General features: G+C 41.1%; 1 protein-coding gene, 1 long non-coding RNA gene and 2 pseudogenes across 2 annotated transcripts; 1 reads left to right on the top strand and 3 right to left on the bottom strand.

The window, feature by feature from the left end:
- Nucleotides 1-16,004: 16,004 nt before the first annotated feature.
- Nucleotides 16,005-24,430, bottom strand: LOC148123678 (uncharacterized). Its single transcript, XR_015740586.1, has 3 exons — nt 23,580-24,430; nt 18,895-19,107; nt 16,005-16,080 (listed from the first exon to the last, which is right to left on the bottom strand). It is a non-coding gene; the product is annotated as an uncharacterized LOC148123678 (long non-coding RNA).
- A 17,565-nt stretch (nt 24,431-41,995) lies between these two features.
- Nucleotides 41,996-59,870, top strand: LOC148123676 (vomeronasal type-2 receptor 26-like). The gene is made up of 6 exons (XM_087919090.1): nt 41,996-42,793; nt 44,053-44,366; nt 45,326-46,108; nt 52,896-53,108; nt 57,446-57,572; nt 58,384-59,870. The coding sequence occupies exons 1-6, from the start codon at nt 42,589-42,591 to the stop codon at nt 59,292-59,294; spliced, it is 2,553 nt and encodes an 850-aa protein (XP_087775216.1). The 5' UTR covers nt 41,996-42,588; the 3' UTR covers nt 59,295-59,870.
- Nucleotides 46,529-48,977, bottom strand: LOC148123677 (E3 SUMO-protein ligase KIAA1586 pseudogene; annotated as a pseudogene).
- Nucleotides 59,871-61,525: 1,655 nt separating the features above from the next.
- LOC148123675 (ATP-dependent chromatin remodeler CHD2-like) lies at nt 61,526-64,868 on the bottom strand (annotated as a pseudogene).
- Between the last annotated feature and the right edge of the window lie 7,221 nt (nt 64,869-72,089).

Here is a 72,089-nt window from a genome sequence, read left to right as displayed (position 1 = left end):
GAGAGGATCAGGGAAAAGCGAGGTCTACTCAAGAAGAGATTACCATGATCCTCCTCATGGCTTGCAGGTGGGAGCTATGTATATAAGTTTGCAACTGCACAGTTAGAATTTGCAAGAGTCAATTTTAGTGTTCAACTTGTTGGCTTTCTTCCCATGGACTTTTCTCGGTTATTTTTCTGGAGTTTATGATTAGTTAACTTGGCTTGCTTCAGAACTCTCATCGATGTGGTTTGTTTTGGTTTCCTGTTTGCCTCATTAGTTACTTTTGTGACTTTAAACTGTGCCAAATAAAACAGTGAAGTTAAGTTGAAGGCCTTACCGGACTTTAATATATATTTTGGGTTTGGGGTTATTTTGAGAAACTACGGGTCATCACACTGGGTTTCTGATCACATCACAAAATTGTTTGTTACTATTTCCTGAGATCGAGTTATATCAACAGTATTTCCATAATGTATTTAGGAAATAAGATAATATGTGAGGATGACTTGCATAGAGCACATAAGTTATATTCCCCGCCCCCCTTTCCCACAATCCATTTAGAAAGGGCCGTGATAGGAGGGAATGAGTTTTGGGGGGTGGAGGAGAGATTCTGCCTGGGGAAGAAGCAGATAAGAGGAGAAAACCTACAGCTTCATAAAAAAAAGGGTCGGTGGGAGATTTGTACTTTCTGACTCCCCAAATCCTGTCAGTGCAGCATTACAGGGAAATGGGCCTAGCTCAGGTTTCCTGTCTGGGCTTCCTGGGAGAGGATTACCCTGACAATTTTCTTCTTGACAAATCCATGTTTCTGATAAGCAACCTGTTGCTTTCAGGGAGTTCATAAATCTCCTTTTTTTTGTTGTTCAACTACATTTTGTCAAAATCTATATTGTCGGGATATGTTCACAAATTTTTGTGAACTTTTTTCATTCACTTGTAAGATAGTGGTAACACCTAATTTCCTAATGAAGCATGTCTGTAAATGAGGCAATGACAGAAGAAAGATTCAAATGTGAAAAAGCATCTGGGATAAGAAACAAAGTGTTCTGCTTTTAAAATTGCTGCATGTTCCCATTCTAGTTCCATCCTTTCCTGGAGAAGAATGAGTTTGTCAATATTTCGGACTTTAAACTCTACATAGACCCAAATGGAGAGGTACCAGCAGATGTGGGCATTTCAAGCTCGTGGGTTCTTCCCAGGGATGATCCCAGGAGAGAGTTTCTGGCATATTTTCAAAGACAGAGACTTTATATCATCCAACGTGCTCTTTCACAGCTAAAGTTGCTCAACAAGGTAAGAGAAAGTTTGGTGTCTTTCCTCTGTTTTCCAAAGCCTGAGGTCCCATTTCAAGAGGGCTGATGCTATTCCCCAAAGGTGGTTGACCTTCAGCAAGAATTGAATCTGGGCAGGAGAAACCGGATTTTTTTTTTCTTTAGGTTGCTTGGGAGGCTTTGGTATTGTTCCATTTTGTGGACCATGTACAATTAAGGGTCTCCATCAAACGGGTGAGAAACCCACAAGGGCTGGGAAATGTATCACTAGTAGCTTCTGGTTGTTTGCTCCTTGTGCCCAGAGTAGCAAAGAAGGTGGCAATTCTGCTGACCGGGGCCTCAATCCAGGCTTGGACTGTGGAGAAAAAGAATAAAGGAGCAAGAAGAAGAAGCCAAAACAGAAAGGAGAAACAAAACGGTGGAAGTGACTGTGCAAATTTAATGAGGACATTTTGAACTTGAACTAAGAACTGTAATAAGGTATTTATCAAAGAAGAAGAAGAAGAAGAAGAAGAAGAAGAAGAAGAAGAAGAAGAAGAAGAAGAAGAAGAAGAAGAAGAAGAAGAAGAAGAAGAAGAAGAAGAAGAAGAAGAAGAAGAAGAAGAAGAAGAAGAAGAAGAAGAAGAAGAAGAAGAAGAAGAAGAAGAAGAAGATGATCATCCATGGACATCATTCAACTGGTCAAGCATAGATGTAACTAAATAATATTGGTAAAACATAATTTTAATAGATATATATGTGTTAGAATATTAAGAATACTGGTTAATAATTTTTGAATAACTGGACAATTGAAAATGTGTTGTATAAATATAGAACTCAGACCTTTAAATAATAATCATATAGTAAGAAATTGAGGTATTTTTATTCTGAGGCATTTAATTAAGAACTCTAAAGAAATAGATTAATTGATATTTATATATAGATAAGAATTTAATTACTTTAATGAATTGGCTTTAAATTAATTAATTAATTAAATTAATTAATTAAGCATATATGACTTTTGATTTTGTGAGTAAATATATCTGTAGTTGATTAATATTGAATTCTCTTAAGTATTGTAATAGTTGAATAAGTCCAATAAGAAAAAAAATAGAAATAAGAGCTGATTGTGATTTTCCATAATAGAATTTTGGTAATTAATATTAAAAGCAACTTCGTTCTCTTCGCTGCTGATGTAAAGGTATACAACACCACAGACAATACTGCTACCCTTCAACTATGCTACCCTTCAACTATGTATCAGAATGGTCAAACATATGGCAACTTCAAATCTCAACAAATAAATGCTTTGTCTTACATATTGGCAAAAAAAAAAAAATCAGAAAATAAAATACAAGCTGAATAGTCAAGACCTTGTTGATGATCCAAGCTCTGTAAAGGACCTTGGAATACTCATCTCTAATGATCTAAGTGCTAGAGCCCACTGTAACTACATAGCCAAAAAGGCATTAAGAGTTGTTAACCTAATCCTATGTAGCTTTTTCTCTGGTAATATCACACTACTAACTAGAGCATAGAAAACATTTGCTAGACCAATACTCGAATACAGCTCATCAGTCTGGAACCCACATTACATATCTGATATTAGCACAGTTGAGAAAGTCCAGAAATATTTCACAAGAAGAGTTCTCCACTCTTCTACTCGTTATAGAATACCTTATGCCACCAGACTTGAAATTCTAGACCTAGAAAACTTTGAATTACGCCGTCTTCGGTCTGATCTAAGTATGGTATATAAAATCATACATTGCAATGACTTACCTGTCAATGAATACTTCAGCTTCAACCATAACAACACAAGAGCACACAATAGATACAAACTCAAGGTTAACCGCACCAAACTTGATTGCAGGAAATACGACTTCAGCAACAGAGTGGTCAATGTCTGGAATACTCTACCTGACTCTGTGGTTTCTTCCCCAAACCCCCAAAACTTTTAACCTTAGACTGTCTACTATTGACCTCATCCCTTTCCTAAGAGGTCTGTAGGAGGTATGCAAAAGCACACCAATGTGATTACCATCCCTGTCATATTGTTTCTTTTATTTTTCTTATATGTACCCATTTCATGTATTCATAACTATGTATATACTTATACCTATTATCTTGAAAGCAATTGACAAATCAAATAAATAAATAATAAAATAAATGTTATATTTATTAATATTACTATTGAACTGAAAAGGAGAGGAAAATAGTGCTCTGCTAGGGATAGTTGATGGTAGATTGAAAAGAGCTGCTACAGATAGTTAAAATGGTGACAACATCAATTACAAATGTAAAATCCGGAAAGAAAACTACAACAACAATGTCTTCACCTATGGGGCAGAGATCTATAGATGCAATGCTCTTGGCAGAAAAAACTAGTTCACCTCATAGCCTGCAGACAGTACAGGCAACGCTCACTGTGATGCAGGAAATGATGGCAAAAACCCACAAATTGATAGCGAGGAACCACGAAGACATGAAAACAGAGATGAGAACTGAAATAGGACAAGTGAAAAACAAAATACAAAATTTGAATAGTAAGATTGGAAAGATGCAGGAAGAAGGGATAAAATATGAACAGAAAGTAAATTTAGTAGAGGCAAGAACAGAGATAGTGGAGAAGAAATAAGAGGATTCAGAACAAAATTGGAAAGTGCTTTACTGCGAACTCTGGGATTTGATGGTACATATGGAATTAGAGGAGGCATCATTTCATCTTAGGTTCCAAAATGTGGTGAAAGACAAAAAGGAAGATTTACGTGCAATTATGATGAATCTGAAAGAGGCAGCTTTACAGAAACCCAAACTGGAAATTGAAAATTAGTATATACACACTATGCAAGGAGACATAGACTACCCCAAGAGGTTCACATTCGATTTGCGAGGAAGACAACATGAGACCTGCTCTATAGTAAGACCAGAGATGAACCACTTGTATACAAAGATCATGTAGTGGTTACACTGAAACAAATACCTAGGAGAGTAAGAGAGCAGAGAAGGGGCTACCAATTTTTATCAACTCAGCTTATTAGAAATGGTATTCCATTTAGGTGGCTCACCCCAGAGGGGCCTTTAGTTTTGTGGCAGGACAAAAAATACAAAATTGATACAATTGAAAAAGCACAGGAATTTTGTGAACGACACCTAGGACCCGAGGAAGAACAAGAAAGTAGAGACGACCTAAATACAAGAAGCCAAGAGGAATGACTCTCCGGAGAAAAAGAATCTGATTCACACTGAGCCCCAAAATCTTAGAGAAGAAGGGGAAGATAGGGACCCGGCCACTTCGCTATCCCCCACCGTTGCCCTTATCTTCTCAGGCCAGGCAAGGGAGGGAAGGGTGAGGGGCAGGGCCAGCTGCTTGAGCAAGGTTAAGAGATGGCGACCAAGCACAGGCGAGTAGAACCCTGGGAACGGTGGCTTCTGAAGGGCTTTGAGGTTGGACAGCTTGGAACAGCTGAGATCCGAGTGAGCATTGCACCACAGGTTCACCCGATTGCCCACTTCCTTGGTGTTGGCTTTACGGAGCCGTGGGGAGAGGCCTGGGTTGACATACGACAGCAGTGCCTTTAACTGCACTTGCTTGTAAGTGTCCAAATAATCTAGTGAAGACACCGGAAGAGTCGCTCAGTTAGACCTCCTCCTCCTGCAGAAAATGGGTGTCCTCAGCTAAGAAGGCAAGGAGCTGCAGCTTGACTCATCCAATTCCTAGGATTACCCAAAATGGTCCCAATTCAGCACGGAGAGGGCGGCTAACCCTGGCAATCCCCCTTTGTTTCAGTGCTCTGACTTCCTGTGGCCTGCCACTGGCCTGAATGCTAGAAGGCCACTTCCCTGCTTCTCAGTGGCACTCCTGTGCCGGCCACTGCAAGACCCTCCACCTCCTTCCCCCAATTCTCCCTCAACTTCGAAATGATGACACCAGTTGCTGACATGGGTGCGACCGGGAGGGAGTGGCAGGGCCAACAAGGGACAATTGTTCTGTGTCCTACAAAGGGGCTGCAGGCAGGAGAGGAAAGGGATGCCAGGCAAATGGGCCATGCTGCATGGTCACCCCCACACACATCTTTGCCCTGCACTGGCAAGGCCCAGGAGCTGCAGTGAATCCCAGCTACATTTTGCTGTACTGGAGGACATGTGGAGAGGCTCATGTTCTCCTGCTGCTGGGAAAGCAAGAGTGTCTTTCCCAGCGCAGCAAAAAGTTTGCAACTTCCCCTCCAATAGGGAAACAAATGGCTCTGGGTGTCAGAGAAGCAGCACACTTGAATCCTGTTTCTCTCTGTCGCCCGGAGCTGTGCTGGGAAAGACATCAGTAGGAGAACATGAGGCTCTCCACATGTCCTCCGGTACAGCAAAATGTAGCTTGGGTCCCCACCAGTCTGCATCTCACTCCCGCCTGGATTCACCGCAGCTGCTGAGCCTTACCTGCCAGGGGTTAAGGCGGTGGTTGGCAGCAGCAAAAGGCAAGTGGGGTGGGCAGGAAAAGTGACCAGCAGTGGCAGGTAGGCAACTGGGCCCCAGAGCTTGCAGAGCCTCACTCACCCAGGGATATCAGGCAGGGCCACAGCGGAAGGCATGCAGCAATGGCTGGTCTGGCGAGTGAGCAAAAGCAGGCTGCAGGTGATGCCATGCATGCTTGATAAGAACTGACTGGGCGTGGAGGGAGGGCAGGCGGAGAGGGGCAGGGCCAGCCAGTGGTCTTTACTTAAGTGAAGGCCCGAGGCTAATATCTAATATCTTATCTAATATCCATTTTTACCTCCATTTTCCATGGACGGAGAGTCCTAACACATTTCCTTTGCCAATCTTGTTTTTTTTCTGCTCAGTCCTTTCCTCAATCTGAATGTGTGCAAAGTTGTCCTCCTGGATTTGTCAAGAGGGCTCGAGAAGGAGAGCCAGTTTGCTGCTATGGCTGCGTTCCTTGTCCAGAGGGGACTTTCTCCACTTAGAAAGGTGGGTGACACTGCAGGAAAGGAAGGGCTGGTGGAACTGGATCCATCCAGAGCATTGTCATGAAAGTGTGAATTAAACACACTTTGAAGCTTAATTGATTTCTGGTTTATTTCCAAAATGCCCCATTATCTAAACAGAAGAGCAAAAAGACTGTGAAGGAAGGGCTGGATAGAGAGAGGTGGCTGTGGCAGATTGGGCAAGCTTTACTACTGCCAGAGGAAATATTTCTTCTTTTTAGGTTGGATGTGTCCTTCCTTCCACATTTACTTCTCTAGGAACACCTGAGTTCCTTGAAACACAAGGAATTGTTTTAGGTCCACCTCTTGAATGCAGGATTGCAATGCAGTCTACATGGGTTCCCTTTGAGGAACACTGAAAAGGTATTGCTGATATACGAGATGCACAATGTGGTGGCATGGACAGTTATGCCTGTGTATGGCGGCACCCGTATCACCACTGCTCCAATGGCCATTCCAAATTATTTGCTGCAGTCACTTGATCCACCAGCATAGTCTGAGTCAAGTATGACAAGAATTACCATCTGGCAGGTAAGTTTCTCTAGAAGGATTAATTGATTCCTTATTTACCTTCAGTAATGGAGGTTCCTATCAATATTCTGAACATTACAAAGGAAATCTTTCAAGTCCCAAGCCTTCCCTCAATTTCATAGCCTATCAAAAATATACCATAGGTATTATTTTTAAAAAACATTTTTTTAAAAAGTATACACTTATTTTCTGTCTCTGGAGATATTAAGAAATCCATACCAGAAAATGTTCCTGATAATCACTTGTTCCCAAAGAATGTATAATATATCTTGAAATGCAAATGACAAAGAAATATGGGGTTGTTTTTTTTCCCCTCAGATACAGAAAAATGCACCAAGTGTCCAGATGATAAATACCCAAATAAAGAAAGAGTCCAATGTATCCCCAAAGATGTAACGTTCCTGTCTTATGAAGAACTTCTGGGCATCATCCTGGTCTCTTTTGCCCTATTCTTGTTCCTAACCACAAGCCTTGTTTTAATCATCTTCATCAAATACCGAGAAACTCCCCTTGTCAAAGCCAACAACCGGGACCTCTCCTACATCCTCCTTGTCTCCCTGCTGCTTTGCTTCTTGTCTCCTTCTCTCTTCATTGGTCAACCAAGGAAAGCCACCTGCCTTCTCCGACAAATGGTCTTCAGCATCATCTTCTCAGTTGCTGTTTCTTCTCTCTTGGCCAAAACCATCATGGTGGTGCTGGCTTTCCTGGCCACAAAACCAGGAAACCAAGTGAAGAGATGGTTGGGGAAGAGTTTGGCCAACTCCATCATCCTTTCTTGTTCGGCTGCCCAAATTATCATCTGCTCCATCTGGCTGGGAGTTTCTCTCCCCTTCCCTGACTCTGACCTCCACTCTCAGCCTGGAGAGATCATCCTGCAATGCAACCAAGGGGCTGTTGTCATATTCTACGTCACCTTCAGCTACATGGGCTTCCTGGCTGTCATGTGCCTCACAGTGGTTTTCCTGGCAAGGAATCTACCCGGGGCCTTCAACGAAGCCAAGTTGATCACCTTCAGCATGCTGGTCTTCTGCAATGTCTGGGTGACTTTTGTGCCCACCTATCTGAGCACCAAAGGGAAATACATGGTGGCTGTGCAGGTCTTTTCCATCCTGGCCTCCAGTGCTGGTCTGGTGGGCTGCATCTTCATCCCCAAGTGCTACATTATCCTTCTGAGGCCAGAGCTGAACACAAAGGAGCATCTCACAGCCAGAACAAATGTAAAAACATGAGATATAACACCATTATGATAGTGGAAGAATTGTTAATGTTTCTTTTATTTGATTTCCATTTAGATAGTATGCAGGAGTCAAAGAAAATAATATCTATATGTTTCAAAATGTGGAATTGTTGAAAGACTGGAATTCTCCCCTTTCAATAAATATTGCTAAAGAGACCTCTGTAAAATTCAGAGGAATTCAGCAGTTCAGAAATAGCTGCTGAACACGACCCCTTGTACAAAGTGATTGATGCACTTGTTCCTACTGACATCAGCTAAACATGTGGGTGGATGGGAGAGAATGAGTTGGAAAAGAGGTCAGGAGGAAGCTGTGGGAACCAACCACAAACCTGGTTGCCTAATCCCCTCTTTAAAAATGCCAGAATGATGTGACATGTCATGTTTGTCTAGCTCTCAGCTAGGGAGGGAAATTTCCATCCCTCGTATTTGAGTCTTTCTTGATTTCCTGATAAAAGCTCCTTTGCAGAAAGAATTCAGCAGAACAGCTTTCTGGGATTTCAGTTTGGGATTGTTTTTATTTTGGTATGCCAAAATAAAAGTAAATAAAAAAATAAAGTGTGTAAAGAAATTTCCACTGTATATTTTTTTCCTTTCATCCACCAGAGAAGTAAAATAGCAGTTTTCAGGCCCTTTAATTTTCCACTCTACAGTTTGCACCTAAAGCATTTCTCTGCTCCTCCTCCAAGCTTGTCTTGTCTGTGAAGGGCTGGAGAAGATGTCCAGAGAAAGAAGACCTTGGGACTCTTCCCAGGAGGAGGTTGCAGGGATCCTGTCTCAAGGCAGCCGCATCATTGACCAGGTCACAAACCTTCAATGCTGCATAATGTTCATCTAGATCCACCCTATAGCTCTTATACCTACAATCATGAAGTATTTCGAGCAGTTAGTCCTGGCACACCTCAAAACTTGTCTCCCGAATACACTGGACCCTTACCAATTTGCCTACAGTAAGAACAGGAGCACTGAGGATGCTGTCTCCATAGCATTACATACCACTCTAACACACCTGGAAAATAAGAACACCTGTGCAAGAATGCTGTTTGTTGACTTCAGTTCAGCATTCAATACAGTCATCCCCTCCAGGCTGATCACTAAACTTGGTGACCTTGGCATCAACACTACTCTCTTCAATTGGATACTGGATTTCCTGACAAACAGACCACAACATGTCAAGTTGAATAACTCCACCTCATCCACTATCACACTGAGTACTGGCATACCCCAAGGCTGTGTGCTGAGCCCTTTCCTGTTCTCTCTTTTCACCTATGACTGCAGGCCTGTGCATGGCTCCAACACCATTAACAAGTTCGCAGATGAAACCACGGTGATCAGACTCATCAACGAAGACAATGACTCAGAGTACAGGGAGGAGGCGCAGAGCCTAGCTACATGGTACGCTGACAATAACTTACAGTTATTATAATATTATTTATAGTTATAATATATATATATATAGTATATTTATAGTTATATTATACAATTCAGATTGAAAAAGCAGGAAAAAAGAAGCTTCTCAAATGCTGCACACCTGCGCACAGCACTTTTGAGCTCTCCAGGCAGCACAGCTGATGTTTTTGTCACACATGCATGTGCACACAAAGCGTGCATGTGCATGCAAAACATAATTACCGAATTGGTAGTAACACCGGTTGAATATGACACTTGCATGTAGCACCACTCAAGGATACCTTCTCTAACTGGGGACAAGTCAATACCTTTGTTCACTTCATAGAATGTTTCCCTTTTGGAGAGAATTCTTCCTTTCTATTTAACATTTGATGTTAAAATAGAAAAAATGATTTTTATGAATCTATTATTTTTCAAAATGTCATTTAGTAAGCTCAGGTTTTGATAATTTAATGTTTGTTTATATATATATATATATATATATATATATATATATATATATATATATATATATATATATATATATATACATACATACATACATATATACATATATATACATATACATATACATATACATATACATATATTTTCTTAAACCTAAATTCTGCCTGTTTTGGCTAGAGATGACTATAGGGGAGGAGGTATTTTTCTCATCCCTAAACCTACTCCTTTGAATTTCTAAAGAAACCAGTAACCAGTAAGCAATACACCAAGTCTCATTTTTAGTCACAATAGTATGAGTAAAATCAGTTTCCAGCAGCATGGGATTTTGTGATGACCCACAATGGGATACACAAGCAACAAAGTCATAAAAACAAGTGAAGTCCCTTTAATTCCTTCAACTTGGCTTCAAAGCTCATTGACTGGAGAAAAAACTCCCCCACAAACAGTTGTGAAAAGGAAGAAATGCTGTTCAAACTCAAAACACATATAAATTATAAATCGAAAAAAACAACACAAACAACACTGAAGCAATTAATGAGAAAAGGCAGGATAAGGGCTTGAAGACACCCACAGATATCGAAATACACACCCTGGGAAAGATGCCAGAACTCAGATAAGAACTGAAAGACTAGAACTATTTAACACATAACAGATAACAGATAATCAGAGTTGGAAGGGACCTTATAGGTCATCTAGTCCAACCCCCCACTTAAGCGGGAGACCCTACACCATTTCTGAAAAAATGGCAGTCAAATCTCTTCTTGAAAGTCTCAAGGAAGAAATGTGATGGCTCTCATACAACTTCCGAGGGCAATTTCTGTTCCATTGGTTGATTGTTTCCATCCATTATTCCTTGTGTGGCCTACAGGTGCTTGAGAAAATAGATTGACCCCTTCCTGAAATATTGGAAGACTGCTATCATGTCTCCCCTGGTCCTTCTCTTTACTAGACTAGCCAAGCCCAGTTCCTGTAACTGTTCATCATATGTTTTAGTCTCCAGTCCAGTCCATCCTGGTTGCTCTTCTCTGTACGTTTTCAAGAGTCTCAACATTTTTTTTATAATGTGATGACCAAAATTGGATGCAGCACTCTAGGTGTGGTCTTACTAAGCCTTTACAGGGTGGTATTAGTACCTCCCTTGATCTTGATTGTATCTCTCTGTTAATTAGCTTTTTTGGCAGCTGCTGCACACTGCTGGCTCATATTTAGCTGGTTGTCCACAAAGACTCCAAGATCCCTCTCACAGTTACTGCTGTATAGCCTGGTTTCACCCAGTCTATATGTGTACTTTTGGTTTTTCTTGCCTAGGTGTAGGACTTTACTTTTCTCTACATTGAATTTCATTTTGTTAGATATGACCCAGTGTTCTAGTCTGTCAAGATCCATCCGGACCATGAAGGGGATCAGGGCTCTTTCCTCCCCCATAGACCATGCCATTCATGTTTCTCCCTTATCCACTCCTCCCCGCATGCCCTAGGATGAAGAGGAGATGGCCCTGGATCTTCCTCTGTGCCCTTCTGCAGTTTCCTCCACAACTTCCTGAGCCACACTCCCACTACCTGTCCACTGTTCCTCCTCTCCCTCGGAGTCACTTTCTAACAGGGGCATGACAGATTTTTAGTAGGCAAATGAGAACATAAGGAATATGGCCTTGTGGCTCAGAGTGAACTGTGAGATGTTTTTTCAGAACATTCCCATAGGATCCTCTGAATTCAATCTTGTGAATGTTTCTTATAAGCAAGACCATTTTTCTCCCCTGATAACAGAAGGGCAAGAAGCAACCTGAGATGTATTATGCTATTATTTATGAATATTCATAAATTCTGGTCACAATAAAGAGAGAAGCAACCTGGAATTAAGGAGATAAGGATGATAAAAAAAAGATGACAACCTTCATGGTAAGATAGAACAATGTGGGATAGACAGTAACATGATAAAATCGATACAGAATTCATGACCCTCAGTAGGTAGTCCTCAATGGAACCACATCTAAATATGAGCCAGCAATGTGCTGCAGCTGCCAAAAAAAGCCAACACAGTTCTAGGCTACATTAGCAGGGAGATAGAATCAAGATCATGTGAAGTGTTAGTACCACTTTATAATGGCTTGGTAAGACCACACTTGGAAAACTGCATCCAAATTTGACCATCACAATGTAAACAAGATGTTGAGACTAGAAAGAGTGCAGAGAAGAGGAACAAAGATGATTAGCAGACTGGAGGCTAAAACATATAAAGAACAGTTGCTGGAATTGGGTATGTCTAGTTTAATTCAAAGAAGTACAAGGGGTGACATGATAGCAGTGTTCCAATATCTGAGAGGTTGTCAAAAAGAAGAGGAAGTCAAGCTATTCTCCAAAGCACCCGAGGGCAGGACAAGAAGCAGTGGATAGAAACTAATCAAGGAGAGAAGCAACGTAGAATAAAGGAGAAATTTCCTGACAGTTAGAACAATTAATTGAATGAATGAATGAATGAATGAATGATGAATGAATGATTGCCTGAATTCTTTATTGGGCAAATGTGATTGGACACACAAGGAATTTGTCTTTTATGCATATGTTCTCAGTGTACATCAAAAGAAAAGGTACATTCGTCAAGATTCATAAGGTACAGCAATTAATGATAGTCTTGGGTACAAATAAGCAATCCTCCCTGTGGCAGCCCCTCAAATATTTGAAGACTGCTATCATGTCTCCCCTTGTCCTTCTCTTTACTAGGCTAGCCAAGCCCAGTTCCTGTAACCATTCATCATATGTTTTAGCCTCCAGCCTCCTAATCATCCTGGTTACTCTTCTCCGTACTTTTTCTAGAGTCTCAACATCTTTTTTGTAATCTGGTGAACAAAACTGGATGCAGTACTCTAAGGTGTGGTCTTACTAAGGCTTTATAGACTGGTATTACTACCTCACTTGATCTTGATTGTTTCTCTCTGTTAATTAGCTCTACATTGTCTACATTGAATTTCATTTTGTTAGATGCGACCCAGGGTTTTACTCTGTCAAGATCCATCTGGATCATATTGTTAACATCATCTTTTCACTCTTTTTCAGCTCAGCTCTGCTTTGGAAGAACAACATTTAGTGGCACTCATGCCCTTTCCACTTCTAAAATTCGTTAAATATTTGTTGAAATACAGCATTTCCCTTTTCCTATTCAAACATCAATTTTTATTAGAAGGCTGGAGAAGATTGCACAGAAATAGGACAGACTCTCCCCCTGGAGGAGATTGAAAGAGTCTTGTCCCTAAAACCACTGTATTAATTGTATGATGTGGACCACGACATGGGTATCTGACAATTTCAAAGAAGATGTCTGTGGAGGTTCTCAGCCATCCATGTCATAGTTATAACAGTGGTACTTTTTCAAGAGGCAACTGGGTTTTCTTGTTTGAATACTTTCTTTCAACAGTTCCAAAAAGATGCCACACCCATTTGTGCTACTCAGGTGTCCCCAATGACACAGAAAAATATCCAGGTGGCCTCAATGACTCTCTAAAAGAATGCAAATGACCAGCTGTCTGCAATTATAAATCCTTCCATTCCCCACCATCCACTCAGGTAAAGAAGCTTCTTGGATGAGAAGTGAAACATCTTCAAAGAAAGACAAGAAAGTCCAGTTGTCTCTTGAAAAGGCACCTTTGGGATAACCATGACCTGGATGATTGAGAATTTGCATAGAAATTCAGTCAAGACCAAATGGAGATTCTTTTGATAGCTCTAAGAAGGGTTTGAAGAAGGCTGAGAACCTCTTGGATGCAAGAAAGATAGAAAGTGATAATACAGTGAAGGAGGAAGAATAAGTCTCATAGATAAGACCAGGCCCTATTTTGATTTCCCAATGACAATCTTTGGACTCTTTGGATGGATTCTTTGGACTGTCCAAAGGCAGAATATGGTGATGTATGAATTACCACAGCTTCTGATTGAGCATTTAGGGCCAATTTCACTTCTCCCTGACATCAATGGGACATTCAATCATCCCATTCTGTAGAAATTCTTTTCTAAAATTTTTATTATGCTCTATGTTAGCTAATTTCCTGTTTAACTTATTTATAATAACTTAGTTGACTAATTGTTGAATCCAGATTATACTGCTCCTAATGTGATCTTGAGTCTAATATTGCAAAGCACACCAACTGCAGATGAACAATGATACAACTAAAATAATGGAAACTTTAGGGCACCTCCACCATATATTTTTTGTACAAGCACAAGATTCCCATTGCACAAATATCATGTTTCAAAAACCTGATATCAGGTAGGCTAAAGGCCCAGGACAGATATGCTATCTTAAGAATTCAAAAGAGCTGAATGAACATCTAGGAATTCTACTAGATAAGGATATGGAACAGAATCTTGCATTAGCCTTTTAATCATTTCAACCAAAATTGTTGGCCTGCTTAGGTATGGAGAGCAGCTTGGAGCATTTTCTAAGTGTGGCTTGTTGGAAAATGCTGAGACTTAAAATCCCCCTGTCTCACATTTCTTCATTTCTTCTGGTTGTAAGCTGCTCCTTCATATTGAGGTCTGGCCTCAGAATGATTATGTAGCATTTGGGGATGAAGATGCAGCCCAGCAGACCAGCACTGGAAGCCAAGATGGAGAAGATCTGCACAGCCACCATGTATTTCCCTTTGGTGCTCAGGTAGGTGGGCACAAAAGTCACCCAGACACTGCAGAAGACCAGCATGCTGAAGGTTATAAGCTTGGCTTCATTAAAAGCCCCAGGCAGGTTCCTGGCCAGGAAAGCCACTATAAAACAGATGGTGGCCAGGAAGCCCAGGTAGCCGAGGATGATGTAGAACATGACAACAGAGCCTTCATTGCATTGCAAGATGGCCACTCCAGGTTGAGAGCGAAAGTCAAAGTCAGGGAATGGGGGAGAAGTTCCAAGCCAGATGGAGCAGAGGAAAATTTGGACAGCAGAACAAGAAAGGATGATGGAATTGGCTAAGTTCTTCTCCAACCATCTTTTCACTCAGTTTCCTGGTATTGTGGCCAGGAAAGCCAGCACCATTGTGATTGTCTTGGCCAAGAGAGAAGAAATGGCAACTGAGAAAGTGATGCTGAAAACCATCTGCCGGAAAAGGCAGATGACTTTCCTTGGTTGACCAATGAAGAGAAAAGGAGTCAAGAAGCAAAGCAAAAGAGAGACCAGGAGGATAAAAGAGAAGTCACAATTGTTAGCTTTGACAATGGGAGTTTCTAGGTATTGAAAGAATGTAACTAAGACAAAACCTGCAGTTAGGAACAAGAATAGGGCAATGGAGACCAGAATGATGCCCAGATGATGATGATAGATAGATAGATAGATGAAGATAGCTGGATAGATAGCTAATGGATGCATAATGATAGATGGATGGGTGGATGAATGGATGGATAGATGGATAATGATAGACGATAATGATAGATAATGATGATGATGATGATGATAGACAGACAGACAGATAGATAGATGATAGATGATGATTGATAGATAGATGATGATAGATAGACAATAGACGACAGAAGATAGATAGATAGACAGACAGACAGATAATGATATAGATAGCTAATGGATGGATGAAAGATAGATGGATGGATGATGATAGATGATGGTAGATAGATAGATAGATAGATAGATAGATAGATAGATAGATAGATAGATAGATGTGTGTGTGTGAGAGAGAGAGAGATGACAAACAGACATAGAGATAGAAAACTATATTCTTCAGAATTTTTTTTGTTCAACTCTTAACAAATTCTTCTTTGAAAATGCTTGTGGTATCAACTGTTGTGGCAAGAAAGTATTTCTTGAAATGTAAAAGTACAGAAGGTTAAAGAAATATTGCTTTGTTGTTTTCTCAGATATGGAACAATTCATGAACTGTCCGGATGATAAATATCCAAATGAAGACCGAGTTCAATGTATTCCCAATATCTCACACTTCTGTCTCTATCCAGCTTCTCCTTTAAGAATTTTTTTTTAGTATTCTTTCCTTTAGATCATAAATTGTGCAGTATGAAAATTAACAAGAAAGCAGCTGAGCTTCAAACTGTTTTTTAAGTTGCAGTTCCATATAAACACTCTGGATGAATCCACTTCTACAAGCCCTTCCACTATCTTCAGCCTGAGCACCTTCTTGAATGGAGATGGTCCTCTCTGGACAAGGAATGCAGTCATAGCAGCAAACTGGCTCTCCTTCTCGAGCTTGCTTAACAAATCCAGGTTGACATTTTTCCACACATTTGGACTGAGGAAGAGACTAAGCAGAAAAGCAGGGAATTTAAAAAAAAAACATTAGCAGTAACCAGCCTGACATGCTGACATGTTTTGAAATAAGATTTAAAGTGACTACTCGGTTTCTAGAACTGTAGTGATATGAGACAGATGTGAGGTCATTAGAACATGTCCTTCAAAAAGTGAGTCAGGCATCTTTTTTAATGTATAGTGAGAGTATTTACACCAAGACAAATTTCTTGTGTGTCCAATCACACTTGGCCAATAAAGTATTCTATCTATCTATCTATCTAAAAAAGCACAACAAATAATGTTTTTTCTGCACAAACTCAGAAAGCTCAAACTGCGCAAGGAGCTGCTGATCCAGTTCTACAGAGGAATGATTGAGTCTGTCACCTGCACCTTTATAACTGTCTGGTTTGGTTCTGCAATGGAAGAAGACAGACACAGACTTCAGAGAGTAATTAGGACTGCAGAAAAAACAATTATTATTTTTTATTTGTCAATCACTTACAAGATAATAGGTATAAGTATATAAATAGTTATGAATACATGAAATGGGTACCTATAAAAAAAATAAAAGAAACAATAGGACAGAGACAGTAGGCACATTGGTGCACTTATGTACGCCCCCTACAGACTTCTTAGGAAAGAGGTGAGGTCACTCAGATTAAAGTTTTGGGGGTTTGGGGAAGAAACCACAGAGTCAGGTAGAGTATTCCAGACATTGACCACTCTGTGGCTGAAGTCGTATTTCCTGCAATCAAGTTAACCTTGCGGTTAACCTTGAGTTTGTATCTATTGTGTGCTCTTGTGTTGTTATGGTTGAAGCTGAAGTATTCATTGACAGATAGGACATTGCAATGTATGATTTTATATACCATACTTAGATCAGACCGAAGACGACGTAATTCAAGGTTTTCTAGGTCTAGAATTTCAAGTCTGGTGGCATAAGGTATTCTGCAAGGAGTAGAGGAGTGGAGAACACTTCTTGTGAAATATTTCTGGACTTTCTCAACTGTGCTAATATCAGATACATAATGTGGGTTCCAGACTGATGAGCTGTATTCGAGTATTGGTCTAGCAAATGTTTTGTATGCTCTAGTTAGTAGTGTAATATTACCAGAGAAAAGCTACGTAAGATTAAGTTAACAACTCTTAATGCCTTTTGGGCTATGTAGTTACAGTGGGTTCTCGCACTTAGATCATTAGAAATGAGCATTCCAAGGTCCTTGACAGAGTTTGGATCATCAACAAGGTCTTGACTATTCAGCTTGTATTTTATTTTCTGATTTTTTTTGCCAATATGTAAGACAGAGCATTTATTTGTTGAGATTTGAAGTTGCCAGTTGTTTGACCATTCTGATACACAGTCAAGATCTTTTTGAAGGGTAGCAGTATTGTCTGTGGTATTGAACAGCTTTACATCATCAGCGAAAAGAACGCAGTTGCTCTTAATATGATCACAGAGGTCATTTATGTAGAGTATGAAGAGAGTTGGTCCTAGAACACTGCCTTGGGGGACACCACTATTGACAGGTACAGAATTTGATACAACACTCCCAATTTTGACAATCTGTTATCTGTTTGACAGGAATGCTTCTTATCCAGTTAAGCAGGTGTCCAGAGATACCATAAGATTTTAGTTTTAGGAGTAGTTTGTCATGTACCACTGAATCAAAGGCTTTACAGAACTCTATGTAGAGTGTGTCTATTGTTTTGCCCTGATAGAGTTTTGTAGTCCATATATTTCTGCGGTATTATTACCAACCTGCCTTCAATCGAGGACCTGTAAACTTTATGAGTCAAAAAGAGGGCTGTGAAAATATTTAGAGACCCCTCACATCCCAGACATAAACTGTTTCAACTCCTAACTTCAAAACGAAGCTATAGACCACTGCACACCAGAACAGTTAGACATAAGGACAGTTTTTTCCCAAACGCCATCACTCGTCTAAACAAATAATTCCCTCAACACTGTCCAACTATTTACAAAGTCTGCAGTACTATTACTATTAATCTTCTCATCACTCCTTCTCACCCATACCCTCCCACTTGTGACTGTATGACTGTAACTTTGTTGCTTGTATCCTTACGATTTATATTGATGGTTTCCTAGTATGATTTGGTTGCTTATTATATGCTGTGACTAATATTAAGTGTTGTACCTTATGATTCTTGAGGAATGTATCTTTTCTTTTATGTACACTGAGAGTATTTGCACCAAGACAAATTCCTTGGGTGTCCAATCACACTTGGCCAATAAAGAATTCTATTCTATTCTATTCTATTCTATTCTATTCTATTCTATTCTATTCTATTCTATTCTATTCTATGCGTCAACATCCTGTTTCAATGCTTCCATTTTTGGGGTCAGGGCATAGCAGAACATCATTATAACTCCATGGGAACTCACAGCTTTGGTCCTCCTTCCTAGGAGCAGGTTTATTGCTCTTTCTCACTGGGTGAAAAAGAGGCAGGGATAACTCTGGCCAGGTCTGAGTTGCTTCAATATATCTTTACTGCCATTTCATGGGGCACTCATCCCAACAAGGGCAAGATGAATCCTGATTACTAAGCTTATTTCCCACTGGAACTAAAAGAGCCTTCATCCAGTTTAAATTCAATTTCATGAACTCAGGCACTGATCAACAAAATTGCCTTCTTCTTTTACAATTAGAGGACAACCTGAGGCTATCATTCCTAGCAATGAAGGTCTTTTACCATTTTTCTCGTGGCTTCTCCATTTCAACAATAAGCCATGGTGCATGGACTTAGCTCAATGAAATGGCTCACAATCCTTTGGAAAAGAGAGAAAAAACATAGATGTTTCTCTCACCCTGTTGTACAACTTTAGCCATGACAAAAGAGCTTGGTTGATAATAATTCTCTTTCTTTCAAAAGTCACCATTTTCTTTTTGATGAGAGACTTCTCAGGGAAATACACCCAGCTCACAATCTTCACGTTACCTGCTAAAGCTCCATTTTGGTCCAAGTACAGTTCATATATGGAAAGATTGAGAAACTCATTCTTCTCCAGAAAGGGATGAAACTAGAATGGGAACATCCAGAAATTTAGAAAGCAATAAACATGGCAATTTATCCTTTTTTGTTCTTTTTTCTACTACAGTGGTCTAATTTGTAAATAGTCCTGTTTGGGAGAACAGATTTTACCACTAAAAATGAAAAATGAAAGTTCAGCAAAATTCTGAATAATGCTGATAATTCATATATTGGAAATGTTATATATGTTAAAAATATATGTATTTTCCTATTATACCTAAGAAATTATAAAACCAAAGAGACTCCATCTTTGTTCTCAATGTGACCTTTTAGAAAGTCATCTGAACACTTATATACGTATATCATGTTTTTGTAACTTGTTATTCTGCAAAGTTAAAAATATTATGTTCTTGGCTGAAGTGGGATTTTTAATTTGGCTTGAGATTTCATGTCAGGAGTACTAGGCAATCCTGACCTTGTTATTGTGATGGAAGTCCCTAGAAATGTGAGAAACAGGAAGGATTATGTAACCCTTTCTATGTGATATACTATAAATGTTTGTAACCACCTTCAAGGCAATGTCTCCTTTCTCCTATTTGTTTGGGAATTGGATTCCTATTTGCAAATATTTGCAAATAAGATACTCCTTTGGTCTTTTTAGCTGCCAGAAAAAGGGAATGGGGGAAAACAAGGCATTCTTGAAATGCTTAGAGAATCACCCTGGCAGCCCAAAGTTGTTGGAGCATAAGAAGGTTATTGGAGAGCATGATGGAAGACTCTTGCAGATGGATGTGTCTCATTGGAGAATGCACATCCAGGGGATTGGGGAAAGACCAGGGCCAAGGGAGAAATGTATGATGTAATTTAGTATCGGTTGCCCCCAGCCACGTGCCAACACGGCAACTTCTAATAAACCAATTTATTTTTCTCTGAGATGCGACTCGAGACTTTTGATTTGAGTAAGGGTGGATTTGTTAGAGGCCTGATAGCTTTCTTACTGATCCTGGTTATCAAGTCTGTTATTTTTATATTCTCATCTCACAGGGAAAAATGATAATTTACAAAATTTGTCAGTTTAAGGAACCATTCCAGAGCAGATCACAGATAAATTACACAAATGAAGAGAATATTTATAAACTCATTGAAAACAACAGGTGATTACCAGAAAGCATGGATTTATCAAAGAAGAAACTTCTAGCTAATATTTTCCCAGAAAACTAGACTGAAACATATCCAGACCAGCTAATTTTACATTATCGTAAGGTTTTTGTCAGTTTAATTTTATTTTCATGTGAGTTTTATAAAGCTTTTAAAAAAATAAACCCTCCTTAATCACTGAAACCTGACCCAAAGGTGCTTTTTTCAAGAGGCAACTGGAGTTTCTGGTTTTTCTGTGAAAACATTTCACTTTTCATTCAAGAAACTTCTTCAGCTCTGACTGGATGGTGGGGAATAGAAAGATTTATACTCCTTGCAGATGGCTGGTCAAAGCCTGGTAACATGGAACTGCGTATTCAGTGTTTTTCTCGGGAGAATGGTCTCTAAGGGTGTTTTGACCCATGTCCTTTTCTGACAAATCAAACACAATCCAAAAGGAACAGAAACCTTGTAATGCTTTTACAAAATAACTAGGTGTGATATGCACAAGCCTTGCCAAACTGTACAAGACTTGCCAAAAGATAACAGACAAGAAATAATTAGCAATGCAAAAATGTTCAAATACAAACTCAGGATACTAGAATGTCCACGAGGCTGCAGTTTCAAAACGTCTTTGCCTTCTACAAAGAACATTTGTTTCACAGCTGGCTTTTATCCTCTTGAGGGAGGGGCCATTACCTTGCAGCCTTACTCCTGAGTCGCCCATGCTGTTGTAACTGCTCTTTCCTATGAGCAATCCTGCGCGCACTTGGCACAGGCTCCCCGGGAACCTCTTCATCACTGCTGCCAGCCCCCACAATCTCTGAAGGCAGCAGTCCACTCCCTCATGGTCGTGGCCCCACATCTGAGTCCTCGCTCTCCTTCACTGTCTGCACCTGCTGTCGGCTAACCACAAGACAGGGCAACTTGGTCTACCCAAAAATGGGACACAGCATACTGCTTCTGCTTTCACCTTTCAGCCCTAATCCAGGAATCTTTGCAGGTAGTCGCTTCCATGAAAAACGATTTTGTGTTAAATTTAAATTTACTGACAAAGAAATAAAGGAAGACTAGTATAACTATTTCAAACTGTTAAGCTCTCATCAGCTAGCCATACCTTTCTAGGATTTGAACCCGGGCTGCTGGCCTATTAGGCAGATGTATGGTCTCTTGGTCATGGGTTCCCTTCTGTCAGGGTTCCAACAATACACCCTCATTCAAATCATTAGTCTCTAGTCGCATCTCTCAGAGTTTTTTTTTTTTTTTAAAAAACAAGATTTATCAGGAGTGAACATGTCGGTGTTACCTGCATGCAGCTGACTCTGAGACACATCATTCATCTCCCCTTGGTCTCAGGGGTGGGATGCTACCTGTTCAGCCTGGTTCTACAGAACTGGCAGCTCTGAAGAGCAGCAGACACCGAACTGGTTAGGTGTCTGCTGCTGTTTGGCTCACCCGCCTGCCCAGGCTCTTTCCCGCTGTGCTGCTTCACGCAGCACAGCTGAGGTTGAAAAAGCAGGAAAAAGAGGTTTTTGCAAATGCTGTGCACCAGCACATAGTGCTTTACAGCTGTCTGGGCAGCACCGCTGATGTTTTTTTCACACAACATGTAATGTGCATCAGGCGCATGTATGCGCAAAGCACACACACATGCAAAAACATCACCAAACTAGTAGTAACACTGGTTGAATCCCACCCCTGCTTGGTCTTCCCCCACCGCCTGCATGTATATTATCCAAAAGGACACATCCATAGCCAAGAATGATCAATCATGCTCTCCAGTAATAATCTTGCACACCAGAAGCTTTGGCCACCAAGCAATTATCTATGAAAATCTTTAAGGTATGCATTATTCCCCCCACTCCCTTTCTGCTGACAACTCTAAAAGACTAGAGAAATATTTTCGAGTTGACACCCTCACCTTGTCGGCTATACTGGGGGGTGGGAGATTAAGTGTTTTCCTGGTGAGACCAGTCTATCCGGACAACCTGACTGAATTATATATGCCAGAGTTGGCTTCATTTACGTTAATGCCAGCATGTTGCTCCTAATAAATCTTTTGAAGGTTTTTTTGAAGCTTGGCTTGAGGCTCATGATTTAATTAGGGCAATCATTGGAACTCTGACAAAAGGAGCTGCCTTTAACCATGAGGAAAGACAACAAGGAGAAGAGCAATCTTAATCCGTGTTAGCAGAAAATCAGGAGTCTGGGAACACCTGTTTCAACTAATACAATCTAGGAGCCATGATGACTCAGTAGTTAGAATGCAGTACTGCAGGCTACTTCTGCTGATCACCAGCTACCAGAAATTTGGGTCTCACCAGCTCAAGGTGACTCACCATTCCATCCTTCTGAGGTCAGTAAAAGGAGGACCCAGATTGTTGGGGACAAGATGCTGACTCTGTAAACCACTTAGACAGGGCTGTAAAAGCACTGTGAAGTGATATATAAATCTAAGTACTATTGCTATTAGCTGTAGAAAGCAACCATCAAATAACTTAAAGACATTACAGAGAAGCTAAGATCTACTATTATTTCTGAGTGTCAGATATGGAAAAATGAATTCAGTTACAAGAGAAGAGATTCTGATTGAATATGAGGGGAAAAAACCTTCTTTAAAAAGGGAGAGTTTTAGCGGTGAGCCAGAGAACCAAATAAGTTCATTCTCCTCTTCACTGATTGTCTTAATCCAAAGACTGAGCAGCCATCAGTCAAAGAAGCTTTGATTGAGATTCCTGCAAAGATGAGAGGCTGAGCTAGGTTGACTTGAAGATTCCTTCAAATGTATGAAGGTAAAATTCTATAATGCTAATTATACAGGAACTTATTTAAAAATGCATACCTTTAAAATATTAGCAGTGTTTATTATCAAACAATACCTGTCATAGTTCTTGTTCTTGTGAACATTATCATCTAAGCCAAGGGTTTTTAAACTTGGCAAGTTTAAGACTTGTGGACTTCAACTCCCAGAATTGCTGAGCTAATATGATTGGAGCAGGAATTCTGCGAGTTGAAGTCCACAAGTCTTAAAGTTGTAAAGTTTGGAGACCCCTGGTCTAAACAATTAGATTGGCCAAACCTTTTGGTATTCTGTAGCACAACTGGACTCACTGGAGAAGAGACTAGTGCTAGGAATGATTAAGGGCAAAAGAAGAAGAGGACAGCAGAGAATGAGGTGGCTGGGTAGAGTCACTGAAGAAGTCAGCGTGACCTTAAATAGACTCCAGGGGATGGTAGAGGACAGGAAGGCCAAGAGGAACATTGTTCATGGGATCACAATGGATCAGACATGACTTCAGGACTAACAAAAACAAGCACAACTAGAATGATGTAATTCCCCTCTTCAAAGGTAATGTAGAATGGATTCTAGTTGGGTCCCCTTACCTCCCATGACTGCAGCCTTGGAGCCTCCAACCTTTCTTTCCTCTTCTTCTTTCTCCTCCTGGATCTGGAGCAATACGCAGCATTCAAGGCATGAGCCAGAGCATTAATGGCAGTGTAAACATGGTGGTTGTTCCAGCCTGTAATCATGTTATTTTTCTTTTGGGTGTCCAGTGGTGCTTTCTCAATGCATCTTTTCCGGCCTTTGACAGAAAAGATGTGCTTTGAAAAAAAAACAAAGAAATGACTCGTCTCCCAAAGGTGGTTTCACATAGAAAAAGAGTTTAAAGGCATCCTTTGGGGGCTGATTTTTTTCCCCTAAAGCAACAGTCCAGATACAATTAATATATTTGAGATGTACATCATTTTTCAGTGGAAATAGATCAGTGAGTGTTGTGATCCAGACTTTCCCTTCAATGGGTCCTGGCAAATGCATAAATGTTAAATGGAAAGGAAGAATTCTGTCCAAAACAGCACCAAATTCTATGTAGTGAAGAAAGACATTAACCTGTGTCCATTTAGAGAGGCCATCCCTGATGTGTCCTGTTTTTCCAGTTGTTGAGAATTGCTGTGACAGAGCCACACAGATTCCATTCTTGACAAGCAAAGGAGTCAAAGTCCTCATGAAATTATCTCAATTTTCTGTGTCTGAAGCAAAAAGACCAATCAAGGTCCATCTGAAATGGAGGAGCAGTTGGACAATTGCTGGGTACAAGATGCCTTTTGGTGGTAAAAACTGGTGATAAAAGGGCAATTGACTTTTATCATGCAGTGACTCTGAAAAGTATTCAAAATTGATCTGAAAGAGCAATTAAGAAAATTTCATTATATTTGGAGTCAGATCAATTCCAAAATATTAGCTTTAAAGAAAAATAATTGAGTTTTGATTAATTTGTTTTGATTTGATTTCTGGTTTGAATTCAATTTGGCATCCAATAATTTCTTGTGTCGACTTCCTAATTTTATTCCAATAGGTCCTGGCCTGAGGGCATAGCCATCACATGTGAGAGTAAGTACTATCAACTCATTGGCATTTCCAACATTTTGGATTGCTGTTCAGATATATCTTGGTTAATCTTGTTGGGGCTAAGTGCCATTGATAGAACATTTTATATAAATTTTCCTTGTATGATGCAGCCGCTGTAAATTTATAATTATACTCCATAATTTTTCCCACTTGTCTAAATTTATATTACAACTAAAATTCCGTGCCCATGCTTTCAACTTTTTTTTTCTCTTTCTTCTTCCATTCTAAAATCAAGCAAGTATCTGTAAGCTTTGGGTATAAATTTTTGCTCTGGTCCAATTCATATCTAATCCAATTGAATTTGTCTTATCAAACTCAAATTCTTCTGAATCTGTTTTGTATCTGTTTTGAATTTGGAGATATGGCCACCAATCAATTGTAATTCCTTGTTGTTTTAATTCTTGATTTGATTTTCAAGATATGCCTTCAAGAAGTGCATATCCCAAAAAATCAGAGTAAATATTTGAAATTCCCCAAATTAGGAGAATTGTATGTAGCATTGGCAAATCAAAAGAAAAGAGGGGTAGCCATCTATATAAAAAAGGGGTTAATGCAAAACAAATGTATGCAGAAGGACAGGGCAGAATCTTAATGTACAATTGGAGATATTGCAAAAGCAAGTATTGTTAGTGGGAATATATGCACCAAATGTGAATAAAAAAACGTTCTACCCAAAATTATATGATAAAGTAGTGGAGACAGGACAGGCTAATATGTGCTTGGTTGGGGACTTTAATGCCATAGTTGATAGTGAAAAAGATTATATTGGCAAAGAACAAAAAAGAAAAAGAAAAAAGAACTGTCTACCAAAACCATTCTTTGACTTAGTACAAGAAACTAACCTAGAAGATATATGGTGGAAAAGTCACCCAAATGAAAAAGAGTATACATTCTGTTCAAATCCCCATCATTCGTGGTTCCAAATTGATGTGATGTGGACAAATAAGACAATTGGAAATGATATATCCAAAGTAGAAATAATGCCCAATATATGGACAGACCACAACATGTTAAAAATTACCCGGAAAGGACAAAGGAAACAGAAAATGAGATGGACGCTAAACACAGAAATCCTAAAAGAAAAAGAATTCATACAAAAAGTGAAAAGTGAATTGGAAATATTTTTCAGTGTAAATTTAAAGCTCCACACTAATTTGCAGAATTTATGGGATACAGCAAAAGCTTTTATGAGAGGGGTATCAATAGTTTATACAATTAGAAAAATCAAGATAGAAAAGAAACAACAAAATGAACTACAGATGAAAATTAAAGAACTAGAACACAAACTTCAAAAGGATCCGAAGAATGAGACAATTAAAAAAGAAAGAATGAAGACTAGACATAAATTAACTTAACATTCCTAGAAGAAAGAGCACGAAACCGAAAATTTATAAAACAAAACTTTTTTGAATCAGCTAACAAACCAGGTAAACAACTATCCCATAAACTAAAAGGAGAAAAGGAAAAAAATTAATCCAATAACTGAAAGATAAAGAAGGAAATATCTGTTGCCAAATGAAGGAAAAAACACACATCATGTTAAGCTATTTTGGTGAGCTAGACAAACAAGAAGAAATTTCGGAAGAAAAGATAATATAATATTTAGAAGAAAATGGTTTGAATTCAATTTCAGAAGAACAAAAAGAAATAATAAATGGAGAAATAACACCAACGGAGCTTAAAAGAGCAATAGAAAAGCAGAAAGACAACAAAACTCTGGGACCAGATGGGTTCCCTAGTGAAATATATAAAGAGATTTATGAAACATTTGAATTGATATTATTAAAGATCTATAATGAGACATTACTAAAAGTGAAATTACCAAACTCCTTGTCTGAGGCATATGTCACTCCAATTCCAAAGGAGGATACCAAATTATAGACCAATTTCCTTACTGAATACAGACTACAGAATATTTATGACAATTATGGCCGAAAGACTGAAACCAATCCTAAGTGAAATTATTTATTCTGATCAGAATGATTTTTTACTAAATAGACAAATTATAAATAATATTAAAATAGTTTTGAATTCAATAGAATACTATGAAAAATATCAGGAAAAACAATCAACACTTGAACATTTGAATAAATGTATTGTTCAAAGTGCCCCATTGTGTGTGTGTGTGTGTGTGTGTGTGTATTGTGTATTGTGTATTGTGTGTGTATTGAAATTACCAAACTCCTTGTCTGAGGCATATGTCACTCTAATTCCAAAGGAGGATACCGATCAACAAGAAATCTCAAATTATAGACCAATTTCCTTACTGAATACAGACTACAGAATATTTATGACAATTATGGCCGAAAGACTGAAACCAATCCTAAGTGAAATTATTTATTCTGATCAGAATGGTTTTTTACTAAACAGACAAATTATAAATAATATTAAAATAGTTTTGAATTCAATAGAATACTATGAAGAATATCAGGAAAAACAGTCAACACTTGAACATTTGAAAAAATGTATTGTTCAAAGTGCCACATTGTGTGTGTGTGTGTGTGTGTGTGTGTGTGTTGTTTTTGTAGATTTTCACGGATACAGATATACAGGTCTTGGTGTGTTTGGGTCTTTTTCCGTGTAAGATTGAGAGCATCTTGGCAACATTTCAACAAGGTCCCATTTGCCTTCCTCAGGCTGGTGCTTTTGGCTTCATGCTTGTGTGAACACAATACAGAAGCCTGATGATGGCAGATGAGATTCTGCCGAAACATCGCTACAACTCTAGAAGCACAACTATAACGACCTGGGAAAATACCCGAACAATACATTTTAATTTTAATCAAACAGGAAAGACATTGTTTTAATATAAGAATCCTAATAGGTTATTTGCTCGATCTGTGATCGAAGATTATAGAATACAGAATAACAAAGTTGAAAGGGACCTTGGAGGTCTAATCCAGCTCCCTGCTCTGGCAGGAAACCCTTTACCATTTCAGGCAAATGGTTGCACTTTTGTCATACATCTTCTTACAAACTTCCTATGTTGGAGCATTCATAACTTCTGGAGGCAAACCATTCCACTTAATGATTCTAACTGTTAAGAAATTTCTCCTTAATTCCAGGTTGCTTCTTTCCTTGATTAGTTTCCATCCATTGCTTCTTGTCCTGCCTTCAGGTGCTTTGGAAAATAGGTCGACTCCCTTTTCTTTGTGGCAACCCCTTTGATACTGGAAGACCGCTATTATGTCTCCCCTAGTCCTTCTTTGTGTAAGAAAGAGGTCAATATTTTTCTTATACGGATATCTTAAAAAGGGCAGATTCTTTCCTGGTCCTATCATGAGTTATTGCTTGAATACCAATTGTAGTTTAAAGTAGTTAGTGAATGAGGTGTAGTTGCCTCTGCCCAGCCCATTTATATATTTTTACAATTGCTCTTTCATAGTCAATACCTGATCCTTATAGGAACAGAGAATGACTTGATTTTAGAACTGCTTTTCTCGGTCACTTATGAAACAACCTCTTCCTATAACAATGATTGTACTTTAATGACTGAATGATTTTGAATCCTGGTTACTTGGCAGTTGAAAATTAGTGCTGTTACAAATAGCAATAGAACTTAGACTTATATACTGCTTTACAGTGCTTCACAGCCCTCTCTAAGCAGTTTACAGAGTCAGCATATTGCCCCCAACAATTTGGGTCCTCATTTTACCCACCTTGGAAGGATGGAAGTCTGAGCCAACCTTGAGCCTGGTGAGATTGGAACTTCCAAATTGCAGGCAGGCAGCAAGCGGCAAAAGTAGCCTGGATTACTGCACTTTAACCACTGCACCACCAAGGATCATATAACAATTTATTTATAATTCTTAAGCTTAGTGGAAAACTATGTCCAGTTGACCTTTCCAATACTTATTAAAAAGAAAAGGTGATGGGGAACTATCATTTGACTCTTGTTTGGGATCAATATTGGCTTAAGCATCAGAAGCAGAGGTGGTATTCAGGTAGTTTGGACCAGTTCTGTTGGACCAGTAGTGAAGATTTTTACTAGTTTGGAGAACTGGCAAATAGCACCTCTGACTAGCCTCACCCACCTGCCCCAGCCATTAGCTCTCCAATATTCCCTTGTTTTTTAGTTTAGCTGGTTCGCACAGGAAAGTATATTGCCATGCCTCAGCTGAGCTAAAACACAGCTCAGCTCACTCACCAGCGTTCCAAAAGGGTCGGTCTTTGAGCCCTGAAAGGGCATGCAAAGCACGTGGGCATGCACACGCATGAATAGAACTACTCATAGAACTGGTAGGAAAAAAATTGGAAACTCATCATTGATCAGAAGGCAAAGAGAAATTAAATTGAAATGGTATTTTGCTTTTGATCGTAATGATGATGATGATAACATAAACATTTTATGTTAGTTTACCTTTTGATAAATTTAGACTACTACGCTACATTTTTAATATTCAATTGGTCAACAAGACTCCTGGACTTCTGAAAAACCTCACACTTGGCTACAACATCCATAATAATTATTTGAACAGACTTCTGACTTCAGATGCCTTGCTAGATATGTTCTCAACGGGAGAAGCCAATGTTCCAAACTACGGCTGTGGAAAGAAGGACCACCTTTTGGCTCTTGTTGATGCAGCTACTGATGACATCTCCATCCAGATGTCAACATTAGGAGGCACCTCCAAAGTCCCTCAGGTTTGTGTCTGTGTTTTTTTACAATTAATTTGAATGGTGTGGTAAGCTGGTTTGTGATAGATCCATCCATATGTTCACTTTGAAATTGAAAAACTGCTTTTCAACATGGCCATTCTAGGTGAAATAGTTAGAAATTGGGTTTTACAGTGTTTAAGAGGCAAAGATCAAAACAGTGATATCCTCTCATGACATCCTCATCATTGCTTTGGGTCTTCTGTTTCATCCTTGGGAAGGTGAGACTCTATGTTCAAACAAAGGGTCTTCTCTACAAAAAGAAGGTATAACAGAGATGGAAAATCATCCTTTCAATATAATGTTAACAAAAATAATGATATTTTCAATGATAAACATTTTAGTGCACATGCTCATTATTTTTTATTCTTAAAGTTCATCATAAATGGCTTGAAGAGCAATAAAGACCCTTGAGAGGATTTTTCTACCAGTTAAAATATTCAAAAAAATATTCCTAATAGTGGTGTGTTCTCTATTGGCAGGTTCATCTACACATACCAATACATAATTCCAATACATATTAAAAACAGAATAAAACGTAATTTACACACTCCTTGGTCTATTAGATATTGTTGCTAAAATACTGTATACGCTAGGATCTTCTTGATTAGAGCTGAGAGTGGAAAGATGAACCAATTATTTCTTGTTGAAGAACAAGAAGACTTTACAGTGTTTTGGTTGACCAAGAGCATGTAGTGTGTAATCCTCAAAGAAACTAAAACTACACAAAAGGAAGCAATGTTTCTGTCTCAAGATTCTGTCTTAGGCCCAGTGCCAAATTATTGGTATTACATTTATGGAATGTAATAAGACTCCAAAAATTCTGTCTTTTGGAAGAGACAAAATTTCAGTTAAAAACTTCTTGAATTATACAACTGACAAACTATATTAGTGTCATGCTCCTGTTGGAATCTGATTGGGTGGCCGAGCAGCTGACAGAGAGTGGGAGTGTGGCTCTGTTGGCTGTGGAAGAAACTGTGGAAAGGTACAGTCCAGTTGAGCAGAGCAGGGGAGAAGTAGAGCAAGGGAGAGGAAATTCAGAGGAAGATGCAGGTCCACCCCCTCTTCATCCTAGGGCATGCAGGGAGGAACGGAGGAGGGAGCAATGTGCAAGCCTTACAGGGAAGGAAAGGACCCTGATTCCCTTCATTAGCTGCAGCTGGGAACACAGTGTTTAAAAAGGGAAGCTGCACACAGCAACTTGTTGGGAGCAAAACATGAATTATCTGGTATTATCGAGGCTTATCTGTGTTCCCGGCATCTCCCCAGCTGTGTTTGCTTTCAAGTCTGCAATTCCTTCTCCTGTCCTGTCAAGTTAATTACTGCAGCATGGTTTGTTTGGATTTTTAGTTACAGTTTATATGTACTTTGTTTTCGGACTGAATTTCCTCAATTTAAAAGATTAGAGAGTTTTTCTCCAGCTGAAGATAACCTGGACATTGGGGGCAAAGTTGGAGATAATAAAGGGACTCTTCTTGCTTGTTTGACTGTGTTGCCTTTGTTTCACACACCGGCTCATCACAATTAGGAGCTGTGGTCTTCCAATCTCTTGTGCTTGTTTGACTGTGTTGCCTTTGTTTCACACCCCGGGTCATCACAATTAGGAGCTGTGGTCTTCCAATCTCTTGTGCTACAGAAGAACAAGCCAAAAAAATTGCTACAGAATTAATTCAGATCTTGAAGCATAGAAAAATATATCCATGCTCGGTAAGGATAGCATATTGAACTGGATGAGCCATTATAAATATATTTCCAAACTGGTGAGTTTTTCAATGTTGAAATGTCTTAAGGCATTTGAGCAGCTTGATGGAATGGTTAAATATGGAAGATTTAATCAAGACTCTTATAATAAACAGACTTGTATTTGTCAGACTCCAGAGATAGACAAAACAGATCTATTATGTGAGGGAGATTGGTGGTTAAGAGGTTTGATATATAAATAAATATGATAAATATTTGAATGTCAATTGTATAAGAAAGATATCGATCTCTTTCTTATACAGAGAAGGACTAGGGGAAACATAATAGTGGTCTTCCAATATCAAAGGGGCTGTCACAAAGAAGAGGGAGTCAACCTATTTTCCAAAGCACCTCAAGGCAGGACAAGAAGCAATAGGTGGAAAATAATCAAGGAGAGAAGCAACCTGGAATTAAGGAGAAATTTCCTGACAGTGAGAACAATTAATCAGTGGAACAACTTGGCTTCAGAAGTTGTGGATGCTCCAACACTGGAAGTTTTTAAAAAGATGTTGGATAGCCATTTGTACAAAGTGGTGTAGGGTTCCTGCCTAGGCAGGGGGTTGTACTAGAAGACCTCCAAGGTCCCTTTCAACTTTGTTGGGATTCTTATATTAAAACAACATAATTCCTGTTTAATTTCACACATAACATGGCACTTTATTTGAATGATACATTTCTGTTGAGATCTGCATATGTGGGTCTAATTGCCATAAATTGTAGGGATGATGTGCTGTCCCAGCCAGTCTATGGGAATTGGAGAGTAACTTAGGAATTATGAGTTGTCCCCTTAAGGGAATGCATCATGGTAATTGTAGCTAAAGGTATTCTGGGAAATGTAGTTCATGTCACGTGGCCACATTTGTAATCCTGATTGGTCACTAAATTGACCCTCGAGGGGTTGGGGGAGGTTTCCCTCCATTCTTGCCTGGACTCATGAACTGATAGCAGCTTTCCTACCGCTACGAGATGGGTTAGGAGATAACCATCTTTTACTACAAAGCAGATATACAAAGGATTGGTCATGAAAGAAGAACTTTGTGTCAAACATGAATCATGAGGATACCTGATGAACCAATAAATGTTCTTTCTTATGGACGTCTTATTGAGTTATCTCTCTGCATCTGTACAGTTTATGAATCCATCTCTGTACAAGATACAGAAAAGTAAAAGATGAATCCTAACCCATCAGAATAAATTTGTTAATTTCGGATTTGTGATAAAGCAGTGTAATATTGAAGCCAGGAGTGAATATGCAATATTAATCTAAACCTGCATTTCCCACCGTCTCTCTCTATGAGCTATGGAACTCTTTACATGCTGTTTGCATGGTGGAAGGGGTTGGAATTCCCCCACATGCTACAATCAAAGAGAACCAGTAACCCACCCACCCACCCTTCTCCATTTATGCAAGAGACTTTCAAACATCCTATTATCTGGCTTAATCTGTGTCTTCCCATTGTTGGCCAAAGCAACCTTACAGTCTGTTTGGAATTGAAGGAAGGACCCAGGTATTCCCCATCTATGTCTATCTCCAGTTACAAACCCTTTCCAAATGCAATGGAAAGTTTGAGAAATCTTGCATGTATTGCTAAAAAGAAAGGCTTTGCATTGTTATGCTCTCGGCTGCTTCAAGAGGTAATAAAGGAGACCTCTCCAGCTATTTTACAACCACTCTGGATGGTTAATTGGGGGTTATAAATCATTAGTGAAGAACCGTCTTCAAAGCAACGGAGCACATTCCTTCCCCCAAGTCACAAGGCTGATTCAAGCAAGCTATTTGAACAGAATAATTCAAGGAGCAATTTATTTTGTTTAAAAGCCTAACTTTCTTCATCACCTCCTATCTTTACTAAAAAATTAGAAGCATAACATGGCCACAGTGCATGCAACTTACTGAAGTATTTTTCCTAATGAATTTTTCCCTTCCAGAGAAATCGGCTGACACTCAACTATTAGCTTACAGCACCATCTGAAGTAGGCAATAAATTCCTTTGGGCAATCAGCAAACTTCATAGCCACAAGGCTTCCCACCCACCAAAAAGAGAGAAATCATACGCAAGTAAAGCAGCCTATATCTCCATCTGGTGGTCAAGAAGAAATTTACCATGTAGTCACATAATTCTTGCCATTTTTTTTCCTTTTCAAGATTAGGCAGGAAATTCTCCCCCTTCTTTTTCCTTCTACAAGGAAGTGAGACATAAGCAATGCTGCCCACAGCTACATTTGGGCTCAAGGAGAAATTTCCCAGAATTTGATTTTTTTTTTTACACAGTTTCTCAAATATTGACCAGAGTGTTTCCCCAATGATAACTCCCTTTGAAACTATTGTGGACAATTTCTTCAATTTGACCAGTGATTATCCAATGTCAATCCCTTTTTTGAAACTATAGTGCACCATTTAATCAACTTAATTCAAAGGTCCCAAGAGTAACTGCAACCAAACATGGGCATAGCAACAGCATCTTACTGACCCTCTGCTGCCACCTTGTGAAGCAAGCGACCCTTATTGGCATATTTCTGTGTTCTGCCTTCAAGTCTTCAGACTACACAACACATATTTCTGCGTTCAGCCCTCTAGTCTTCAGACTTCACGATGCAACCTCTAGTGCCCCCTTCTGTCACAAGCACACAATGCACCCTAGAAGCAGCCATACTGTGTGCTGTGTTACCATTGCCCAGACTCTGCAGTGCCACCTATGTGCTCAAGTATAAATCCAGCAGCAATTCTACTTTCTGCTACCTGCTTGCAGCTCCCCTAGTACTAAAAAGGGAATTGCATGGAAAACCACTATACACACAGGTTAATGCCAGATGTAGTATGTTAACTTCAAATAAATCCTCTTTAGTTTTGGGAGTGTGGCTCGAGGCTCATGATTGCATTGGAGTAACTGCTGGAATCCTGACATAGGCTATAAAATGTTGTATGCAGATCTGTGGATTTTTAGGTGGGCAACATGGTGACAATCTGAGAAGAGATGTCAATCTTAGTCCTTTCAAGGACAAACATCCTTTAGTTTTCCACAACTGTAGGTGGGAACATTGGTCTCCCCACTTGAGAGCTGGTCCAGCAGAGCACCCCAAGTCATTCTGGGGTTCAAATAATTGTCATGGAAATTATAACTCAGGTCAGATGGACAATGGAAAGGAGTGGAGATTATAGCTTAACTCTTGGATGTGTCAAAGATACTCCTTTCGCCTTTTCAGCTGCCAGCAGAAAGGGAGTAGGGGAAAACAATGCATTCCTCAAGTGCCTAGATAATCGCCCTGACAGCCCAAAGTTGTCAGCGTGCAAGAATATTACTGGAGAGCATGATTGATGACTCTTGGCTATGGTTGTGTCCCATTGGAGAACATACATCTGGGAGGTGTGGGGAAGCTTAGGGTCAAGGGGGAAATGAATGATGTATTTTAGTGTCGGCTGCATCCAGCTAACACCAACAATGCCACTTCTAATAAATCAATTTTCTTTTCTCTGAGAGATGCAGCTAGAGACTTAGGATTTGAATGGGGGTGAATGACAATTAGGACAGAGAAAACTTTCCAGGAGTAGATGGGTACTCTGCTAGTTAAAAATAATATAAACTAAATTAGAACTGAGACAACCAAAAGGTAAGAGAGGAATAATAGAAAAAAATTAGAAGTACCAGAAAAAAATATATAGAAGAGTTGAAAAAAAAGATAAAGATAAATAAAGATATATATAAATAAAGATATAGAGGTATAAAGAAGTTGCTTTCAATGTTCTTCCCAATTTTAATTATATTTTAACCTCTGACTTTTTTCTTTAATCTATCTTGTCCAATCGCTAAAAGCATAAATTGTGAGTTCATATTTTTGGGGTGTCTTTTTATGCAAAAAACCATTAAGGTTGTTCCAGTAATCAATAAATGTAGATATCACCCTTTCTCCAATCAGTTTGCCCATCTCAACAACTTCTGTCAATTGCTCCATGACAGGTAGTGCTGAATGTTTCCAACTTTCTGAATGTAGTAATCTCACCATAATAATCATATATTGAAATATATTGAAATAATCATCTTTTGGATTTTGCTAACTTTTCATTCCTCAATCCTCAAATAAAGGATTCTGGCTTCAATTGAGTATTTATCATTAATATTCTCTGCATTAATGTATGTATTTGAATCCAAATGTGTAAGCTTATTTACATGTCCATCAGTGGTGGAATTCAAATTTTTTTACTACCGGTTCTGTGGTTGTGGCTTATTTGGTGGGCGTGGCTTGGTGGTCATGTGACTGGGTGGGCATGGTCAACTCAATGTCACTGACATCAAGGGGTGCCTTGTCTGGCCCTTCCCCTCCCAGCCATTCCTTGTCACCCAGACTCAACTTATCTATAATTCTGTAAAAATGTTGTTCACCTTTTTTGACTTTAATATCTGCATACTATAGATATACTTTCATGGACCACTGAAAGGAGGAAATGGCTCACATGCTTTACTCAAGAGTGTGATAGGCAACAGGTTTTTATGGGGCTGCCTGAAAGAAGGTGGGGGCAATATATTTTCCAAAGCACCAGAAGGATGGAAACTGAACAGAGAGAGAAGCAACCTAAAAGAAAGGAGAAACTTTCTGACAATGAGAATGATTAACCAGTGGAATTGTTTGCCACCAGAAGTTCTGGGTGCTCCAACACTGGAGGTTTTTAACAAAAGACTGGACAGCCACTTCTCTGAAATAGTATAGAGTTCCTCCCAAAGTCCCTTCTAAGTGTTATTCTGTTATTCTGATACCTTTCCCAGGACCTCTAGTCAGATTTTGGCATCCTCAGAGTTTTCCTGCCTAAGCAGGAGGTTGGACTAAAACAGGGGTCTTCAAACTTGACAGCGTCAAGACTTGTGGACTTCAACTCCCAGAATTCCTCCTCCAGTCATATTAGCTCAGGAATCCTGGGAGTTGAAGTCCACAAATCATAAATTTGTCAAGTTTGACTAGAAGATTACCTCCGAGATCCCTTCCAGCCCTAGATTGCTGTGCTGTTTCAAAAAGTCTTCTGAAGCCAGGGTTTGTGTCCTTCCTTCCTCTCCTTTTTTTCTCCCTCCCTCCCTCCCTTCCTCCCTCCCTGTACCTATCCATCCACTCATCCATATATCTTTCATTTTCTCCTCCCTCCCTCCCTCTTTCTTTCTTTCTCTCCCTTCCTTCCATCCTGTTTTTCTTTATCTATCCCTTTTCTTCCTTTCTCTCTCCCTCTTTCTCTCTTTCCCTCTCTCCCTCCCTCTCTCTTTCTCTCTGTCTCTCTCTTTCCCTCTTTCTTCCTCTCTTTCTCTCTCCTTTCCCTCTAGGAAAGCTGACCCACCTGAAACACACATAGGCTTCCAAGTGCCCTGCAGAATCTCTCATTACAAGGGTTCATTCCATCCAGTCTCCTGTCCTGCATTGCCTGAAAAAGCCTTCCTCCCCTCCCATTTTTGGGGCTGGGAAATTCAAGCCAGGTGTGTGCTGCAACCTCCTTTCCCCCCCACCCCCGCCCCCCCACCAGCAGCTCTGGGGTAGGCAGCTTTCTCGACTGACTGAAACCTTAGCTTCCTTCCTTCCACACTGAAAAAAAACACACAGTGGCTATAGGCTTCTTCAGAGACTTTGCTGCACTTCTCCAACCCGCCACCGCTGCTGCTGCATCCTAGCCAAGCAGTCTACCCCATTGAGTCTGCTGGTGCAGCATTCTGAAAGAGGTGATTGGAAATTACCTTTTTTCAGTCCCAGCCACCCCTTTTTCAGTGCAACCGGATGGATGGCTGTTCCCTCCCTTCTCTGCCTTCTTGTTCTATATGGCTGAGGAGGAAGGGAGTAGTTGGCTGGTTGGGAAAGGCTTCTGGCACTGCAAAAGGGATGGCTGGACATGTGGCCACCTACTGGCTAGCTGTGCTGGGCCAGGCAGGCTGGAGGAGGCGTGTCCACAGGGAGAAGTGTGCTCCAGGTGGATAGGTAGGTGAGCGGATGTCCCAGGGCCACTGCATATGTGCACTGCATATGTAGTGGCTGCACTCACAGTGTGCATGTGCAGCAGCTACAAAACATCCTCCTGAGCTGCGCCCAGCCACCATGTGATAGGGAAAGCTAGGAGAACGACCGGGGCAAGTGAGTGACTGGGCAACCGGGTTGGGGGCGTGGCCAGCCAGGGGTCACCATCAGTTCGGTGACCCACACCAAATCAGGGGGTAAACCCAGTATTACTATGTACCAAATTGTTATATGCCACTTCAGCAAATGGCAATAGGTCAGCCCAATTATCCTGCTGATAATTTATGTAACATCTAAGGTATTGCTCCAATACCATGTTAGTTCTCTCAGGGACTCCATTAGTTTGGGGATGGTGGGGGGAGCTTAATCCCTGGGCAGAACCCAATAACTTCAGGAACTCCTTCCAAAAGTTCGAGGTAAATTGAACACACCGTCAGAGATTATGATCCATCCAGAGCTATGGAGTTTGGTAATATTCCAAGTTGGTGGCATTCTCTTCTAATGCCAATTAAATAATCAATACCTTGAACCCATCTAATGTTAAGAGGTGGACCTGTTTGTGATTTTCTTTTTTATTATTTATCCATTTATGAATCCTGATAGGAGCTGATTTTAAAATTATTTGTTACTGAAGTCAAGTTTTATTTCCTCCCCCCCAGACATATCAATTTTTGGGTGAGAGTTGACTAAGAAAAGGAAATTGAAAATATCAGCTATTCTTTTATATACACAGTGGAACATCTTTTTTATAGACTGTCATTTTCAAATCTACTTTCAGCTCTGTCTCATTCTTGAATGGTGAAACTTGTTCCATGACATCTTTTAAACACTAACTAGCTATAGTGTCAGGGACTCTTAAAAGTAACTGAATATTACGGATCTCTGTTCCTCACCTGCTTTCTTCGCTTGCCACTGACTTCACTACTCAACTTTCAACAACAATAGAGTCCAAACCACTACATTGTTGAATTTTTTTTGCAGCACATTGCCAAGATGAAAAGGCAAATGAGTTTGTCTGCTTTCTTCAGCAAGAAAACAAAAAGAGATCCAAAAGAGTCACAACCACAACCATTGGAGTCTGAGGAAAGCAGAGCCAGCACATCATCCGTTGAAGAAACCGGAGCCAGCACATCATCCACACCACGACTAGAGGAAGAAGCCAGCACATCATCAGGTACTGGAAGAGCTGAATCAGACATTGAAGGGACACTGCAGCAGTACAATAATTTTAGGGAAAAATATGATGGACTCGACGTTTCCCAGAAAAAAAATAGGTTGCAAGTATTGCAGAAGATTTGAAATTTCGACCAAAGAAAAAAGTCTCCAAGGAGCTAAGGAGTGGAAGTATTACCAAATTACCACCAGGAAGGAGTAAAGAAATCCAACAAGCTTCCCTTAGAAAGAAATTGAAGGAACATTTCTTATCTAAGGCTCACGACATCTGTACAGAGAAGTTGAAGCAATGTGAGCAGGATGCCATAAGCAAAGGACTGGAGAAGATTACTGAGAAATATTTGGGTAGTACATGTAGAGTGTTTACTACAGTGTATAGTCTGGCACAAACATGCAGACCATTTTCATATATAGAAGATCTGATTGAATCACAAATAGCAAATGGATTAGATTTGGGAACAGGGTTGCATTCACATAGAACTGCAGTTGCAATAGTAGATTTCATTGCAAAATATATCAGGAAACATTTATTTCCCCAAATTATTGAGAAAACTCACAAAATCTGTTTGATAATTGATGAAGCCTCAATAATATCTTCCAAACCAGTTCTTATACTGTACTTAAAAGCTGAGGGTCCAGCTTTGTCACCAACAATTTTCCTTGAACTAGTAGAATTAGACAAACAAGAGGCAGAGACGATATATCGTTTGGTTATAGAAAGTTTGAATAAAGTTGGGTTTAATAGAAACTATCTGGAGACACACTTAATTGGATTTTGCTCTGATGGAGAAAATCTGGGCTAAGCACTAGGATAGCCAAAGAATTTCCAAATATTATAACATGGCACTGTTTAAACCATCATCTGCAACTTGTTTTAGATTATTCTATTAGGGAAATAAAGCAAATCAATCATTTTCAAATTTTTATTGGTGAAATATATTGTATTTTTCATCAATCAAATAAGAACCTAATTAAACTTAACAAAATTTCTGAACAACTTGAGATTGAAATTATAAAAATTGGTAGAGTTTTTGGACTAAGATGAGCTGCCTCTAGTTTAAGATCAACACTAGCTGTGTAGCAGGCTTATCTAGCACTACATCAGTTTTTCTGTTCAAATAAAAAACACTCCGGTATGGCTGCCTGTCTTGAAAACTCATCTTTTCTCACTGATTTGGCCTTGATGATTGATGTGCTAACTGAAATATCTCTCCTTTCTAATGCATTGCAAGCGAGAAACATAGACATTATAAAGGTTGAAAAACTTGTGATAAGATCAATTAGATCATTTGAAATGCTTGTAGAGGAAAAGGGTTAATATGAAAATAACATTAATGTACTTCAGAAACCTTTAAAAATATAAATTTTATACAAAATCATGGATTTGTGGGACTTCCTCATGAAAAACTTATACAAAGCATTGTAACTAATTTGAAGAAAAGATTGATGGATTGTGAACATTTAAAAATAGGCTGCCAATTTAAAGACATTGATCAATTAAAATTTCTACATTATTTGGAGCCAGATTATTGGAACATTGAAGAAGTGATGGTTCCATGGAGAGCAGCTGAAGGAGAATTAGTTACATTTGGTCAAATTTTCAATTATGAAATCAATATTAATGATTATCGTGATTTCATAGAAAATATACTAAAAGATTCTAAAAATTAAAACTATTGTAGTCAGTTCAGCAAAGGCAGAAAGGGGCTTCTCACAGATGAACATAACATGTTCACAGGGCAGAAGTTGCCTGACAGTTTCCAATATTACCAACCCCCTGACCATCAGTCTAATTGGTTTACCTGTGCAAGAATTGGACCCTGTTCCTATAGTAAAGAAGTGGTTACAAGCACATCATCACACAGCTGAAGATGCTCATGTTAAACACAAGAAAACTGTAACTCAGGACGCTAATAGAAAAGCAATTTGGGAGTACTTTCAATAAGTTTTATTGTTTTTTGTAAAGTTTTGTTATGTTTTGTTTTGTTTTTGATTAATATTTTAAAATGTTGTAACAATATAGTTTTGTGTACCTTTTTATTATTTAAGCATTAAAGACATGACATAATAAACTACCTTCTGTTTTGGTATATCTTTTTTAATACTTAGTCATTAGGGCAAAGAAATGATGTTGAGTTGGCCTCGCAAAGTCCTCTGCAGCCCTCCCTGTATCTGTCCACACCTCGCCTTGCTCTCTCCAGTGTTCCCCAGGCCTTGGAAACTGGCAAAAATCACTTCCTAAGCAATTGGCCATGAAGCGAGGATCTGGTCATTAAGTGAGGACCACTTAAACTTGGGTTGCCAGCCATATGGTCACCTGCCTGGCCCTTGCCTGGGCCTCCCCAGGCCTTGGCAACTGGCAAAAAGCACTTGCTAAGCAATTGGCCACAAAGCGAGGACCAGGTCATTAAGTGAGGACCACTTAAATTTGGGTTGCCAGTCACATGGCCATGCCCACCCATCACATCATCACCAAACCACACCCACAAATTTGGCCACGGCCACAGGTCTTGCCAAAGGAGACCTTTGGCAAGGATCGCAACAAAAGACTTTGAATTTTAATAACTCAACTGATTAAGCAAAATAAGCAAAGACTTTAAGTTGGAATTGCAAACTGTAAGTGGAATGCTGAAAAAAAGAAGGGAATTATTGGACATACTGGCAAAAAAAATAATGGCAATGCAGTCCATAGAAGAACAAAGAAATCTCAGAGAGGAGGAGGTAAAGGAAGAGGAAAGTGACTCAGATGAACATGGAGAACAAGAGATATCTCCAAAAGACATTAAAGGAACTAAAACATTGATGACAGAATTCATAAATAAAAGAGAAAATGCTCCCAGGATTAAATGAAAGAAGAAGAAATTCTACAGGAAGAAACTTCAAAAAAGAGAACAGGATGTGGGGGAGAGAAGATGGGTGACTGGCAGATGGAAATAAAAAGGAAAGATTGGGAAAACTTAGAAAAGAGAAAACTAGCTAAAACCAAGAGAAATGGCAAGGCTGAGAGATTTAGAGATAAGGCTTAGATAGGATATAAAAGGGGAATGCCACATGGGAATGTATTTGGGTATTTTTTTTATTAGAAACTTAAAATGGGGATATTTGAAATTCAAAATGTATTGGGAATTACGCTAAGAGTATTATATACGATATATGAGAAAAGTGAAGATGAACTAAGATGTTAAGAGGGTTTTATTATTATTAATCCGCTCATATAGTATATATATATATACTAAATGAAATAGAAAATATAATTGACTAAAGTATATGAGAAAATAAAAATATGGATCATATTGGAATTTTATAATGAGAATATTATATTATAATTAAAAAGAGGGGAATGAAATTTTATTTAAATTATAGGGGTAAAATTTGGTTATGTGGGAATAAAGAAAAAAATGAAATGCTAATATGAATAGTATTGGAATAAATATATGAGATATTGTACATTGAGGAATATACCATGTGGATCCTAAATATATTAATTTTACTTTAATCTTGCTTTTTGTGTGTTTACTATATATTGGTCTTGAGTTAATTAATGAAGATAATAATGCATAAGGTAAAATAAAATAGGTTGTAAGCTGAAAATGGAAATATGTGAGGAAATGATTTTGATATTGAATTAATGATTTGAAATGAAATGGAAATTTATTTGAAGATTAGTGGAGTGGATAATTTGATATGTTATTAAATAAGAAAGTTGAAAATGTAAGTATAACTATGTATACGTGTAATCTGGAACCACGTGTAATCTCTTCATGTGAAGAGATTTGCAAAAATAAAAATAAAAAAGTTTCTTTTAAAAAAGAGACTAGAGTTAAATGGCATTAACTTAGAAATGGCACCAAACTCTATAGCTCTGGGTGACCTTCCCCAGCAATCTCTGGAGACAAGAGGTCATGTTGAAGGACAGCAGACATCAATTTCCTGTGTGTTGAACTCTCTTCCTCAGCATCACTTTCTGGACTTGCCCTGACAGGAAGGAAGGACCACAATCACAACAGAACAATGATCCCAGGGGTGTATGTGTAATTTTTACTCACATGGTTTATTCCAGCCTCTCCTCTGCAGATGGAGCCCAGAAAAAGTTCAGGATCCCAGGAGGAGAAGTTGCTTCTTGCTGTAATTATGACCTTTGAGACCTGTGATGCTATATCTCCAGTTTTTGACTTCGATGCAGGCATTAGACTGAAGCCACATGCAAAGGATCTATCAGAAAAGGATAAATTCCTTGGGTGAAGCTCTCTGGGACCAAGTTTTGGGACAGGTACAGGCTCTGCTCTTGATTGCACCTTTCTCTCCTTTGCAGATGAAACTGAGGTTCTCTGTTTAGATCAGGAAAGCCACTGGCACTTCTCAGAGTCTTTTTATTTTTCCAACTGTTCCTGTTGTTTGTGTTAGAAACAGGAGGTGGATTGATTAATGCCATGAATGATGGACCTTCTGCTTCTGCTGCTGGTGGTGTGCCCATCAGTCTGTGGGAAGCTGAGAAGGAAATGCCCATTGAGTTTGGAGCACCAGGATGGAAACAGTTCATGGAGCTATTACAGGCCAGGAGACCATCTCAATGGTGTAATCACAACGGAAACATCTATGTCTCCTATAATATGGCCTTTCAACAGCCCTCCTTCTATACCTTCTCCTTCGTAAGTCATGCAGGGTGATGGAGTTGCAGTCCCTCCATGTGCAATTCTAACACTCCCCTTTTCTTCTTATTTCACTTATTTTTGTACTTTAGGACCTGTCTAATTTCCTGAATGACTTTTATTTCCATGGCTTCCCTCTTTTGCCTTCCTTTGTGGAAAATCCAAAGATGGGGTTGAAAAAAACCCTGAAGGAAATCCAGATGATTTTCCTTTCTCAGTTCAATCCTGAGTTCATCACTTGACTTGACCTTTGTTTAAGTAGTATTGAAACAATTGTAGTTGCCTCTCTCAGCCCATTTCCATAGTTGCATAATTGATAACAAATAACAGATAATCAGAATTGGAAGGGACCTTGTAGGTCATCTAGTCCAACCCTCCGCCCAAGTGGGAGACCCTACACCATTTCTGACAAATGGCAGTCCAATCTCTTCTTGAAAGTCTCAAGCGATGGCGCTCCCACAACTTCTGAGGACAATTTCTGTTCCATTGGTTGATTGTTCTCACTGTCAGAAAGTTTCTCTTTATTTCCAGGTTGAATCTCTCCTTGATCAGTTTCCATCCATTATTCCGTGTCTGGCCTACAGGTGCTTTAGAAAATCGCTTGACACCCTCCTCCTCCCTGTAGCAGCCCCTCAAATATTAGAAGACCTCTATCATGTCTCCCCTGGTCCTTCTCTTTACTAGACTAGTCAAGCCCAGTTCCTGCAACCGTTCTCCATATGTTTTAGTCTCCAGTCCCCTAATCATCCTGGTTGCTCTACTCTGTACTCTTTGTAGAGTCTCAACATGTTTTTTGTAATCTGGTGAACAAAACTGGATGCAGTACTCTAGGTGTAGTCTTACTAAGGTATTAGTACCTCCCTTGATCTTGATTGTATCTCTCTGTTAATTAGCTTTTTTGGCTGCTGCTGCACACTGCTGGCTCATATTTAACTGGTTGTCCACTAAGACTCCAGGATCCCTCTCACAGTTACTACTATTGAGCCTGGTTTCACCCAGTCTATATGTGTACTTTTGGTTTTTCTTGCCTAAGTGTAGGACTTTACTTTCCTCTACATTGAATTTCATTTAGTTAGATATGACCCAGTGTTCTAGTCCATCAAGATCCATTTGAATCTTGAGCCTATCTTCTTGGGTGTTAGCTATTCCTAGATCATTGGATTTGGATCAATGTTGGCCTAAGGCTGAGCAGGTTTGTGAAGGATTATATATTATAAAAGTATTTGTTGTTGCTGTTCACTATAACATGAACATTATTTTTACAATAGGGAGATTTCTGATTTTAAAATTGCCCTACAATTAATTTTTGCCATTCAAACGGTCAACAAGAATTCCCACTTCCTGCACAATCTCACACTTGGCTACAACATCCATGACAACTATATAAGCACCTTCCGCACTTCAGATGCCTTGCTGGACATGCTCTCCACTGGAGAAGGCAATGTCCCCAACTATGGCTGTGGAAGGAAGGAGAACCTCCTGGCTCTGATTGATGCAGCTGAGAGGGACATCTCCATCCAGATGTCAACATTTGTAGGCACCTACAAAGTCCCACAGGTTTGTGTGTGTTTTTCTCTATCTAAGGTGAGTGGGGTGGTGGGATGAACAACAGATCCAATATCTTCATAGAATTCAAGAGCTGTTTTTCAGAACATTAGGAAACATATAAACTATGTTTTAGTCTATTATGTTCATCTTCAAATTCACCATTAAAGAGCCATAAGGTCCCTATAGAGGATATTCTACTGAATATTCAACTATTGAAAAACTATCCAGGGTTTGAGGTCCTCCATTAGCATGTTCCTTTTCACATATCAATAATATCTGCCTTATCCAATTGGAATCAAGTTGGTAATAATCCTGTCTATGTATAAAAAATTATTAAGATCACAGGATCTGAAGAGTATCTTTGGGGTGGATAAAAGGAGTTCAGCTCCTGCCCTGAGAGATACAGTAAGTTATGAATTTACAAAATTTCTATTTTGTATAAATTCAGGGTATATAATTATTGGTTTAAAATTAAAGCGATGAAACAGGCAGAGTCCCAAAACAGACAAAATTTTAATTAAAGATTTATTGGATTGTACAGCTGACAATTGGTGTTAGCAGTTGTGGTCTCTTAGTCTCTTGTACATCTAAAGAAAAAGCTGAAAAATTGTTCCACAAAGAATTTGGGACATAGAAGCTGAGAAAGAGGTTTCAGTACTCAGAAATAGCATATAAAACTGCCCTATATCTTAGATCCAAACATGTTATCTGACATCTGCTACTTTGAATCTAATCGTTGGAATTGACACAGAAATTTACATTGCATTTTAATTGTTTTTTATTTAATATGATTTTGCATTCCATTTTTATAGACAATCTTGTTAAATATTTAACTGTCTTAAATATTTAAACTGTGCCTAAGGAACAAACTATTCTAATATGTTTATCAGAACAAAATTGGGTTTGTCAATAACTAATATTTTGGAGTTGATCTGGACCCCATTATAACATATTATTCTTCATTACTTTTTCAGATTGCTTCAAAGGCTCTGAGTGATAAAAGGAGATTCCCCTTTTTCCACCCATTGCTCCCCAAAGAAGGATTCCACTACCCAGCAATCGTCCAGTTGCTCCTCCATTTCAGATGGACCCTGATTGGCCTCTTTGCTTCAGACACAGAAAAGGGAGAGGATTTCATGAGGACTTTCCCTCTGATGCTTGTCAGGAAAGGAATTTGTGTGGTTATATCACATCGATTCTCAGCAACTGGACATGTAGCCCCCCTCAGGGAGGCCCTCTCTAAGTGGAGACAAGTCAATGTCTTTGTCCACTTCCTAGAATATGATTCCATCTGGCAGAGAATTCTTCCTTTCCATGAAGCACTTATGCATTTGCCAGGAGCCATTGAAGGGAAAGTCTGGATCCTCACAAATTTTGCATGGTATAAAATAAAGAAGCACAGACTTCTCAAATACATCCATAGTATTTGGAACTTTGATTATCTGCCAAAAGAACGGCCAATGGATGCTGCCTTTGAACCCCATTTCTTTGTGGAAGATCAGTTTCAAGATCATTATTTTCTCTGTTCCCTTTCCAAGCACATCTTTTCTGTCAAAGGCCGCAAAAGATGCACCCAGAAAGCCCCACTGGAGACCCAGGAAAAAAGGAACAGGAAAAGTATCAAAAGTCAGCATTATTGGTACAGTATCATTCAGACTTTGGCCGAGGCCATGAATGCCGCCTATTCCTCCAGATCGAGGAGGGAAAGGAAGGAGGGAGAAAAGAGGTTGGGGGCTCTGAGGCTGCAACCATGGCAGGTATGGGGTCCCGATAGGGATTCATTAATCTGAGATCCTTTGGAGAAGGAATCCGGGGGAGAAGGAGGGGAACATCTCAACCTTCTTGTGCAGCAGAAGATCAAGAGATTTGCACCATCTAATTGCTCCTGTCTGATGCTCCGGAATAACAGGGAGCAGATCTGAAGTTTCTGTCTAGTCTCTGTTGGAAGAAATCTCCTTCTGGGTTCAGTTCCAAGTGGGGAAGAAAGACGCTGGAAACATGGTGACTGCTTGGAAGATGATTTAATGGTGGACAGGAGCACATGCCTTGGTTGAGGAAAGAAGATGCTGAGAGTGCAATTGTTTTATGCCGTCTGTTTGGATTTGAATTTGAGCTTGTATTCTGATTAGTTGTCAGACTCCCATGGGGCCTTGCAGGGGCAACTCTGTAGGCTGTCCTGAGTCCCAGGCTTGGTTGAGCCTCACTGGATGATGGTGATGGCTTTGGGCAATTCCTATATAGCTTTACCTAGAGTAGATCTTTGTTATTTAAATAAACTGGCCTAGGCCAGAGTAATGGTCCATTAGCAAAGGTGGGAGGGGGGCTGAGTTTCAGGGGTGGGATTCAAATTTATTAACAACCGGTTCTGTGGGTATGGCCTAATTTGTGGGTGTGTGGCTTATTGGTAATGTGACTGGGTGGGAGTGGCTTGCTGACTGGGAGTGGCTAGGTGGTCATGTGACTGGGGTGGGTGTGGCCATGTGAACATGTGGCTGGCAACCCAAGTTTAAGTGGTCCTCACTTAATGACCAGGTCCTCGCTTAGTGGCCAATTGCTTAGGAAGTGATTTTTGCCAGTTTCCAAGGCCTGGGGAACCCTGGAGAGAGCAAGGCGAGGTGTGGACAGATACAGGGAGGGCTGCAGAGGACTTTGCGAGGCCAACTCAACATCATTTCTTTGCCCTAATGACTAAGTATTAAAAAAGATATACCAAAACAGAAGGTAGTTTATTATGTCATGTCTTTAATGCTTAAATAATAAAAAGGTACACAAAACTATATTGTTACAACATTTTAAAATATTAATCAAAAACTATTACATAACCAAACTTTACAAAAAACAATAACATTTAAAGTACTCCCAAATTGCTTTTCTATTAGCGTCCTGAGTTACAGTTTTCTTGTGTTTAACATGAGCATCTTCAGCTGTGTGATGATGTGCCCGTAACCACGTCTTTACTATAGGAGCAGGGTCCCATTCTTGCACAGGGAAGCCAATTAGACTGATGGTCAGGAGGTTTGTAATATTGGAAACTGTCAGGCGACTTCTGCCCTCTGAGCATATTATGTTCATCTGTGAGAAGCCCCTTTCCGCCTCTCCTGAGCTGACTTCAATAGTTTTAATTTTTAGAATCTTTTAGTACATTTTCTATGAAATCACGATAATCATTAACATTGATTTCATAATTGAAAATTTGACCAAATGCAACCAATTCTCCTTCAGCTGCTCTCCATGGAACCATCACTTCTTCAATGTTCCAATCATCTGGCTCCAAATAATTTAGAAATTTTAATTGATCAATGTCTTTAAATTGGCAGCCTGTTTTTAAATGTTCGCAATCCATCAATCTTTTCTTCAAATTAGTTACAATACTTTGTATAAGTTTTTCACGAGGAAGTCCCACAAATCGATGATTTTGTATAAAATTTATACTTTTAAGGATTTATGAAGTAATTATTTCATCCACGTTATTTCCTATGGAACCTTTTCCTCTATAAGCATTTCAAATGATCTAATTGATCTTATCACAAGTTTTTCAACCTTTGTAATGTCTATGTTTCTCGCTTGCAATGCATTAGAAAGGAGAGATATTTCAGTTAGCACATCAATCATCAAGGCCAAATCAGTGAGAAAAGATGAGTTTTCAAGACAGGCAGCCATACCGGAGTATTTTTGATTTGAACAGAAAAACTGATGTAGCGCTGGATAAGCCCACCACACAGCTAGGGTTGATCTTAAACTAGAGGCAGCTCATCCTAGTCCAAAAACTCTACCAATTTTTATAATTTCAATCTCAAGTTGTTCGGAAATTTTGTTAAGTTCAATTAAAGTTCTTATTTGATTGATGGAAAACTACAATATATTTTATCAATAAAAATTTGAAAATGATTGATTTGCTTTATTTCCCTAATAGAATCATCTAAAACAAGTTGCAGACAATGGTTTAAACAGTGCCATATTACAATATTTGGAAACTCTGTGGCTATCCTAGTGCTTACCCCAGATTTTCTCCCAAGCATAACACTGGCTCCATCAGAGCAAAATCCAATTAAATGTTTCTATAGATAGTTCCTATTAAACCCAACTTTATTCAAACTTTCTATAACCGAACAATATATTGTCTCTTCATCTTGTTTGTCTAATTCTACTAGTTCAAGGAAAATTGTTGGTGAGAAAGCTGTACCCTCAACTTTTAAGTATAGTATAAGAACTGGTTTGGAAGATATTGTTGAGGTTTCGTCAATTATCAAACAGATTTTGTGAGTTTTCTCAATAATTTTGGTAAATAAATGTTTCCTGATATTTTTTGCAATGAAATTGACTATTGCAACTGCAGTTCTGTGTGAATGCAACCCTGTTCCCAAATCTAAACCATTTGTTATTTGTGATTCAATCAGATCTTCTATATATGAAAATGGTCTGCATGTTTGTGCCAGACTATACACTGTAGTAAACACTCTACATGTACTACCCAGATCTTTCTCAGTCATCTTCTCCAGTCCTTTGCTTATGACATCCTGCTCACATTGCTTCAACTTCTCTGTACAGATGTTGTGAGCCTTAGATGAGAAATGTTCCTTCAATTTCTTTCTAAGGGAAGCTTGTTGGATTTCTTTACTCCTTCCTGATGGTAATTTGGTAATACTTCCACTCCTTAGCTCCTTGGAGACTTTTTTCTTTGGTTGAAATTTCAAATCTTCTGCAATACTTGCAACCTATTTTTTTTCTGGGAAACGTCGAGTCCATCATATTTTTCCCTAAAATTATTGTACTGCTGCAGTGTCCCTTCAATGTCTGATTCAGCTCTTCCAGTACCTGATGATGTGCTGGCTCCTTCCTTTAGTCGTGGTGTAGATGATGTGCTGGCTCCAGTTTCTTCAATGGATGATGTGCTGGCTCTGCTTTCCTCAGACTCCAATGGTTGTGGTTGTGACTCTTTTGGATCTCTTTTTGTTTTCTTGCTGAAGAAAGCAGACAAACTCATTTGCCTTTTCATCTTGGCAATGTGCTGCAAAAAAAATTCAACAATGTTTGGACTCGATTGTTGTTGTAAGTTGAGTGGTGAAGGCAGTGGCAAGCGAAGAAAGCAGGTGAGGAACAGAGATCCATAATATTCAGTTACTTTTAAGAGTCCCTGACACTATAGCTAGTTAGTGTTTAAAAGATGTTATGGAACAAGTTTCACCCGACAAGAATGAGACGGAGCTAAAAGTAGATTTGAAAATGACAGTCTATAAAAAAGATCTTGCACTGTGTATATAAACAAATGGCTGATATTTTCATAATTGCAATTCATTAATTGAAAAAGAAACACTTAAAATGGAAATACCATTAACAAACCAAGGGAATTTGTTATTTTGTGCCAGTAGTTGCACAAAAATCTTTCCTAGCCAAGACTACTTACCTGGACCAACAGTCCCTAACTGAATGCTCTCTCTATAGCAGAGAGAGAGAAGCCAGGGGGAGCCACGTTTGGTCGCCTAACCTTTTTAAAATGCAGCTTAAAAATATACTGAAGCTTTTTACAGCCTTATGTAGATATATATAGTACCAAAAAATGATAATGGTACAAAATCATCTAAGAAGTTAGATTATCAATGGAATTGATAGGCACATTCACAGAGCAATACTGAATTCTTTTTCTGAAATTTATTCCTCAGTTTAAAAAACTGGAATATATGAATTCAGTATTGGGCACTGCTAGTGTAGCTATTCAAAAGGATATAGTGCCAAGGCTAGCAAAAATGGTAAAGCAACATATAGATTTAAATTTTAAAACCAGAAATATTTTTGTTGGCACCCACATAAAGAAAGGGAGTCCAAAACATATTTAATGTCATGCGTGTTAACAGTGACTAGAATTATGTTTGAACAACAGTGGGAAAACGAAGAGATCCTCATAGATGAAAATGAAATTTAAAAATTACAATGTGCAGAAATGGATAGAGATAAGAGGTAGAAATTAGGTGGAGAATGATCGTTGAATTATGAATTAATTAATTTAATTAAAGTATGAATTAAATACAGAAGGTTGATAATTATAAACATGTTCATATAATTAACAAAATTAGAAATAAGTCAATAGAAAGAAATTTATGTAATTTTTCTGTTACACTGCTGTACTTATTGATATTTGTTTCTGCTTTGCTTTTTCATTCATGAAATATTTTATAATACTTTATAAGTATAATAGAATTACAGAGATAAGGTAAAGTAAGGATGTATTGTTATAGAATAGATTGGTGATGATGAAATGAACATTATAAAGTAGATTAAGTAAAAATGAAGATTTGCTCCCATAAAATGATGTAATATTAGTAGTCTAGCAAGTAATTAATAATAGTAATGATCTAAATATATATAGTGGATTTATGATATAAGGATTAATGCAAATTGGAAGGGAAAGACTGCAGAGGTTGTGCACAAGTGATTTGTACCAACCAACACACTGTATGTAACTGAAGATGGTTTATGTTTTAGGTTTGTTTTGTTTACTTTTATTTTTTTTAAAAATCCATTTATGTATGCATGCATGCAACTTCTTGTTACATTGATGTTGCTATATATTGATTTAAGCAGAAACAGATAATGTATAACATCAATCTAATAAAAATTTGCCAACCTCATTTTTTATTTATGTATTTATTTATTTTTAGTATCTGTTTTTGTTTTTATTAATCATAAAAACAAAAACAGATACTCAAGAAATAAATATATAAATAAAAATTATTTTATTATTCATCTTGATGTTTTTTTCTCCTTTGCTTAAAGAAACATCAAGATGAATAGTAAAATAATTTTTATTTTATTTATGTATTTATTTATTTAGTATCTGTTTTTGTTTTTATTAATCATAATTTGAATTGCACCCTTTTCAGAGAAGAAAAAGAGGAGGAAGGGGAATGAGTACTAATGAGTAGTTGTGTTCATTTTCCCCACAACAACAACAACCCTGTGAGGTGAGTTGGGCTGCGAGAGAATGACTGGCCCAAAGTTACCCAGATGGCTTTCATTTCATCCGTAGAGGAGGTGGTGTTGCTATCTTCTATAAAAAGTCCTTACATCTAAAAACATCCATGTTTCCCAAGAGCTTGCTCTTCCTGAGTCCATCGTATGTGAACTATCCTTAAATATCACATTTCGATTCTGACTATATTACAGAGCCCCAGATTATGACATCGAATATGTAAACAAGCTAAATTCACTACTAACATGGGCAACATACTTCCCACATGTTTTATCTTTCTTGGTGACTTCAATCTACCTCATATTAACTGAATCCTTAAGGAATGTACAACTGAACGCACACATGCAACCTTCTACAATGCAGTAACAAATCTGGGACTGGAACAACTAGGGGCTTAGAGAGTGGCCCAAGGTTACCCAGATGGCTTTCATGATCAAGGCAGGACTTGAACTCACAGCCTCTTGCTTTCTAGCTCAGGGGCTTAACCAGTAGACCAAACTGGCTCCCTTAGCTACTTATCAAGCTTGGCACAATCCTTCATCCAGTGCATCATTAATGTTCTTATATGAGATACTATAATTTATCAAATCCTAAAACCAGATAGTTTTCTACTGCTTTTTAGTCATACAGTTCTTTTTAGGAGGAAATCAGAAATATTTTTTCTGGAAATTTGGTAATGTTTAAATGAGGTCAAAGTATATTTGCATGAGAATTGTTATAAATCTTATAGTGATTTATCAACTCTATTATATTAATGACAACATAGAAAAATTGATGAATTATGACAAAACATTATATCTTCCCACTTTTATGACAAAGATTTAAAAAACAAAATATTATTTGAGTATCATTTTTTAAATCAGTTTTTATCCACTTAATTATCATACCATCCACCCCTCACTTAACTGGGTTTCTAATCACATCACATTGTTTGTTACTCTTTCCTGAGATCAAATTATACCAGCAGTATTTCCTAATGCATTTAGGAAATGTAATAATATGTGAGGATGACTTGCATAGAGCACGTAAGTTATATCCCCCACTTTCCCACAACCCATTTAGAAAGGGCCGTGATAGGTGGGAATGACTTTTGGGGGGTGGAGGAGGTATTCTGCCTGGGGAAGAACCAGATAAGAGGAGGACACCTACAGCTGCATAAAAAAAGGGTCGGTGGGAGATTTGTACTTTCTGACTCCCCAAATCCTGTCCGTGCAGCATTACAGCGAAGTGGGCCTAGCTCAGGTTTCCCGTCTGGGCTTCCTGGGAGAGGATTATCCTGACAATTTTCTTCTTGACAAATCCTTGTTTCTGAAAATCAACCTGTTGCTTTCAGGAAGTTCATAAATCTCCTTTTTTCTGTTGTTCAACTATATTTTGTCAAAATCTATATTGTTGGAATATAATCAATAAATTTGTGTGAGCCATTTTCGTTCACTTGTAAGTTAGTGTTAACACCTATTTTCCTAATGAAGTATGTCTGTAAATTAGACAACTACAGAAGAAAGTTTCAAATGTGAAAAAGCGTCTGGATTAATAAAGTTTTCTGCTTTAAAAATTGCTGCATGTTCCCATTCTAGTTCAATCCTTTCCTAGAGAAAAATGAGTTTATAAATATTTCGGACTATAAACTCTACATGGACCCAAATGGAGAGGTAGCAACAGATGTGACCATTTTGGGTTTCTTCGTTCTTCCCAGGGATGATCCCAGGGAAGAGACTGTGGCATATTTTAAAAGAAACAGACTTTTTATCAACCAGGATGTTCTTTCATGGCTAAAGGTACTCAACAAGGTAGGAGAAAGTTTTGATGTCCTTCCTCTGTTTTCCAAAGTCTGAGGTCCCATTTCAAGAGGGCTGATGCTATTCCCCAAAGGTGGTTGACCTTCACCGAGAACTGAATCTGGGCAGGAGAAACAGGATTTTCTCCTCTTAGGCTGCCTGGGAGGCTTCGATATTGTTCCATTTTGTGGACCACGTACAATTAAGGGTCTCCATCAAACAGGTGAGAAACCCACAAGGGCTGGGGAATGTGTTGCTAGTAGCTTCTGGTTGTTTGCTCCTTGTGCCCAGAAGAGCAACGAAGGCGGCAATTCTGCTGACCGGGGCCTCAATCTAGGCTTCGACTGTATCGGATGGGATTGAATCGTGATTGGACGGAGATCCTTTTGGCCCCATTGGGGGAAAGAAGTTCCCTCTCATCCTGCTGAGGGAAAAGTGTCCCCTGAAGGGGCAGGTTCATAATCTGGGAGACTCTTAAGGAGGCCGGACCTGGCCAGAGCTCTCCATGCCTCCCTTTCACCCTCCCTGGGATGGAGCAATGGGCCTTCTGCTTCTAGGAAGCAGCTCCAAGGCTTTCACTTCACCTGAAATTATCAAGATTGTTCTGATATCACACCTTCAAATTATGGGTGTAAGAAGAGGGGAGAAATGCATGTTAATGGGGTCATGAGAAGGAACTGACTGGTTATCACTTAATGCTGAAATCTTTTCTCAGTTCCATCCAGGGGTGGGATTCAAATTTTGTAACAACCGGTTCTGTGGGTGTGGCTTAGTTTGTGGGCATGGCTTGGTGGTCACATTATCGGATGAGCATGTCTTGTTGGCCATATGACTGGGTGGGCAGGACCAGGTGGCCATGTGACTGGTAAACCAAATACAAGTGGTCCTCACGTCATGGCCAATTGCTTAGCAAGTATTCTAATTTATGACTCATCTCCCCACAGCTCCTTGACCTGTTTTTGGAGTTTTGACAACCATACACACACACACACAAAAACACACAGACACACACTGCCTTCTAACCCTGCTATACTTTGATTCTGTAAGGATCTCCTGCTGGAGCAGGGGGTTGGACTAGATGACATCTGAGATCCCTTGCAGACCAGCCCTAGACTGCTGTGCTGCTTCAGAGTCTTCTGAAGCCAGGGTTTGTGTCCTTCCTTCCTCTCCTTTTTTTTCTGTCTCCCTCCCTCCCTCCTTCCGTGTATTTATCTATCCATTCATATATCTCATTCACTTTCTCCATTCTCCCTCTCTTTCTTTCTTTTTCTTTCTTTGTCCCTTCCTTCCATCTCTCCCTTTCTTTGTCTATCCCTTTTCTTCCTTTTGCTTCCTTTCTCTCTTTTCTTTCTTTCTCTTTCTCTTTTCTTTCTTGTCTCTCTCTTCCTCTCTCATTCCCTCTTTTTCTCCTTCTCTCCCTTTTTCTCTCTCTTTCTCTCCTCTCTGTTTCTCTCTGTCTCTCTGTCTCTCTCTCTCTTTCTCTCTTTCTCTGCCTCTTTCCCAATCTTCCCCTCTCCCCACCACCCACTTTGTGTGTGTGTGTGTGTGTGTGTGTGTATGTGTAAAAGAGAGGCATGGATAAGTCTGACCAGGTCTGGTCTCTTTAAGAACCTCCCCAACTATGAACCTGCCCTTTCAGGGAACACTTTTTCCCAAGCAGGATGAAGCTTCTCTCCCAATGGGACCAAAAGGACCTCTACCCAATCATGATTCAAATTCATCTGAATTCAGGTCCTGGTCAACAGAATTCCCTTGTTCTTTGCTATTTTGGGCACAAGGAGCAAACAAACCTGAAGCTCTTAGTGACACATTCCCCAGCCCTTGTGGGTTTCTCACCAGTTTGAAGGAGATACTAAACCATAGATGGTTCACAAAATGGATCAGTGCAAGAAGGTAAGCATGATGGTGGGGGATAGCAAAGCAGCCGGGTCCCTATCTTCCCCTCTCTCTCCCCCACTCTGTGTGTGTGTGTTTGTGTGTGCGTGTCCCTCAAAGCCATGGCTGGGCCAAGCCAGCAAGCTCTCCTTGGCACCCTTTGCTACTTCTTTCATTTCTTCCTTTTGGAATCCACACTGGCTGAAGAACAATTGCCAGACCACGGTGGAAATATCTCTTCAGGCGGCCCTCCTCCTCCTCTCGTGCCCAGTGGCCATGGTGGGGCTGAAAGGGTGCGCTTGTGTGGGGAGATGCTGCTCCTCAAGTGAGCAGTCACCCACCCCGTATCCGGTTTTGCTGTGCTTTGGCATTTGCTTGAGAAGCATCTCCCTGCATGCATGCACCCTCGCGGTCCTGCCACAACTTCCAGTTGTGAGAGAAGGAAGAGGAGGAGGAGAAGGATGAAGAGGAGGAGGAGGAGGAGGGTCGTCTGAAGGGATACTTCCACCACAGTCTGGCAATCATTCAGACAGTCTGGATTCCAAAAAGAAGAAATGAAAGAAGTAGAGAAGAGCTCCAGGGAGAGCTTGTTGGCTTGACCCAGCCATAGCTTTGAGGGAGACACACACACACACACATAGAGTGGGGGAGAGAGATAGGGACCTGGCAGCTTCACTATCCCCCACCGTTGCCTTTCCTTCTCAGGCAAGACGGGGGAGGTGAGGGTGAGGGGCAGGGCCAGCCACTCCAGCAAGGTGAAGAGGTGGTGACCAAACACAGGTGAGTAGAAGCCTGGGAACGGCAGCTCCTAAAGGGCTTTGAGGTCGGACGGCCTGGAGTGGCCGAGATCCGAGTGAGCATTGCACCACAGGTTCACCTGATCGCCCACTTCTTTGGTGTTGGCTTTACAGAGCCACGGGGTGAGGCCTGGGCTGACATGCAACGGCAGTCCCTTTTGCTGCACTCACTTGTAAGAGTCCAAATAATCTGGCAAAGACACCGGAGTCGCTCAGGTAGACCTCCCTCCCTCCACAGCCCTCCTCCTGCAGAAAATGGCCATTCCCTGAGCTATGAAAACAAGGAGTTGCACCTTGTATCACCCAATTCCTAGGACTACCCCCAAATGGTCCCAATTCGACGCGGAAAGACTGGCTCTCCCTGGCAATCTCCCTTTCCCTCAATGCTCTGACTTCCCGTGGCCCACCAGCGACCTGAACGCCAGGTCGGACCACTAGAAGGCCACTTCCCCGCTTCTCAGCAGGGCTCCTGTGCTGACCACTGCAGGACCCTCCACCTCCTTTCCCAAATTCTCCCTTAATTTCAAAATGACAAAGCCTGTTCCCAACATGGGTGCGACCGGGTGGGTGTGGCAGGGCCATCAGGGGTGATTGTTCAGGGTCCAACAATGGGGCTGCAGTCAGAAGAGGGAAGGGATGGAAGGCAGATGATCCATGCTCCCTGGTTGTCCCCCCACACCTGTGTCCCCCACCGGCACGGCCCAGCACTGCGGTGAATCCCAGCTAAATTTCCCTGTACCGGAGGACATGTGTAGAGGCTCATGTTCTCCTGATGCTGGGAAAGCAAGAGAGTCTTTCCCAGCACAGTGAAAAGTTTGCAACTTCCCCTCCAATAGGGAAATGGGCAGCTCTGGGCAGCAGAGAAGCACCCAGCTTGAATCCTGTTTCTCTCTGCCACCCAGAGTTGTGCTGGGAAAGACTTTCTTGCTCTCTCAGCAGGAGGAGAACACGAGCCTCTCCACATGTCTTCCAGTACAGCAAAATGTAGCTGGGGTCCCCACCAGTCTGCATCTTGCCCCCTGCCTGGATTCACTGCAGCTGTAGGGCCTTTCCTGCTGGGGGTTAGGGTGGTGGGTGGTGGCAGCAAAGGCAAGTGAGATGGGGGGGCGTAAAAGTGACCAGCAGTGGCAAGTTGGCGACTGGGCCCCGGAGCTTGCAGAGCCTCCCTCACCCAGGGAGATCAGGCAGTGCCACAGCAGAAGGCATGCAGCAATGGCTGGCCTGGCAAGTGGGCAAAAGCAGACTGCAGGCAATGCTGCACATGCACAATAAGGACTGACTGGGCGCAGAGGGGAGGGGCAGGAAGAGAGGGACAGGCCCCGCCAGTGGTGCGATTTGTTGGTTCTCTGAACTGTACAGAACCATAACAACCGGTTCTATAGAACTGGACAGAACCAGTAGAATCCCACCCCTGGTTCTATTTCTCCAGACTTTTCTATTTAATAAAGTCCTCTTTTTTTGGAATGCCAAAAGAAAAAAGAGAGGAAATAAAGGAAGAATCTTCCAGAAGTTGTATCTCCAACCATTTGGAAATCATGAGAGATTTTGTCTTTACTAAAGTGAAGACCAGACGCTAATATCTAGTATCTTGTCTAATATCCATTTTTACCTCCATTTTCCATGGACAGAGAGTCCTAAAACATTTCCTTTGGCAATCTTATCTTTTTTTCTGCTCAGTCCTTTCCTCAGTCTGAATGTGTGGAAAACTGTCGTCCTGGATTTGTCAAGAGGGCTCGAGAAGGAGAACCAGTTTGCTGCTACGACTGCGTTCCTTGTCCGGAGGGGACCTTCTCCACTCAGAAAGGTGGGTGACCCCAGAGGAAAATGGGAGGTCTGGTGGAACTAGATCCATCCAGAACATTGTCATGAAAGTGTGAATTAAAAAAACACTTTGAAGCTGAATTGGTTTCTTCTTTATTTCCACAATGCCCCATTTCTTATCTAAACAGAAGAGCAAAAAGACTGTGAAGGAAGGGCTGGCCAGAGAAAATATTTCTTCTTTTTAGCTTGGATGTGTCCTCTCTTCCACATTTACTTCTCTAGGAACACCTGAGTTCCTTGAAACACGAGGAATTCTTTTAGGTCCACCTACTAGAAAGAGTTTTGCAAAGCACTTTACATGGGTTCCCTTTGAGGAACACTGAAAAGATATTTCTGATATACAAGATGCACAATGTGGTGGCATGGACAGTTATGCCTGTATCTGGCTGCACCCATATCACCACTGCTTCAATGGCCATTCCAAATTATTTGCAGCAGTCACTTGATCCGCCAGCCACCTCTGAGGCAAGTATGACAAGAATTGCCATCTGGCAAGAAAGTTTCTCTAGAAAGATTAATTGATTCATTATTTACCTTTAGTAATGGAGGTTCCTATCAATATTCTGTACATTATAAAGGAAATCTTTCAAGTCCCAAGCCTTCCATCAATTTCATAGCCTATCAAAAATATACCATAGCTATATTTTTATAAAAATTGATACACTTATTTTCTGTCTCTGGAGATATTAAGAAATCCATCACGGAAAATGCTCCTGATAATGACTTGTTGCCAAAGAATATATCTTGAAATGCAAAGGACTAAGAAATATGGGGTTGGTTTTTTTTATCCTCAGATACAGAAAAATGCACCAAGTGTCCAGATGATCAATACCCAAATAAAGAAAGATTCCAATGTATCCCCAAAGATGTAACCTTCCTGTCTTATGAAGAGCTTTTGGGCATCATCCTGGTCTCTTTTGCCGTATTCTTGTTCCTAACCACAGACCTTGTTATAATCATCTTCATTAAATACCAAGAAACTCCCCTTGTCAAAGCCAACAACCGGGACCTCTCCTACATCCTCCTGGTCTCCCTCCTGCTTTGCTTCTTGTCTTCTTCTCTCTTCATTGGTCAACCAAGGAAAGCCACCTGCCTTCTCCGACAAACAGTTTTCAGCATCATCTTCTCGGTCGCCATTTCTTCTCTCTTGGCCAAAACCATCATGGTGGTGCTGGCTTTCCTGGCCACAAAACCAGGAAACCGAGTGAAGAGATGGTTGGGGAAGAGCTTGGCCAACTCCATCATCCTTTCTTGTTCTGCTGTCCAAATTCTCATCTGCTCCATCTGGCTGGGAGTTTCTCCCCCCTTCCCTGACTCTGATCTCCACTCCCAGCCTGGAGAGATCATCCTGCAATGCAACCAAGGGGCCGTTGTCATGTTCTACGTCACCCTCAGCTACATGGGCTTCCTGGCTGCCGTCTGCTTCATGGTGGCTTTCCTGGCCAGAAATCTGCCTGGGGCCTTCAACGAAGCCAAGCTGATCACCTTCAGCATGCTGGTCTTCTGCAGTGTTTGGGTGACTTTTGTGCCCACCTACCTCAGCACCAAAGGGAAACACATGGTGGCTGTGCAGGTCTTCTCCATCCTGGCCTCCAGTGCTGGTCTGCTGGGCTGCATCTTCATCCCCAAGTGCTACATTATCCTTCTGAGGCCAGAGCTGAACACAAAAGAGCATCTCACAGCCAGAAAAAATGTAAAAACATGAGATATAACATCATTATGATAGTGGAAGAATTGTTAGTGTTTCTTTTATCTGATTTCCATTTAGATAGTATGCAGGAGTCAAAGAAAATGATATCTGTATGTTTCAAAATGGGGAATTGCTGATTGACTGGAATTCTTGCAGATCCCTCCCCTTTCAATAAATATTGCTAAAGAGACCTCTGTAAAATTCAGAGGAATTCAGCTGTTCAGCAACAGCTACTGAACATGACACCTTATAAAAAAACGATTGGTGCACTTTTTCCTACTGACAGCAGGTAAACATGTGGGTGGGTGTGACTGAATGAGTAGGAAAAGAGGTCAGGAGGAAGCTGTGGAACCAAACACCAGTCTGGTTGCCCGATCCTCTCCCTAAAAATTCCAGAATGATGTGAAATGCCATGTTTGACTGGCTCTCAGCTGGTGAGGTAAATCTTCATCCCTCTTATATGAGTCTTTCTTGATTTCCTGATAAAACTTCCTTTGCAGAAAGAATTCAGCAGAACAGCTGTCTGGAGTTTCAGTTTGGGATTGTTTTTATTTTGGTATGTACTTCACAGCAAAAAATAAAAAGTAAATAAAAAAATAAAGTGTATAAAGAAATTTCCACTATATATTTTTTTCCTTTCCTCAACCAGAGAAATAATTTACCAGTTTTCAGGCCCTTCAATTTTCCACTCTACAGTTTGTACCTAACAGCCTTTCTCTGCTCTTCCTCCAAGCATGTCTTGTCTGTGAAGGACTGGAGAAGATGTCCAGAGAAAGGGGACTTTGGGACTCTTCCCAGGAGGAGGTTACAGGGATCCTGTCTCAAGGCAGCCACATCATTGACCAGGTCACAAATCTTTAATGCTGCATAATGTTTATCCAGGTCCAAGAAGGGGCTGAGTAAGTGGGGAGGGGACTTCTAGGTTTCTAGGAAGAGGCACCCATGGAAGCTGCTCAGCTCTCCAACCACAGAGATTGCTGATCAATTGGGAATCCATTTTTATGTCTCATAAAGGCTCCTAACTGCTAATAGGATCCCTTTGCAAATTCCATTTTAAGGAGATAAGAAAAGCTCTGTTGGATCAGAAGAAGGTCAGTCTAAGATTCACACAATTCCCTCTGGTTCTCCCACAAGCAGTAGAAGAAGGCCAACACTTGTGGCTTTGTGCCACATGGAAGAGGCATTTATCCAGAGGTGGAATTCAGTAGGTTCTGACCAGTTCTGGAGAACCAGTAGTGGAAATTTTGAGTTGTATGGAGAACTGGCAAATCCCACCTCTGACTGGCCCCACCTCCATCTCTTCTCTGCCTCCCTTTGAGTCCCAGCTGATTGGCTGGGTCTCCTTTGGTTGCCCTGCACAGGAGAACAGAGCTGGAAAGCAGGTTAGTGGGGTGGGGAGGGAATGGGCTTTTGAACTAACTTTCCACTGCCACACCCACCAAGCCATGTCCACAGAACCAGTAGTAAAAGAATATGAACCCCACCACAACGAATATCCCATAATTTCACTTTCCTCCATCACAACACACAATATTGGACACTCGGCCATCTCACACACTAGGAATCTCCAATTTTAGTATCTCACATTAATCTGAGAAAATGTTTCCAACTTTCCCACCTCAATTCAATAAGAACTAAGGCGGGACTGGAATTCAGGATTCTCCTGGTGATCCATTCAAAGTCCCCCAGGAAGTTTTCCTGCCTGAGAGAGGATTAGAACTCAAAGCCTCCCGAATATTGGCCGATACAACCAACAAGTCCTAAATCAATTATTGTCAGGAATGTCACTCAAATTGACCGGCAATTCATGCAAAAAATTAGGCTGTGCATTTCCCAGAAGATGGGTAGGCTCCATAAACAATGCCATTGTTTCATTTGGGGAATGAAGGTGGAGATGGAAGGTTCTGGAAACGCCATTTTACAGGATGCACCTTCTTTAGGCCTGACTGCCCCTGTTTTTCTTTGTACAACACCTGAGCTAAGGAATCTCTGAATCATTGTCTTGCGTTTAGGTCCAGGGGCCACAGGAGAAGTCTCCCATCCTAAAACATACCCTGATCCCTTTCTATTTTGAGTACACCATGGCGGGTGTATCCCCATTCTTGGGAAGGGGACAAATTGTGTGGGTGTGTTTGCTGTGTATATTGACAACACACAAGTTTTAGGGCAACTTTTGAAAGTGAGCTCAGTCTGCTCCTAAACTGTGAGCTCTATCTGACCATCACAGCACCAGAAGGACACCAGATATACACAAAGCCTTGTTTTTCTATGCTTCAAGCATGGACATCTATCTTGTCATCGGTCTGCTCATATTTTATCTTTTTGGAATGTGCAGTAAGTTTAACACATACTAAATCTCACACATGGTCATTTTGCCATTCTAGGTCCTTTTGCTTTTTTTCTTTCAGCTGCCTGTTGTCTTTCCACCTTATTCCTTGGATGGCTCCAAAGACCACAAAGCTAGAACTTCTTGGACAAATCCATCACTTGTTTCTACAAAGAACAATCCAAGTTCATTTGCTTGATTTTCATGGTCCAACTCTGCCCTTTTCATCCCAGTTTCATGGTGGGCAACACCCATTCAGCAAGGAGACGCAATGGTGTAGCCACTGGATGCAGATATTTGCTTGTTATGATACAAGAGTATTGCGTTGGTCTGGTGTGAGTGAGCAAAGAGATGGGATTCCCCTGCTTCCTCCCTAAAATATTTTAAAATAAATACTTTTTTTCCTTATCTGCATGATTGGCCTTCAGGGGACATGATTGTAGATGACCAGGGAGAAAAAAGGGAAGATTACCGGGTTTATGCCGGAATCCTCAGATCTAGCTTTGCTTTCACTGTGACCACTTGGCTTTAGTGAAAGCATACCTTTTACTAGATGCAGCTTGACTGCAAATGGGGACAAGTCTTTCTTTCCTGAAGGTCCAATCTGGGCTGTGTCTGATAACTGCTCACCTGCTTGGCTGTAATGCCTTCTCTTTGGCTGCGGGTAGTTCTCTTGTGGATGTCCGTGCATCTGAGAAGGGTGAGGAGATGGCTGCTGCAGCTTTTGAGCAAAAGGGCCGTAGGGGAGAGGAGATATCGGAATATCTCAGCTGAGCCCAGGAGTTTCTGGACAAAGCCGCTTGCCACTCTTTGCCTCTTCCTTCTTCTGAAAACATCACCAGAAAACTCAAAAGGTCAATGGTAACAGTGATTTAGGTCTTATTAACCAGGAACTGGGGAGGAAAGAGATCACTGGAGAATATTGGAGGGCCTCTTCTGGAGGAAAGGATGAAAACAAACAGAAAAAAAGTGAAAGCTTTAAGGCTTTCTACTGCCCACCTTTTCATTTGTGGCCCCAAATGTCTTCATAATCAATGTTTGCCCAGCCCCTTTTGGCACCCCAGGGACCCCCCACAGTGTCATTCAGCAGGCAACTTGAAGAAGAAACAGTGCAAGTCCATCAATGGGGATTGGACAGCCACTTGGCTGACATGGTATAGGGCAGGAGTGGGATTCAAATGTTTTAACAACCAGTTCTGTGGGCATGGCTTGGTGGGCGTGGCTGGCTGGACATGGCTGGGTGGGCATGGCTTCTTCTTCTTTTTTGCAGCAACACCCCCCCCCCCCGTTTTTGGGCCTCCTGGGCCTCAGGGAAGCCTCCTGGGCAAAGCAGTAAGACAGCAAAGGGAATCCCAGCACAGCTGATCATCAGAACAGCTGATCATCAGGAGGGGCAAAAAGAACCTTCAAAGATACCTTGAGGAGTGACTGGGTGGGGAAGGATGCAGTCAGTGATGTCAGGCAGGTGCAATAAGGACTGACTGGGAGGGGTCAGTGGAGAGGGGCGGGGCCAGCCAGGGGCATTATTTGCCAGCTCTCTGAACTGTGCAGAATCATAACAACCAGTTCTATAAAACCGGTCTGAACTGGTAGAATCCCACCTCTGGTATAGATCTCCTGCTTGAGAAGGGGGTTGGACTAGAAGACCTCCAAGGTCCCTTCCAGCTCTATTCTGATTGGTCAATAAAGGGCCAAGTCCAGCAAAAGGAGCTGGAGACTCAGAGAGAATTACAATCCCATCAAGGAGTGTCCAGAAGACTCAATGGCTTTGATCCCCAACCTGTGTCCCCTGAGCTTTGACAGTCTTCCCTCTCCTAAAGATAGGATTTCTCCTCCTCTCTTCTACAACCCAATGCCTGGCTCTTAACACAGCAATGGCAGAGCCAGGAGCAAAAAAGAAAGAAAGAAAGAAAGAAAGAAAGAAAGAAAGAAAGAAAGAAAGAAAGAAAGAAAGAAAGGAAGGAAGGAAGGAAGGAAGGAAGGAAGGAAGGAAGGAAGGAAGGAAGGAAGGAAGGAAGGAAGGAAGGAAAGAGCACAGTCCCACCTAAAAGTTTCAACCAGAATTCCTCTCGTTCCTGAGGTTTTCTTTTGCACAAAATGTTCCCTTTCCTTCCTTCTCTTTATTTATATTTGTATCCCTTTCATTCTACCACACAACACACAACACACACACGCACACACCTCTGTTCTTACCTTCTGTTCCTGGGCTTGCTTTTTGCTAGTCATCTTGTACAACTTATGTACTTTCTTGGTTTTAAATTCAGCAAACTTGGAGGCAAATACCCATAGATTCCTGAAAGGAGGTGAACAGCTATTTTGATTTTCTCTTTTTAAGAGCTGGGCCAGAAACCCAAAGTTTTCATGCTGGAGGAAAGAGATGCCCCAAAGAAGCAGTGATGGAGAGATGCTTTCTTCCTGAGCCCAAAAGTTCCCTCTTACACAGAAATGTCTTACTTCAAACTTGAGTGATGAAGACTCCCAAGATAAAGTCTGCAGAGTTTGATGCAAGCATGGCATGACCAGTCTGCCACTTTTCTTGACTCCTGCAAATGCCGGTATCGTGGTTTTCTAGGGGTTTGGACTAAAATGTGTTTTTAACACTCATATTTACAACATATTTCATTACAAAGGGGAATTCAACAATTGAAGACGGCATCTAATTTGAGGCATTGCAGCAGGTATTCAAGGGGAGTTGGACTGTTTTCTTGTGGCTATGTAGAGATTCTAGGCGATTCCTCTTTTAACTCCATCCCCAGGTTCTGCCTCTTCTTCCCCTAGACCTCCAAACTCAAAGACTCCTGACTTGCAAATCTAACTGGAACATCTGGACAAGGGAGGGGGGGATGGAGGGAGATTGCAGAATTGGTGGGCAGGCAAATCACCATGTCCATTCTTCAAGAACTTCCTGTTCAGGGTGGATTTTCAAACATTCAGCCATGTGGTCTCCTACCTTGAGCAGGCAACTCCGACTTTGCTCCAGCTGCTCTTCCTCTCTAATGGCTTTTTTTCTGGCTCATCCAGATGCTTCAGGGACTTCTTCACTGGGCTCATCAGCTCTTTGCATTTGGGAGAGAGAAAAAGCAAAGCTCCATGTGAGTCGTATATCAGAAGGAAGGCAAGGAAAGGGAGACCCCAATTGAGGCAACCTTTTGAGGCTAGGGGCCTATTTGAATCTGGGGGAAGGGATCTGCTGTGGGCACCCTCTCAAAATGGCAGCCAGAGGAGTCTTCCCCGTTCCCAAGACAAGTCACCAGGCTACAGAGAGGACATGGAGTGGGAGGTTCCACTCTTACAAAGCAGACTCTCTCTTTTCATCCCATTCTCAGAAGATCTACAGTTCTCCTGTGTAAACTGGTTGTGGGAAAAGTCCTTTTCCATTGAGATGAACCTGCCAGGGACCGTGTTTGGCTTTCCAGCATGTCAGCCACCTTAACTGAGAAGGGGAAGAAAGTGAGAGGGCGAAGGAGCCTGAGGTGTATCCAGACCAACACCTGGAGCCGCACGGTCTCAGGCCCCAGGTGGCTGGGCAAGACCAAGCAAGTGAAAGTGATCCAGAGTTCAGGATGGGATCTAACGCTCGTCTGGGGAGGCTCTAAAATCTTGGAGATGGTGCAAGAGGTTCCCCACCTTTCTTGAGGCAAATTCATTCAGGTGGAGGAAGGGAGCTTTTGTTTCGATCCAGAGGGACCGATCGTTTCATGAAAGAGGCAGCCCTCGACTTACAACCAGGAAAAGCTACAGCGGCACTGAAGTGACTTATGACCCTTATGCCCATTGCAGCATCCTCCTGCCACTAAGAGATGGCAGGGGGGTTGTTTGAGGTGCTGGCCCCGCAGGCTCACCCTTGACTGTTGCACTACTCTGAAACTGGCACCTCAAATATGGCAGCACATTGGGAAATTAGAGCAAAGCCACCGTGACCACATTCGAGGCCCCGGCTCTGGAGTGGTGCAACAGTCAATGGGGTGAGGCTGCAGGGCCGGTACCTTGAATGCCCCCCTCCTGCCTCTTAGTGCCCCTTGATGGCCCTGTTGGGGATGCTAAGAGGTGGCAGGGGGCATTCCAGGCTCTGGCACCACAAACTCACCCCATTGGGAAGAGAGTTTAAAAGAGATGCAAGCTGAGTGTAGTGTCTGTTGGGAGCAAACGTGACTTTATCTTGTGTTGACTTTGCTTATCTGTGTTCCTGGTGTCTTCCCAACCGTGTTGAGTTATTGCCATGCCTTCAAGTCTGGAATTCCTTCTCCTGCCCTGCCAAACTAATGACCTCCTCTTGCCTTGATTGGACTTCTAGTTACAGTGTTTGTAGACCACGTTTTGGTCTTGATTCTCTGCAGCCAAAGGCTGTTCCTGGGAGAGTTTTCCTCCAGCCCAGAAGGTAACCACGACATTGGGGGCAAAGTTGGAGCTAATAAAGGGACTCCTGCTGATTATCTGACTGGGTTGCCTTTGGGCCACGCCCCTTTGGGTCATCACGGTTAAAAGGTGCAGGTGTGAATGCAGCCACTGGGGAAGAGACCGGGTTCAGTGGGTCATGTGGATCTCACCAGTCAGTCGGGTGGGGTGGTAGTTGAATCCCAGGGGGCCCTGAGTTCCAGTCCTGCCTGGGGTGCCAAGCCAGTTAGGAGGCTCTGGACCAGCCACTCTCTCAGAGCCCTGGGAAAGAGGCAATGGCAACCGCTTCTGAGCAGCTTCCCCTGGGGGCTTCCAGGCAACCTTCCTGCCCAGCTGGGCGAGGCTGAGGGGCCTCTCTGGGCCTGGCTTCTTCCTCGCTGGTCAAGCGGCCTCCAATGGGCTGGATTCAGATAGAGTTTGGCAGGGGATTGTGCTGTGAGGAGGGGGCACACAGGGGTGCTTCAGTGCCAGGGGGGTCTGCAGGGGGTCCGCCCCCTCCCTAGTGAGGCCAGAGAGGGAGGGGGGCCTGTGGGAGAGGTTGTTTCACTTCTGATGGCCATAAGAAACAGGGTTCCTGCATTCTGCAAGCTAGCCAATGACTGAGGGTCTCTTCAGGGGTCTTTGTTGTTCCCCAAAATGGAGGCAGGACGTGGAGAGGGGCTGATCTGTATCCGAGTTTTTCAAACTTGACGAGGAATGGACTTCAACCCCCAGAGTTCCCCTCCCAACAATGCATGAACTTCCTCATGCTGGGCAGGGAATTCTGGGAATGAAAGTCCCTTCATCTTCCCACTTTGGAAAATGGTGGTCTCCCTTCTTCCCTTTTGTGAGGAGTTAAAGCCCTGCACCAAGACTTGGCTAACTCACGGGTTGCTCAATCTATTTTCTTTTTTTCTCTGTATCTCCCTCCCTCCCTCTCCCACTCTCCCTTCCTGGCAACCCCAGATCCCCCCCTGGAAGACGGGAAGGAAGAGCGCCCCCTGTGGGAAGAGCGAGGCAGCACTCCAGCGGGACTCCAGTAGGGGGCGGCAGAGGCCTCGGAGCTGGTGGACTTCTGGCACTGTCAGGCAGCGTGAAGGGAAAGGGGGATTTGGAGAAGGCAGGAGGGGGGCTCCAGGCGTACTGCCAGCTGAGCCGTCCAAGAGAACAGTGCCCCTTTGGCTTGCTCCCTTCGGCAGCTCCTCTCTGGCCTTTCAGCAGCGCTTTGCCCCCCCCCCACCCTGCCACATTTCCCCTCTTTCCCGCCCTTTCTTCAAGGCCCCCCTGCTCCCCCAAGCTCTCTCCTCCCCCGTCACATGCCCCCCACCCAGACCCTCCCCCACAAATGTTTTGCTCTTAGCAGTGCCTCCCCGGCTCCCCTCCTCGACAGACAGCCTGGCTCTCCCCCTTCTCCTCTCCTGCCCCACTTCCTTGGCCCGGCCAGCCACCGCCCCCTCCAGGGACCCCAAAATCCTCATCCCCTCCTCCCCCTCCACCAAGACCCTCGCTGCTCCTCTCTGAGGGGAGCCGGAGCTCTCAGCCCCCTCCCCCCCGCACTCTTTCTCAGCGCCTGTCTGGGTAAAGGGCACTTTTTCTTTTTTCTTTTTAAAGAAATTTTATTAATTTTCAATAAACTAACATATACAAGCAAAACACAAAACATGAAAACATAAAACTTCTTTTTGGAAAGCGGCTTGGTCCTGGGTTACATCTTTTGGTACAGACACAAATCAAGTTCATGCTCATTTTATATACCATTTCATATCGTATTTACCATTCTGTATTTTCTATATGGCTTCTCCCCTCTTTTCACTCTCTTAATTCTATTTTATTTATTTCATCTCAATTTAAATCATTATGTTATATCTTTTGTCCGTTCTGTTTCAATTATCTATTCTTCTTTTCTCATTAACACAATATTTCTCCTGTAATCACTGATTGAAGTATGATGCCTTTATATCTTTCCCCTAAATTTAACACTTAAAATAATATATAATTTTCATTCTGATTCTGCTTAGCACATTCTAAAGCTATATACTACATTTTAAAATAGAAAAATAATAAGTTTATAATATAATTAAAACAATAATCCATAGCAAATTAAACTCTATCATTAAATCTTAAGCATTTTACACATTCCCTTTAATATTTTATTAAATCATATAATGATCCAGTTTTCTAACATTGTTTCAAATAAAAATACAACAATACAGTCTTATGCACTTTTGCAGAATCTCTTTTGTAGTTATATTTTTACCCATTATCTCTGAAAAAATCCTGTTTCTTTACACCTTGTTTCAAACCTTTATAACTTCTCTTTCCTTTTTCTCTTCCTCTCTTCTCCGATCTAGTCTTTTTACCCCCCCATCTCTTGATCTCCACCCTCTTAGTTTCCACTCTCTTCTGTATTTCTCTTTTCTGTTGCTTCCTGACATTGTATCGATTTTTCACCTTATTTTTCCCTTTTTTGGTTGTTTTTTTAAGTCTTAAATTCTCTATTCTCTTTCCCCTCTTTCCCTTTTCTTCCCCAACTAAAGTTGTTTGTTCATTAAAGATGGCTTCTTCTTCATCATCCCAGCCTTCTTGTTCTTGTAATTTCTGATAGGTAGAAATCGCCATTTCTAAGAAATAAAAAACAGTTCCAGAAGAGCCCTTCCCTTCTTGTTCCTCTTCTTTTAGCTTTTTAAATTCCATTTTCAGTTCTTCAACAGATAATGCCATTGTGAAAACTTTTTTAGACAACCCAAAAGTTTTTAATCTTTCAAATAATAATTTCAAAAAGTCCCAAAGTCACCAAGCAATCCAAATAAACACAAGCTGTTTCATTTAGCACTTTCTTCTTTTTAAACTTTCTCTTCCTGGGGTACAGTTTAATTGTAAAGTTCCAACGTATATCTTTTAGAAGTCTTATTACAATTCAACTCTGATCTTATAAGCTCCAAGCAGCCTCCTCCAGCAAAGTCTTAATATTAATTCTGTACCTCTCCCTTCCCACTTATAGCAAAAAAAACTTGTTTTTTTAATTCCAATGTTCAGAAATCTTTAATGTCCCCTTGGCTTTGATTTTCAAATTTAATTACCTTGATGCCAAAATGGGTTTTTCCGATTTCCATCTGCTATTTCCGTAGGGAAGGAGAGTGAGAGAAAACAAACTTTCCCTTTTAATCTTTCTTCTGCCGCTTTTTACGATCTTCTTTGGGAACAATGTATCTTTAATGAAGTTAAGTTTCCAGGGTGTTTAGATGTTATTTGTTATCCTGGTTCAGCCAAACACTTTCACTTTCTCAGCTTCCTCCTGCACTTTCTTGTCCGGATGAAAGCTTCTTTGTGGCGGCCATTGCTGACTGCCGCTCCACCACTTTTGGAAAAGGGAGTAAAGCCAGCTGAGGAGGGGGATTGCCATTCCCCCGGACCCCTGCTGGGTCTCCCCTATCTTCAGTCACCTCTATGTGGTTACTATTAACCCCCAAATCCAGCTGGATCAGGGGTACTCCAACGGTGAGCACAGCAGGAATCCCGCACGATCACGGATTCCTGCCGCCGCAGCCTTGCAAACCGGAAGTCAAAAGGCGCCTTTTCTATTGAGCGTCTCATCCAATCACAGCGCTTCTTGTTGCTTTGGTTCTGTGGTAGAACTAGGAGAACAACGGTTATAATGATGGTGCCCGATGTTAGTCTCTTCCAAAGAGGCTCCGTTGTACAATGAGGAGAATAACGGTCATAATCGGGGTGTAAAATATGATGGATATTTTAAAAAAAGACCCGACACAGACATTGCACTGTCGCTGTAGAAATGGAACTAGATGTATGACAAAGGAATAAAATAATTTTTAAAATCCATGCAAGTTAATAGCCTCCAGCATGTCTTATAATGGATTCCATAGTAAATGTTTTGCTGTGTGGAAAAAGCACAAAAAGCCACAAACACAATTCCCTAAATAATGGGGGGGGGCTTCTGAATCCCCCGGGGGAGCCTCTTCCTCAGTAGCGGGGCTGCTCTGGAAAAGGGTCGCCAGGCGATCTGCCCGGATCCAGGGTATCCGGATCCCCGATCTTCTTCCAGGGCCTGGGGGATCATCTGGATGGCCTCACAGGCCTGGGCACAGAGGCGTCGTGGGTTGGGGGGGTCCTCCTGTTGCTCAGGTGGGGCGCTTCCAGGTGACTGAAGCCCGCGGAGGTCAGACGGGGAGGAATCCGCCCCACCTGAACCCCAATGCAAGGCAGGTTTCTCCCCCTGGAGTGGCTTCTCTCCTCTCTCTCCGCCCCAGAGGCTCCCTCCCCTCCTCCAGGGTTGCAGCCTGTGGTTGGCGGGATGAAGAAGGGCCCGACTCTGGGGGGGAGGAGAGGGGAGCCTCGGGGCCCCTCAGCCCCACAGCCAGGCGAAAGGCAGGAGCAGAGGGTCCCTTGGCTGCCCCTCCTGGCTGCTGAGCCCCGCTGCCCCCGGAGGAGAGACTGGGGGGGCAGAGAAGGCCGGGGGTCCTTTCAGAGCATTTGGGGGACAGTTGGGAGGTCTTGGCAGGGAAGCAGGTGGGGGAGGGGGTGACACTTGACCCCCTCCCCCAAGAGAGGGTGGGCTCCCTCTCCCCTCTCCAGGGAGGCTCCCCCCACTGCTCTGCCACCCTCCAAAGCTCTTCTTCCCCGGGGAGATCCAGGGCACCCCCACCGTCCCTGCCGCCCCTCCGTCCCTTTGGAAAGAAATCTCTTTTTCCTCCTTTCAGCATTTGGCTTCGTTCATTCAGAGCCTCAGATTTCCTGGTTTCCCTAAAAATGGGGGCTCTGCTTTAGTTGTGTCTCCCTGATTCTGCCTTTGATATTTGTCTCTCTTGTCTTCTTTCAGGTTATCAGGAGTCTTTGTGCAACCATGCTGGTTTCATCTGGGATCCTCCTTCCATTCCCTTCCTTCCCTATTCTTTTTCCTATTCCTTTTCTCCTCCCTTCCTTATCTATTGACGTCATTTCCTTCCCATTTTCCTCCTCCTATGTTTTCCTTTCCTTCCCTTCCCTGTCCTTCCCTTTCCTTTTCTTATTCCTTTCCTCCCTTCATCTATTGACTTCAGTTCTTTCCCATCTGCCTTTTCTGCCTCCTTTGCCTTTCCTCCTCCTATTTATTTCCTTTCTTTCCATTCTAATCCTGCCTTTAAAAGAAAAGCTCCATGGGTGACTTCGAACAATCCTCAGGGGAGTCTAGTTCCCATGGAAAGACAAGGGGGAGAGACCCGTCCACCTCCTTTGGGGGTTTCTCTGACCCTCCCCCCAATTTCTTCCCCTCTGCTGGGACTCAGGGGACCCTGAGCGGGTTTCCCTCTTGCCTCTGTCCAGACCGTTCCAGGTATCCTGGCTGGGCCTGTCAGTCAGCAGAGGAGCTGCTTTCTCTCTGGCCCCAAGTGCCCCCCCTCCTGTCAGACTTGGGGAAGGAGGGAGGGGCAGGAAAGATAGGGGGGAAGTCTGAGGAACTGGGTGGTGGTGGGGCTCATGCGGAGGGAATGAGTCTGCCTACTGAGATGAGATGGACTTGGACCCTGTTCTGTCTTTAAATTGCTGGCTAAATATAAAGACAGTCAGGCAAACTACAAAGGCTTCCATACAAAGTTTCTTTATTGCATCACAAGGCATTCTTAAGGTATAACTCACAGTTATGTCGAGATTCATCTAATGTCCAAATCTTTGCATAGCTGACTTCATAGCATGAAAGTATAGTAATCTTCATCCCATAATGATAGAGAAAAGGGTAAGACTCCAGCACGCTGCTGGGGTCCAAACTGTGGTGGTCTCTCATGGAAAAGATGAGACACAAGCGAGTGTTCTCGGGATAAGAGCCCAGAGCAAATTCCAGTGCTCCCTTTTATTGAGATTTTTAGCATAGCAAGTATAGTCACATTGTGGATTACAATAATTAGATATAGTACAGACTTGTTTACAGTTGTCTGAGCTGCTTGATTGTTTCTAGTGTTTGTTCTTAATTTCCTTACACTATTTCAGTGACCTTTAAGCAAGCATGTATGTATAAGGTCTTAGACTAATCATTACCCAATACCCAAGTCAAAGTTTATTCCCACATCTCCCCTGTTTTATTTTTTTGATGATCGCGGATGCCTCGGTAGCTTTTCGCC

This window comes from Pseudonaja textilis, unplaced genomic scaffold, assembly GCF_049901715.1.
Source record: "Pseudonaja textilis isolate UNSWEBS1 unplaced genomic scaffold, rPseTex1.2 PTEXSCF25, whole genome shotgun sequence".
Classification (NCBI taxonomy): Eukaryota; Metazoa; Chordata; class Lepidosauria; order Squamata; family Elapidae; genus Pseudonaja; species Pseudonaja textilis.
This window is presented reverse-complemented; position numbering and strand designations above follow the sequence as displayed.

Coding starts and splice junctions, on each gene's coding strand:
- LOC148123676 (XM_087919090.1), top strand. CDS start 42,589: ATGATGGACCTTCTGCTTCTGCTGCTGGTGGTGTGCCCATCAGTCTGT. Junction 42,794..44,052: donor CAACAGCCCTCCTTCTATAC/CTTCTCCTTCGT, acceptor CACTATAACATG/AACATTATTTTTACAATAGG. Junction 44,367..45,325: donor ACAAAGTCCCACAGGTTTGT/GTGTGTTTTTCT, acceptor TTACTTTTTCAG/ATTGCTTCAAAGGCTCTGAG.